Source organism: Schistocerca piceifrons, chromosome 11 (genome assembly GCF_021461385.2).
Source record: "Schistocerca piceifrons isolate TAMUIC-IGC-003096 chromosome 11, iqSchPice1.1, whole genome shotgun sequence".
Lineage (NCBI taxonomy): Eukaryota > Metazoa > Arthropoda > Insecta > Orthoptera > Acrididae > Schistocerca > Schistocerca piceifrons.
In genome coordinates this window covers 18,146,300-18,218,388 of record NC_060148.1, presented here as the reverse complement: position 1 = coordinate 18,218,388, position 72,089 = coordinate 18,146,300, and the positions used below count along the sequence as shown (strand labels likewise).

The 72,089-nt window shown below is 47.4% G+C and overlaps 1 long non-coding RNA gene across 1 annotated transcript; it reads right to left on the bottom strand.

Moving 5' to 3' along the window:
- Positions 1 to 16,846: 16,846 nt before the first annotated feature.
- On the bottom strand, positions 16,847 to 49,915 carry LOC124720501. The gene is made up of 3 exons (XR_007006178.1): positions 49,693 to 49,915; positions 24,916 to 25,083; positions 16,847 to 17,036 (listed from the first exon to the last, which is right to left on the bottom strand). It is a non-coding gene; the product is annotated as an uncharacterized LOC124720501 (long non-coding RNA).
- Between the last annotated feature and the right edge of the window lie 22,174 nt (positions 49,916 to 72,089).

Sequence of the window (72,089 nt, the reverse complement as noted above, 5' to 3'; positions counted from 1 at the left end):
TTTCTGGTTCTCTTCCTTAACGGTGTGAATTTGATTTTAATTTTAACCATATGATGGTCTGAGCCTGTGTCTACTCCTCTCAGTACTTTAACATTGTAGATCTCCTTATGAAAATTTTTGTCCATACAGACATGGTCTAGCTGCCACTCGCCCTTCCTCCAGTCTGGATGTTTCCATGTTTTAAGTTTACTTGGCTTCCTCTTAAAGTATGTTGATTTAGATATAAGGTTGTGTTCTCTGCAGAGTTCTACAAGTCTTTGACCGTTTTTGTTTGTAAATTTATGTGGACTCCATTTTCCAATTATATCTTTATATTTCCTTTCTTTTCCCAACTGAGCCTTGAAATATCCCAATAAGATTTTTACATTCTTTTTATTTACTCTGTTCACAGTTTGTTCTAGAAGGTCCCAAAATTTATCTACCTTTTCCTTTGTTTTTGTTAGACAATTTTTTTCATTTGTTGGGGCATGAGCATTTATTATTGTATAGGTTTTATTCATTGTTTTAATGCTTAGAGTCGCAATTCTTGGTGATACTGCTTGGAAATCCGTTACTGAATCTATTATTTTTATGTTTACTAAAAACCCTGTTCCAAACTGGGGACATTGTTTCATTGCCCTCGGTCCTGGTTTCCCATTATAAATTCTGTATCCTTGTGATTCGAACGGGTCCTCTGTGGAGTTTCTCATTTCTTGGATCCGTGTTATTAAAATTTTTTGTTTATTTAGTTCATCTGTGAGCTCCTTGAGTTTTCCGGTCTGAAGTAGTGAGTTTATGTTGTGTGTTGCTATATAATTTATTTGCTCATGTTTAATCTTCTTTTTTTTGTGTTTTAGTGTGCATTTGGATGGTTGCAAACGCTCCAATTCGTTGCTATCTTCTAGTTGACTACCCACCGAATCCGATGTAGCCTTTTCCCGCCTTTTTGAGCAGGACGGTGGAAATTTTTTCCTAAAAGACGTTTCCATTTTTGACTGTCGAAGGTTGTCAACCTTAGTTGGAGCAAGCTCCGATTTACAACTCCGGTTGTTAACCGCAGAGGGTGTGTTTGGTCCGCGAGAGCTATTTTATTTCACTCAAGTCCGCCAGTAAACCGGTGAGGACTTCCCTGTCCGGCACCTGGGACGCGCCACGTAGGAGTATCACCTCTCCTCCTACTATGACAGCAAGACAAGTAGGTCTTTCTTGTAACATGTCAAGAAAGATAATTGGGCACATAGTATATCCTCTTACTAAATGTATAAACAGATGTCTAATTGAAGGAGTATTCCCAGATGTATTAAAATTATCCAGGGTAGTGCCCATTTACAAGAAAGGAGACAAAAATTGCCCCTCTAGCTATCGTAAACTGGCATAGTATGCACTATTGGGGAACGGAAAATCCAAGATGGCTGCGACAGGTGGAACATCAGCGACATTGCCAGGTTAATGTACGGTGCGGCATTATGGGAGGAAGGATAATTGGCCGCCATTTTATCTATGGCAATCTAAATGGTGCAATGTATGCTAATTTCCTACATAATGTTGTGCCGATGTTACTACAAGATGTTTCCCTGCATGACAGAATGGCGATGTACTTCCAACATGATGGATGTCCGGCACATAGCTCGCATGTGGTTGAAGCGGTACTGAATACCATTTTTTGTGACAGGTGGATTGGTCGTCGAAGCACCATTCCATGTCCCGCACGTTCACCGGATCTGACGTCCCCAGATTTCTTTCTGTGGGGAAGGTTGAAGGATATTTGCTATCGTGATCCACCGACAATGCCTGCCAAGATGCGTCAGTGCATTGTCAATGCATGTGCGAACATTACGGAAGGCGAACTACTCGCAGTTGAGAGGAATGTCGTTAGATGTATTGCCAAATGCATTGAGGTTGATGGACATCATTTTGAGCATTTATTGCATTAATGTGGTATTTACAGGTAATCACGCTGTAACAGCATGCGTTGTCGGAAATAATAAGTTCAGAAAGGTACATGTACGACATTGGAACAACCGAAATAAAATGTTCAAAAGTACCTACATTCCGTATTTTAATTTAAAGAACCTACCTGTTACGAACTGTTTGTGTAAAATTGTCAGCCATACGTTTGTGACTATTACAGCGCCATCTATCACAAAGCAAAAAAAGTGGTCCAACTAAAACATTCAAATTTCTTTACATACTACACGAATATGTAATAAAAATGGGGGTTCCTTTTTAATAAAACTCAGTTGATATCCATTTGACCTATGGCAGCGCCATCTAGCGGGCCAACCACAGCGCCATCTGGTTTTCCCTTTCAAGCCAGATGAGTTTCGTTCTTTGTAGTTTTTTCGATTGACACTTATTTCGTGAGATATTTGGCCCGGTCTCTATCAATAGTCCAACTTGTATAATTACACTATAGCTTGCAACGTATTGAGGTCGTTGCTAGGGTGCTGTTCGCGGTCAAATAGAAGTACGCAATCTGAAGGCTTCGGTAGCCAGCACCTGTATTTATGCTGAACCGTGTGTTTTTCGCAGCACATCTCCGGCGGTACACCGCAAGGTTACCGCCCTTCGATAGTGCCTTTTTCGCGCTAATCGAAGTGCTAGGGGTTCCAGGTGCCAGCCAGCCAGCCAGCCAGCCAGCCAGCCAGCCAGCCAGCCAGCCAGCCAGCCAGCCAGCCAGCAGTTCCCGGTCCCGGCCTGCAGCAGTGGTCCCGCAGCCTGCCAGCCAGCCAGCCAGCCAGCCAGCCAGCCAGCCAGCCAGCCAGCCAGCCAGCCCTCCGGTGGCAGCAGCAGCAGTCCAGCCAGCAGCAGTCCAGCCAGCAGCAGCAGCAGCCGCAGCCGCCGCCGCCCCGGCCCCGTCCGCGGCAGCAGCGTCCCTGCCTCTCGCCGTCGCCGTCGCCGTCGCCGTCGCCGTCGCCGTCGCCGTCGCCGTCGCCGTCGCCGTCGCCGTCCGTCGTCCCCCAGTGTGTGTCCTGTCCTTTTAGTGCTGTGTTTTTCTTTCTTCTTCTTGTCGTCATGTCCGCCCCCGCCACCACCGTCACTACTACCACCACCGCCATCGTGTATACGTCCCCTTCCGCCGCCTCCACCACTATCACTTGGTGTGCCCAGTCCCACCCCCCTCCTTCCATCCCTCCCCTCCTCTCTATCCCTTCGCCCTCGCTCTTTGTCTCCCCATCTCCCGCCTCTTCCTCTCGTTCTGATCCTTTCCCCCCACTCCCCCAGCCTGTCACTGCAGCTCCGGCTAGGGTGGTGGCCCGTCGGGCCACTGCCCACGCCCAGCTCTCCCCATCGCCATCGCCATCGCCATCACCGCCACCACCGTCATCATCGTCACCATCACCATCACTGCCACATTCGCCTGCACCGTCACAGTCACTATCTCCGGCGCCGACTGCTGCGTCCGTGCCGGGACCTGTCCCTTCCCACCACCTCCCCATCGTTCCCGTCCCTCCTGTCACCACCCGCCCATCTGCCGCTGTCAAACGCCCTAGTGGCGCCTCCACTTCCTCTGCTCCTAAAAAGGCTCCACCCCGCCCGCCATCCCCACCCCAAAATGCCATGGACGTCTCCCCACCAGGCCCCGCTCCCTCCTCCTCCTCCTCCTCCTCCCCACCCGGTCTCTACAAATATCTCCTGTCCCGTCCCGATCCTTCCTTCCTCGAGGCCCGGAATCTCTCCCTCCTCCTCCGCCAACATTTCCCTGGCGTCCCCATCTCTCTCCTTACTCCCAGACGGGATTCTGTTCTTATCTCCTCCCCCAGCCCAACCCTCCATACTGACATCCTCTCCCGCCTCCCCATCACCCGTTTTGGTCCTCACGCCTCCCTCACCCCTGCTCCCTCCCCATCTCCTACCCGCCAACCCCAACCCCCGCGTCGCCCGCCGACCCTCACCGCCGTGATCACTCGGCTTAGCCCGTCGATCACGGAGGAGGAGGTGCTGGCGGAGCTGAAGGCCCATCCCACCCTGGAGGTGCGGGCGGTCCGCCGCATTTTCAACGCGACCGGCCCCACCCGCCTTATGCGGGTTTTCTCTGAGGACGCCCCCTCCATTGACCGTCTCCTGAAGGAGGGTGCCCTCCTCTTCAATCAGCGGTACAAGGTCGACCCCTCCCGTTCCCCCCCTCAATCCCTGCGCTGCCAGAGATGTCTGCGCTACAATGCACATCCAACAGCAGAGTGCCGCGAGGCCCCCACCTGCCCACATTGTCGGCAAGCGCACTTCCTCCGGCAGTGCCCCAACCTCCAATCCCCTCCCTCCTGTAATACCTGCAGCCTCCCCCACCCCACCTACTCCCAAAAGTGCAAAGCCCGACCCCCTCCCACCACTCCTGAACTCACCGTACCTGTCCGTCCCCTGGACGCCCCCACCCCTCCTGGCAATTCCCTTCGTCCCCCCCCCACTGCTGAGGACATCATCAGGTTCCTCACCATTGTCCTTCAAAACGTCCATCCCTTTCAGCGCCCCCACACCTTACAACAGATCTCCCTCGCCGCCCGTTCCATATTCCACCTTAAAATGTACGCCACCTTTTCCAATAACCAGGCCCATTTCACCTTCTCCCGCCTTGACACCCTCGTCTAAGTCCTTATCATGGCGCGACAGCATCGTATCCTTTTCAACAATATCCGCTCCCTTCCCGCCAACAAGAACCTCTTCCTGCACACCCTTGCTGCCCACCGTGTGGATGCCTTCCTCCTCAATGAAACCTTCCTCCAACCCCACCACTCCATCCACACCTCCCCCTATCTCCTCCACCGCTCCGATAATCCCCTCCCAGTTGCGCGTGGCGGAGTTGCCATTGGCCACCACCGCCAGATCCCCGTTCGGCTCCAGCCTCTCCTTCCCGACCCCACCGAACACCTGATCCTTAGTCTCTTCTTCCCCGGCCTTACCATTACCTGTGCCACCATCTATGTCCGCCCCAACGCCCCTCTTCCTTTCGACTTCCTCTCCCACATCGACCGTACCTTCTCCTCCTATGTGATCGCCGCCGACCTCAACATCCATAGTCGCTCCGCTGCCCAGTTACGGCGGTGGCATCGGTTCCTCTCCTCCCTTCAAGGCGACCTCATCCCCATCCCCCAGCATACTCGTCCCGAATCCAACTCCACTCCCGATGTTATCCTCTCCTCCCCCAACCTCCTTGGTCGCATTACGGTGGATGTCCTGGAGCCTATTGGTAGCGACCATCTCCCTGTCCTCCTCACCGTTTCAGACGGCCGTCGCCCCCGCCCCGACCCTCGTCATGACCCTCCCCCTAAGTACATCCATGACTATTCCCGTGCCAACTGGAATGCCTACCGGGATACCCTCTCCACTCAGGTCGATAGCCACCCTCTCGCCTACCGCCGTCCTGATGATGTCACCCATGCCGCCTCCTTTCTCCAGCAGACCTTGTCTGAGGCCGTGGAGGCCCACGTCCCTACTGTTGCCATCCACCCCCACCGTCCTACCTTACCACCACAGGCCGTCCTCCTCCTTCGTGAATCCCGTCGTCTCTACCGTGCCTTCCTCCGCACGCGTGACCCGGACACCCTACGACGCCACCGGCAACTACAGCGACACATTCGAAATTTGCTCGCGGCCAAGAAACGCCGGGACTGGCGACAGACATGCACCCGTTTAACTGCTACCCTCCCTATAAACTCGTCCAAGTTCTGGACCGCCTTCCGTCGCCTTACCGGAACTCAACCCTCCCCCTACTATCCTCTTCTCCACGATGATCACCCCTTTCCTGACGCCCTTAGTAAGGCCAATCACTTTGCCTCCTACCTGTCCGATGTGTTTTCCATCCCTGATGATCCCCAGTTCGATTACTCCCTCTTCCCAGATATCCGCGATCGAACTGATACCTCTGTCCCTCCCCTCGCTCCTGGTTTCCAGTACTTGGCCAACATTCCACACACGGACCTTAATGCCCCCATCACCACACAGGATCTCATCAATACACTCCGCACCAAACGCAACACCGCTCCTGGTCACGATCGTGGCACCTACCGTCACCTTCGTGAAGCTCCTGTCTCTTTTCTCTCCACCCTGGCCAGGCTCTACAATGTAGTCCTGTCCACCGGTTACTACCCCGACCTGTGGAAAACCTCCCGTATCCTCATGTTCCTCAAACCTGGCAAACCGCCGTCCGCCGTCTCCTCCTACCGTCCCATCAGCCTTACCTCGGTCTTCAGCAAGGTCCTGGAATCTATCCTCACCCGCCGCATCCACCAGCATCTCCGCCAGCACCGCCTCCTCCCCGTTACCCAGTGTGGCTTTCGGCCGTCCTTCTCTTCCGACGATCTTCTCCTTCACCTCACTCATCTCCTTTCCGAACAGCTCAATTCCCGTCGCTCCGCAATCTTCCTCTCTCTTGACCTCGAACGCGCATATGACCGCGTATGGCATTCCGGTCTCCTCTTCAAGCTCCAAACCTTCGCCCTTCCCATTAACTACGTTCGTCTGATCGGTTCCTTTCTCTCCCGCCGTCCTTCCTATGTCACCATCCATAACACCGATTCCTACACCTTTTTCCCCTCCGCCGGTGTGCCCCAAGGCTCCGTCCTCTCCCCCCTTCTGTACTTGTTGTACATGGCGGACATGCCGCCGCCGTCACCCCCCGTCCACCTTCTCCAGTTTGCCGATGACACCGCCTTCCTTGCCCTTGCCCCCACCCTGCGACGCTCCCAACACCTTCTCCAATCCCATCTTGACCGGTTCACCGCTTGGTGCAACCAGTGGTTGCTCAAGGTCAATCCTTCCAAAACCCAGGCGATCATTGTAGGCAAAACCACTCCCTCCTTCCGCCTCCTTGATTTCTATCTCACCGTTTATGGCCGTCCCATCGCTCTCACCCCCACCCTTAAGTACCTTGGCGTCACCCTCGACCGTCGCCTCTCCTGGACTCCCCATCTCCAGACAATCCAAGCCAAGGCACGTTCCCGACTCCGTCTCCTCAAGCTCCTTTCCGGCCGAACGTGGGGTCTGGACCCCTCCACCATCCTCCACACCTATAAGTCCCTCATCCGCCCTATCCTCTGTTACGCCCATCCCGCCTGGATCTCCGCCCCCCCTTCCTTTTATAAATCCCTCCAAATCCTTGAACGCCATGCTCTCCGCCTTGCCTATCGCATCCGTCTCCCTTCCCCCACGCGGATCCTGTATGACCTTATCCCCTTCCCCCACCTCCTCCTCTTCCTCGAAAGGATACGAATCCTATACACCTCCCGTAAACTCGATCCTCCTCACCCGCTCGTCTCCCCGATCCTCTCCCACCCCCGCCCGCTGCCACGCCTGTACTCCCACGTCCCACCCGGTCTCCATCTCTCCACCCTCCTTACCCTCTCCCAAGGTGGCTTCCGCCAGCTCCCCCTCCCTGATGATGCCCTCCTCCCCTCCATCTACCCCTCCTACCAACTTTGATCCTCCCACCCTCCTCCTGTGCTTGCTCCTCGGGGCACCCTCCCTCCCTTCTCTCCCTTTTCCCTCCCTCCTCCTTTTCTCGTCCCTCGTCCCCCGGGCCCCCCCCTCCCCTGTCCCTATCCTCCTGTCCCCGTCTCCTAAGCCATGGCATCCTCTTTTCCTCCCCTCTCCCCCTCCTCATCCCTGTTGCCCTCTTGGCAGGTCCCCGGACTCGCACACGCTCAGTGGACATTCGCGCGCCGGAGATCACCGCCATCAGTGTATCGTGTGTGCCGTCATGTTTAGTGTTCAGTGTTTACCGTCACACTCCATCGTTCACCAGTGCCATCGTCTCCTTCAGTGTCTGTGCGTCGTCTCAACAGTTTGCAGTGTGGCTTATCGTCGAGTGTGAACGGCTCCGTGTTTGTTTCTCTGTGTCTCCTGTTTTATTGCCCACCATTTTGTAACTTTTGTTTTTCTCCTGTTTTTGCTGATTGTACCTTCTATGGCTGAAGAGCAGCGTAGTATGCTGCTGACAGCCTGCCTGCTGTACAGGCTTTAAAATAACAATAAAGTAAAAAAAAAAAAAAAATTTTTCGCAGCTACCACTGAGGACATCATCAGATTCCTCACCATCGTCCATCAGAATGTTCATCCTTTTCAGTGCCCCAACACCCTCCAATAGATCTCCCTCACCGCCCGTTCTGTTTTCCACCTAAAAATGTACACCACCTACTCCAGCAACCAGGCCCATTTCACCTTCTCCCGTCTTGACACCATCGTCTAAATCCCTGTCATGGCGCGACAGCACCGTATCCTTTTCAACAACATCCACTCCCTTCCCGCCAACAAGAACCTCTTCCTGCACACCCTTGCCACCCACCGCGTGGATGCCTTCCTCCTCAATGAAACTTTCCTCCAACCCCACCACACCGTCCACACTTCATCCTACCTCCTCCACTGCTCCAATACTCCCCTCCCGATTGCGCATGGCGTAGTTGCCATTGGTCACCACCGCCAGATCCTAGTTCGGCTCCAAACTCTCTTTCCCGACCCCATCGAACACCTGATTCTCAGTTTATTTTTCCCCACCTTACCGTTACCTGCGCCACCATCTATGTACGCCCTCATGCCCCTATTCCCTTCGACTTCCTCTCCAGCATACCTTCTCCTCCTACGTGATCACCGCCGACCTCAACATCCATAGTCGTTCCGCCGCCCAGTTACGGCGGTGGCATCGGTTCCTCTCCTCACTTCAAGTGACCTCATCCCCATGCCCCAGCACACCCATCCCGAATCCAACTACACTCCCGATGTTATCCTCTCCTCCCCCAACCTCCTTGGCCGCATAACGGTGGATGTCCTGGAGCCTATTGATACCGACCATCTCCCTGTCCTCCTCACTGTTTCAGATGGTTGTTGCCACCGCCCCGACCCTCGTATTGACCCTCCCCCTAAGTACATCCGTGACTATTCCTGTGCCAACTGGAATGCCTACCGGGATACCCTCTCCACCCAGGTCGATAGCCACCCCTTCACCTACCACCACCCTGACGATGTAACCCATGCCGCCTCCTTCCTCCAGCAGACCTTGTCTGAGGCAGTGGAGGCCCACATCCCTACTGTCGCCATCCACCCCCACTGTCCTACCTTACCCCCACAGGCCGTCCTCCACCTTTGTGAATCCTGCGGTCTCTACCGTACCTTCCTCCGCACGTGTGACCCGGACACACTATGACGCCACCGGCAACTCCAGTGACACACCCTTAGTAAGGCCAATCACTTTGCCTCCTACCTCTCCGATGTATTTTCCATCCCTGATGATCCCCAGTTCGATTACTCCCTATTCCCCGATGTCCGAGATCGAACTGACACCTCTGTCCCTCCCCTCACACCTGGTTTCCAGTACTTGCACAACATTGCACACACGGAACTCAATGCCCCTATCACTACACATGATCTCATTGCTACACTCTGCACAAAACGCAACACCGCTCCTGGTCATGATCGTGTCACCTACCGTCACCTTCGTGAAGCTCCTGTCTCTTTCTCTCCACCCTGGCCTGGCTCTATAATGTAGTCCTGTCCACCGGTTACTACCCCGACCTGCGGAAAACCTCCGGTATCCTGATGTTCCTTAAACCTGACAAACCGCCATCCGCCGTCTCCTCCTACCTTCCCATCAGCCTTACCTCGGTCTTCAGCAAGGTCCTGGAATCTATCCTCACCCGTCGCATCCACCAGCGTCTCTGCCAGCACCGCCTCCTTCCCGTTACCCAGTGTGGCTTTGGGCCGTCCTTCGCTTCCGACGACCTTCTCCTTCACCTCACAAATCTCCTTTCCGACCAGCTTAATTCTCGTCACTCCGCAATCTTCCTCTCCCTGGACCTCGAACGAGCTTATGACCGCGTATGGCATTCCGGTCTCCTCTTCAAGCTCCAAACCTTCGCCCTTCCCATTAACTATGTGCGTCTGATCGGCTACTTTCTCTCCTACCATCCTTCCTACGTCACCATCCATAACACAGATTCCTACACCTTTTTCCCCTCCGCCGGTGTGCCCCAAGGCTCCGTCCTCTCCACCCTTCTGTACCTTTTGTATACGGCAGACATGCCGCCGCCGTCACCCCCCATCCACCTTCTCCAGTTTGCCAATGACACCGCCTTCCTTGCCCTTGCCCCCACCCTGCAGCGCTCCCAACACCTTCTCCAATCCCATCTTGACCGGTTCACCACTTGGTGCAACCAGTGGTTGCTCAAGGTTAATCCCTCAAAAACACAGGCAATCATTGTAGGTAAAACCACCCCTTCCATCCGCCTCCTTGATTTTTATCTCACCATCTATGGCCTTCCTATTGCCCTCACTCCCACCCGTAAGTACCTTGGCGTCATCCTCGACCTTCGCCTCTCCTGGACTCCCCATCTCCGGACAATCCAAGCCAAGGCACGCTCCCGACTCAGTCTCCTCAAGTTCCTTTCTGGCCGTACGTGGGGTCTGGACCCTCCACCATCCTCCACACCTACAAATCCCTCATCCGCCCTATCCTTTGTTACACCCATCCCGCCTGGATCTGCGCCCCCCCTACCTTTTATAAATTCCTCCAAATCCTTGAATGCCATGCTCTCTGCCTTGCCTATCGCATCCATCTCCCCTCCCCCACGCGGATCCTGTACGATCTCATCCCCTTCCTCCACCTCCTCCTTTTCCTTGAAAGGATGCAGATCCTGTACACCTCCCGCAAACTTGATCCTCCTCATCCACTTATCTCCCCGATCCTCTCCCACCCCCACCAGCTGCCGTGCCTGTATTCCCACGTCCCACCCGGTCTCCTTCTCTCCAGCCTCCTTACCCTCTCCCAAGGTGGCTTCCGCCAGCTCCCCCTCCCTGATGATGTCCTCCTCGCCTCCATCTACCCCTCCTATCAACTTTGATCCACCCCCCCCCTACTTCCTGTGTCCTTTCCTTTAGGCACCCACCCTCCCTTCTCTTTCCTTTTCCTCTGTCCCCTCCCTTCACCCCTCTTACCCCGGGCTTCCCCTCCCCCTTCCTCCCTTCCCCCTATCTCCCCTGCCCATGGCATCTGCTCTCCCTTCTCTCTCTCCCACCCCCCTCCTTCTCTCTTGGCAGGTCCCCGGACTCGTACACAGTTAGTGAACATTCGCGCGCCAGAGATCAACGCCTCGTGTTCTGTGTGTGCCGTCGTTTTGTGCTTAAGTGGTTCAGTGTTATTTGTGCACCTACATTCACGCAAGACAATTTTCGTCTATATATGTGTCGAAGTGTCTCAACAAATTTTGTCTTGGACTCTACGCCCGTGAACGGTTCCATGTATTTTAAAAAGTGTTTGTCTCCGTTTATATGTCCACCGTATTTTTTCTCTAAATGTCTTCATTTGTATCTTTTGTGTTTCTCTGAGGCCCAAGAGCGGCATAGTTTGCTGCTGCTGGCCTGCCTGTACACAGGTTTCAAAATAACAATAAGGAAAAAAAAAAGAAAACACAAAATGTTGGTTAAGAGTTTCTTTATTCAGGTAATATTTGGAATTGCACGGAGCAACAGTTCCATGCCGGTGAAGTAGATGCCAACAATGGGTTGTAGTAATATCTGTAATACATAATTCTGACCACGTATGATTAATCTTCTGCTTGCATAGTCGCATCCCATCTCCGTTACGGCCGTAATTATGTCTGCTAGTCTGCTCTGGAGTCTGGCGCATTTGTGTATATCCCTGTCTCCTCCTGAAATTCCCAACAAGCATCTCCACAAGAACGGTATTTGAAGACCACCAGCATATCTCGTCGATATAAGTCAAAACTGGTAATATTTGCAATATTCGCCTTTCAAACAAATCGGAAACTTAGTTTTGGAAAGCCTATATCGAGTTTAGAGTAAAGCATGCCAGGTTACTTTTACTTTTCTGTTTATTTTTCTTCTCTGTACAACTTGCAACTTTATCCATTTGCTCCTTGCGTGATAGTTTAGCTTTTTGTATCGAGTTTCAAGCATACTTTCAAACTTTCTGTTTTAGGTTCTTACCTTGACTGCCCTCCACGTGCATGTGGATTAGATGTAAACACATTGCTGTCAGCCAAAGCAGGGTGCTTCACGTAAAAATACTTCCCGCGTTTCGTCTCACCCTGTGGAACTCGCAGATTAAGACGAAAAGTGTTGGTTAAATGCCATGAATATATGCTTTCATACCAACTGGTTTGGGATTAGTCTTCCCTCGCTCCAGTATTGAAATCGCAAGTTTTTCCCTGTCAGTTGTGCTCAGTTTTGGAAATCCAGGCAAGCAGAACACAGCAGGTGGTGTAATGGCGGAGATTCTAACCCAGCCAGCTGCACGTAGTGTAGAGGAGTAACGCGAGAGTGCAGTACCTGCCCGCATTGCAGAGTACCCGGACTCGCGTAGTACGCACTGCCACCAACAGATGGCATGCGCGAGCTGCAAAGCGTACAGCTTCGTATAGGGAATGTACGGCCAACTTGCAAGTGGAACTGAACTTCTGGGGATATATTGACTTCTGCAGCATGATTAGCCGTGTACATTTAAGAAGCACACTCTGCCGTCTAATGCACTGCTAAAACTGATCTGTGGCATGTTGGATATTTAGCAATAAACTTTAGCGAAATGAGTCGAAAAGCATTTGTTGTGGCGAGCATGAAACTTATTTTCCTTGCTATTCTTTATTAATAGCGAAACCAAATTTCGCAGTTCTTGTTGCGGTATCGAGTTTAAAAGCCTGTAGCGTTAATTTAGTCCTATCCCATAGTCAGCAGGAGACAAGGGAACCAATATTATTCCACAGGTGCAAGGAAAATGCTATCGTTAATTTTAAGCTCTATATCGACTTCTTGTTCCTGCTACTTGGTACTACGAAAATACGAATACTGTATCTTCTTCTTTAATACGAAGTGAAGCGTTGGATTCAAATATATATGCAAGGTTCCTTAGTAAATAGAACTGATAAACGTTCCTATACGATTACGCATGCCTTTTATTTTTGTCAGATCTATCCCGTAAAATGTTGCCTGCAAATTGTTCTATGACATTAGAAGAATGATTATGAAAAGAAAAGAAAAAAACTGTGTTCAAACAAAACTAGGCCTACGATCAGAAGGAGCATGTAGGAAACAGTAACAATTGTACTAGCCTTAATACAATTCATTTTAGCTACCAGGTTGCAATTGTAATAATAGTCTCCTGGTAACAATGATTACCGAATAGCAGGTCATAGGTTCGATATTTGCACAGCGCATAATTTTTTTTTACTTTTTGTACATTATATTGTGTGGAACAAACTACAATTTATTATTATGAACATCCTAAATATAAGTTTAAACCATACTGTACAGTCAATGAGGTCAAATTTTTTACCTGTCATGATGACTATTTCTCATTTAGTATGCTAACAGTGGAAGCTTTATCTCTTTAAGATTTCTATTTTGTAGTTAAATTACCATAGAACCAAACTGTTAGCTCTTCTGACTTTTTTGCTATTCGAATGGATTGGAAACTAAGTAACAGAAATGCAGAAAGACAAAAGGCCAGCAATGAATAAATTTAACTGAATGGTTAAGTCAAGTTCCTGCAACCTTTCCCATTGTGACTAAAATCAACCCCAAAACAAGAAAATGGTGAGATATTGAGATTAAAATAACAGGCCTGGAGGTGCTCCTGATAGTAGGAGCATGAAATTAGCTGAATTAGCAGAAACATGCTCACAACCACAGGAAACTTACAACCAATAACAGAACATGGTTCTGGGTTTGCTGATGGATTTGCTCACCAAATTTAAATTAATTTTTGAATATGGCTTTCAAATAAATGATTGACATTACACTGTATGAAGGTTTATTAACAGAAAAGATAAATCTCGCCCAATATCCGTAAACAAAAAGGGGATTGGTGCATTATAGCAGTGAACATCTACACTAACTATCTGAAAATATTTGAGGGAATGTATTTACTATATAGTATTACTGAAAGTGTTGTTCAACTTGTAAGACAATATGTGCACTATCATTTGAAATGTGTTATTAAAAATATCCTGAAGAAATCTTATTTTTACATTTATATCCACCTAACTTAAAAACTGTTAATAACAGGTCTATATAAATTTCTTTGAATTTCAAACTAATCCTGCATTACTGACCTAGAACAATTTCTTTATGTTTCTTATTAACCACTAACTTACTTTTGAAATTGCTAATATGTTACTCACAGTATTCCATTTAGGTAAAATAAGTGTTGTCTAAGACTAACCTAAACTTAGCCAGAATGGCAGTGTAACTTTTTCAGTATAAATATATAATATTACAGCAATGGGTTAACTTGTCTATATTTTTACTATCAGAAGCATTCGGTAACTTTAACTACAGCATGTACCACAGATGACTGCATTTCCGCTCACACATTCGTGATTTCAACATAAATTGTCAGATTATGAAGAGAAATAAAAATAGCAGTTACAATACAAAATGTGCATGACATTTACATGAAATAACCTTCAAATTTCACCATGTTTTGAAACAAGTATTCTTCAAAAAGTGTGGCCTACCTGTGAACCATCACCAGATTTTGTACGTGCTATTTCATTCTGGGCTAGGAAAGAGTATGGAGTACAAGCTAATTTCTTCCTCGAAGTATTTATACTTTTTCCCTCTCTACAATATTACATAAAATGTAGATACACCGTATGTATAAAAGCCTATTAAAACTCAGAGAAACAAATTAACGAAAGCAAATGAAGCACAAGGAAGAAACAAAGGTGATGGTAAAGCACAAATGTCAAATATGTACACAGGTTGAGGGATGAAGATTTTATTTATCTATGTATCATTCTGAACCCTTGACAGGGACAGAGTCTGCTTGCAAAATGTAACAAATATTACATGAGATAATAATAACATTCCACACTCAGAAAGAAACATGGAACAAAAATTTTGTAAAAATCACTGTAAGTCAAACAAAAATGAGATTATTTGAAGAGAAAATGTTACCACAGATTTTGTACCTCAATATGTTAACGATAACCTTAAGAAGTTTCAATGTCAATTTTCCAAATTATTTAGTAAAAAGTGATTCTGGAAGTCGCAGATTCTGCAATAATTTTCTCATGGCCAAGCGTCTACTGCCCTGTGTCACTACACCCTGGTATCTTTTATTTGCCTCATTTAGAAGCATATGTACTCTTGTTGCCAACAAAGTGAATTATTTTCTTCTGTATAAAGTGGCTGGCTGGGAAAACTACTTTCTCCTCCACTGATGCAAACACAGAAGTGGCTATATCAGAGACCAAAACTTCATTTGTGAGTAATTTCTTCTTGTTGCTTCTCAAATGAACCTTTGCCATTTGCAATACACTGAAAACCTCACTTGGTGGTTGAATAAGTGAGGTATCTTTAAAGGACTTGAGATGTAAAAGCATGTTCACAGACGTACAGGGATTTTCTTTAGATGCGATTAGGCTCTCCTCGCAAAATTTCCAAAGTGCAAGGCGCTTCATAGCTTGCCTAACATTGTGACAACATAAATAGTAGAGAGACTGGTGCTCATCATCACACACCATGTTGCAAGTGGCTCGTCAACTTCCTCAGCACACTTATCCTCATCTTCACTTACAAATTACCCCACTAATTCTGCCAGGAATCTACTGTCTTAATTTTCATTATCAGTGGTAGAAATAAAGAATTAAGAAAGAGTAATAATCATCAGTGCTGTTTTCAGTTCTGATGGTGCTGATACTGGATTTTTGAAGAAGACCATTGAAAACAGATTTCCTAAAGCATCTTGTGCAAATCTACTTGTCAGCAGAAATTTAAAATTCTTCTCATTCATGAATGTGTCCTGCAATTCCAAAATACCTACAGTTGACAAAACTACAAAGACTGAACTGGTTTCCAGGCACCCTCCAGGCCAATTTTCAACTCTTCAAATAAACACAGAGTGTCCTCCAGATGACAGAGAGCCTCACTGTATGTTTGTTTATCAGAACGACTCAGAGCCATAACTGGAGCTCTACATGTCATGAGGCGAAACCACTTATGAACGTGCTTTAGAAACTGTGCTGTGATTAAAGCATTTTTCTGCAGTTTCTCTGTCCTGACACCATACTCAATGGCTGCTGCAGTCTGGCTGTTAATTAGGGTAGTAGCCAAGCCAACTTTCATTTTATCATAAAGGTTTGGCATCAAACACCTCTCATGCAGTTGTGGTGCCAGTTTAAGACTTAAACCATTGTCTATCTCAAGCAACTGTTTTACACGATTTATATGTACCTCATTACAAGGTAGATATCATTCCTCAACAAAGTTTTGTGAAAGGAAGACTTATTGCCCAGTGACTAAGTGGTTCCTCATATTTTCAAAATGTGTGGTGTATCTCTGAGGAAAATTAGCTTCCTGTTATCACAAGGATACTGGCAAAAATTGACTAATTTTGAAAACCTGCCAACAACAATTCCAAATTCTCACCATACAGCTCGATTTTGCCCTGCCGTATCTGACACGACGTAGTGAACATTGATACCGAGTGCCTCAGATTCACTAAATGCTTATAGTGATGTTTTTGACATGAGAACTGGAAAATGATGGCCTGTGTAATGGTAACCTATTGTATGTTTCCATTTTCAGGTAATACCACCCAGCATAACAACTAATGCTCCAATCAATGATGGAATGATATGACCCTCATCCATGAGGAGAGGAGCACATTTTTCATCTGGCAGCATGAGGTCAAACTTAACTTTCAGGAAACTCATTAGCTCCCTCAGCACACCAGGTCTAAATTACATCTCAGGGTTCTGTTTGAAGGAAACGGAAATTTATTTTCTACCATGTACACCCACAAGCTAGTCTTAATTTTCAGCCCTTTCTGGAGTGATTCCACTGACCATTTGCTACCTTTACATGTCCCCTTTGTTAATACTGCAAACATATCTGCATCAAATAAACCATGCAGGCTGGCAAGAAAGTTGTCTTATTCTAAACACACTCTTGTCTCCCCCCTTTCTGAGAGAAGTTGAGTTTTCTCTTCAAAGCTAAAATTTCAGCCCAAAGCTGTTGTACTAGGTTCTTCAGAGTGGTGACTTCATCTCCTGTTGCGTCCAGATTCTCTGGAGGACTGATGTCACTGGTCACATTTGAAGGCTCTCCAACCTCTGGAACACAAATTTGCAATATTACAATCTTCAAAAATGAAAAAGTATTTAATAATATAATATGCTTTCAAGCAGCCAGAAATTGTTTCTCAGTAGGATGTGGTATGTGATTTAAAGATTCATCATCATCATCATTTAAGACTTATTGTGCCTTTCAGCGTTCAGTCTGGAGCATAGGCCCCCTTATAAAATTCCTCCATGATCCCCTATTCAGTGCTAACATTGGTGCCTCTTCTGATGTTAAACCTATTACTTCGAAATCATTCTTAAGCGAATCCAGGTACCTTCTCCTTGGTCTGCCCCGACTCCATACCCTCTACTGCTGAACCCATGAGTCTCTTGGGTAACCTTCCTTCTCCCATGCGTGTAACATGACCCCACCATCTAAGCCTGTTCGCCCTGACTGCTACATCTATAGAGTTCATTCCCAGTTTTTCTTTGATTTCCTCATTGTGGACACCCTCCTGCCATTGTTCCCATCTACTAGTACCTGCAATCATCCTAGCTACTTTCATATCCGTAACCTCAACCTTGTTGATAAGGTAACCTGAATCCACCCAGCTTTCGCTCCCATACAACAAAGTTGGTCGAAAGATTGAACGGTACACAGATAACTTAGTCTTGGTACTGACTTCCTTCTTGCAGAAGAGAGTAGATCGTAGCTGAGCGCACACTGCATTAGCTTTGCTACATCTCGCTTCTAGTTCTTTCACTATGTTGCCATCCTGTGAGAATATGCATCCTAAGTACTTGAAACCGCCCACCTGTTCTAACTTTGTTCCTCCTATTTGGAACTCAATCCGTTTATATTTCTTTCCCACTGACATTACTTTCGTTTTGGAGATGCTAATCTTCATACCATAGTCCTTACATTTCTGATCTAGCTCTGAAATATTACTCCGCAAACTTTCAATCTAATCTGCCATCACAACTAAGTCATCCGTATATGCAAGACTGCTTATTTTGTGTCCACATATCTTAATCTCACCCAGCCAGTCTATTGTTTTCAACATATGATCCATAAATAATATGAACAACAGTGGAGACAGGTTGCAGCCTTGTCTTACCCCTGAAACTACTCTGAACCATGAACTCAGTTTACCATCAACTCTAACTGCTGCCTGACTATCCATGTAAAGACCTTTAATTGGTTGCAAAAGTTTGCCTCCTATTCCATAATCTCGTAGAACAGACAATAACTTCCTCCTAGGAACCCGGTCATATGCCTTTTCTAGATCTATAAAGCATAGATACAATTCCCTGTTCCACTCATAACACTTATCCATTATTTGCCGTAAGCTAAAGATCTGGTCCTGACAACCTCTAAGAGGCCTAAACCCACACTGATTTTCATCCAATTGGTCCTCAACTAATACACGCACTTTCCTTTCAACAATACCTGAGAAGATTTTACCCACAACGCTGATTAAAGAGATACCTCTGTAGTTGTTACAATCTCTTCTGTTTCCATGTTTAAAGATTGGTGTGATTACTGCTTTTGTCCAGTCTGATCGAACCTGTCCCGACTCCCAGGCCATTTCAATTATTCTGTGTAGCCATTTAAGACCTGACATTCCACTGTATTTGATGAGTTCCGACTTAATTTCATCCACCCCAGCTGCTTTATTGCACTGCAATCTATTGACCATTTTCTCCACTTCCTCAAACGTGATCCTACTTCCATGATCATTCCTGTTCCATTCTACCTCGAAATCTGAAACATTACTGATCGTATTTTCACCTACATTGAGCAACTCTTCAAAATATTCCCTCCATCTGCCCAAGGCGTCCACAGGATTCACCAGCAGTTTTCCCGACCTGTCCAAAATACTTGTCATTTCCTTCTTACCTCCCTTTCGAAGACTGCTAATTACATTCCAGAATGGTTTTCCAGCAGCTTGACCCAATGTCTCCAACCTGTTTCCAAAGTCTTCCCAAAATTTCTTCTTGGATGGTGCAATTTACACACTACTGTTCCAAGACATTCTTTAGCCACTTCTAGTACTGTGTCCCTGTACCTTGTCCATTCCTTTTCCAATGACTGTAATTGACTGCATTCAACTAACTGGTACCTTTCTGAGATCGCTGTTATGTACTTGTGCCTGATTTCCTTATCCTGAAGTTTCTCCACTCTTATCCTCCTACATATGGACCTGACCTCCTGCACTTTCGGCCTCACAATCCCAATTTCACTGCAGATTAAATAATGATCAGTGTCATCAAAGAATCCCCTGAATACACGTGTGTCCCTCACAGCCTTCCTGAATTCCTGATCTGTTATTATATAGTCAATGACAGATCTGGTTCCCCTGCTTTCCCACATATACCGGTGAATGTTCTTATGTTTAAAAAAGGAGTTTGTGATTACTAAGCCCATACTGGCACAGAAATCCAAGAGTTGTTTCCCGCTCCTGTTGGCCTCCATATCCTCTCCAAATTTACCCATAACCTTTTCATACCCTTCTGTTCGATTTCCAATCCTGGCGTTAAAATCACCCATGAGCAGAACACTGTCCTTGTCCTTTACTCTAATAACTACATCACTGAGTGCCTCATAAAAACTATCCATCTTATCTTGATCAGTCCCTTCACAATGCGAATATACTGACACAATCCTAATTTTCTTGCTAGACACTGTCAAATCTATCCACATCAGTCATTCGTTTACATACCATATTGCAACTACGCTGGGTTCCATTTCTTTCCTGATGTAAAGCCCTACACCCCATTGTGCTATTCCTGCTTTGACTCCTGACAAGTAGACCTTGTATTCTCCCACTTCCTCTTCTTTCTCACCCGTTACCCGAATGTCACTAACAGCTAAAACGTCCAGCCCCATCTTACTTGCAGCCTCTGCCAGCTCTACCTTCTTCCCAGAGTAGCCCCCATTGATATTAATAGCTCCCCATCTCATTACCATTTGTTTGCCAAGTCGTATCTTAGGAGTCCCTGGTTTGTCAGTTAGAGGTGGGACTCCATCACCTCCAAAGGTCCGAGGCATTTTGCTCTGATTGTTGCCAGCATCATATTTAAAGTACCAGGGAAGCAGGTTGCTAGCCTTACTTGCCCCGAGTCCCATTGGGTTTTACCCCTAACGGCTGAGGGACTAACTGGTGGATTTGGTAGTCTTTGCTGCATGAGCACAAAGGTGACCACGACTCAGAATATGTCCGAGATGCCCAGCCTTATTCCAAAGTAACTGGTATCCCAACTGTCGGGACCACTTACTTGGCCACTCATACGTTGCCCATGGTTCATGAACTAGGACATGACTACAGGAACCCACACCATGAACCATTAAAGATTCATAAGATGCCAAAATCTTAGTTTCAAGGGACAGAGGCAACTCTGTGACAATATGAGTTGTAAAATTCCAGGTGGGCTCTTTTTGTTGTTGTTGTGGTCTTCAGTCCTGAGACTGGTTTGATGTAGCTCTCCATGCTACCCTATCCTGTGCAAGCTTCTTCATCTCCTGGTACATACTGCAACCTAGATCCTTCTGAATCTGTTTAGTGTATTCATTCTTGGTCTCCCTCTACGATTTTTACTCTCCACGCTGCCCTCCAATACTAAATTGGTGATCCCTTAGATTAGATTAGATTAGATTATTACTAGTTCCATGGATCACGAATACGATATTTTGTAATGATGTGGAACGAGTCAAATTTTCTAATACATGACATAATTAAGTTAATTTAACAAGATAATTAAGTTAATATAACAACTTTTTTGGTTGTTTTTTTTTCTTTTTTTTCTTAATTTATATCTAAAAATTCTTCTATGGAGTAGAAGGAGTTGTCATTCAGAAATTCTTTTAATTTCTTCTTAAATACTTGTTGGTTATCTGTCAGACTTTTGATACTATTTGGTAAGTGACCAAAGACTTTAGTGGCAGTATAATTCACCTCTTTCTGAGCCAAAGTTAGATTTAATCTTGAATAGTGAAGATCATCCTTTCTCCTAGTATTGTAGTTATGCACACTGCTATTGCTTTTGAATTGGGTTTGGTTGTTAATAACAAATTTCATAAGAGAGTACATATACTGAGAAGCTACTGTGAATATCCCTAGATCCTTAAATAAATGTCTGCAGGATGATCTTGGGTGGACTCCAGCTATTATTCTGATTACACGCTTTTGTGCAATAAATACTTTATTCCTCAGTGATGAATTACCCCAAAATATGATGCCATATGCAAGCAATGAGTGAAAATAGGCATAGGAAGCTAATTTACTAAGATGTTTATCACCAAAATTTGCAATGACCCTTATTGCATAAGTAGCTGAACTCAAACGTTTCAGCAGATCATCAATGTGTTTCTTCCAATTTAATCTCTCATCAATGGACACACCTAAAAATTTTGAATATTCTACCTTAGCTATATGCTTCTGATTAAGGTCTATATTTATTAATGGTGTCATACCATTTACTGTACAGAACTGTATGTACTGTGTCTTATCAAAATTCAGTCCATTTACAAGAAACCACTCAGTAATTTTCTGAAAGACATTATTGACAATTTCATCAGTTAATTCTTGTTTGTCAGGTGTGGTTACTATACTTGTATCATCAGCAAAGAGAACTAACTTTGCTTCTTCATGAATGTAGAATGGCAAGTCATTAATATACAGTATATTAAGAACAACAAAGGACCCAAGACCGACCCTTGTGGAACCGCATTCTTGATAGTTCCCCAGTTTGAGGAATGTGCTGCTCTTTGCATATTATGAGAACTGCTTATTTCAACTTTCTGCAATCTTCTGGCTAGGTACGAATTAAACCATTTGTGCACTGTCCCACTCATGCCACAATACTTCAGCTTGTCTAGCAGAATTTCATGATTTACACAATCAAAAGCCTTTGAGAGATCACAAAAAATCCCAATGGGTGGTGTTTGGATATTCAGATCATTCAAAATTTGATTGGTGAAAGCATATATGGCGTTTTCTGTTGAAAAACCTTTCTGGAAACCAAACTGACATTTTGTTAGCACTTCATTTTTACAGATATGTGAAGCTACTCTTGAATACATTACTTTCTCAAAAATTTTTGATAAAGCTGTTAGAAGGGAGATTGGACGGTAATTGTTGACATCAGATCTATCCCCTTTTTTATGTAAAGGTATAACAATAGCATATTTCAGTCTATCAGGGAAAATGCTCTGTTCCAGACCGCTATTACACAGGTGGCTGAGAATCTTACTTATCTGTCGAGAACAAGCTTTTAGTATTTTGCTGGAAATGCTATCAATTCCATGTGAGATTTTGCTTTTAAGCAAGTTTACTATTTTCCTAATTTCAGAGGGAGAAGTGGGTGAGATTTCAATTGTATCAAATTGCATAGGTATAGCCTCTTCCATTAACAGCCTAGCATCTTCTAATAAAGATGCCTCAGAACATGTCCTACCAACTGATCCCTTCTTCTAGTCAAGTTGTGCCACAAACTTCTCTTCTCCCCAATCCTATTCAATACCTTCTCATTAGTTATGTGATCTACCCATCTAATCTTCAGCATTTTTCTGTAGCACCACATTTTGAAAGCTTCTATTCTCTTCTTGTCTAAACTATTTATCGTCCATGTTTCACTTCCATACATGGCTACACTCCATACAAATACTTTCAGAAACGACTTCCTGACACTTAAATCTATACTCGATGTTAACAAATTTCTCTTCTTCAGAGACGCTTTCCTTGCCATTCCCAGTCTACATTTTATACCCTCTCTACTTCGAACAACATGAGTTATTTTGCTCCCCAAACAGCAAAACTCGTTTACTACTTTAAGTGTCTCGTTTGCTAATCTAATACCCTCAGCGTCACCCTACTTAATTCAACTACATTCCATTATCCTCGTTTTGATTTTGTTGATGTTCATCTTATATCCTCCTTTCAAGACACTATCCATTCCATTCAACTGCTGTTCCAAGTCCTTCGCTGTCTCTGACAGAATTACAATGTCATCAGCAAACCTCAAAGTTTTTATTTCTTCTCCATGTCATTACTTTTCCATTTCATAGTATTAAGAGCCCAAAATATTCTGGAGGTGGGCTCTTAATACTATGGAATGGAAAAGTAATGCCATATACTAAAGTGAAATTGTAGGCGACCAATAATATTTAATTCCCAATAAACACTACCACAGTGTTTACAAAAATCCTTAGCTCTTTGCTAAGGCACCAAAGAAATCTGACAGCACTGTAATTTAACAGACCTTCACTATACAACAGTTCGATAATAACAGAGCTTGTGTGGCCTGAATACTTAAATTACAAGAGCTGTGAAGCCAGTCGTACTTCCTGATGTGGGTTGTAGCGCGGAGTGCAGTTAAGTGCAAGTAAATATTCTTTACAATAAAAGATTAAATAATGACCAAACTCAACCACAACATTAGACATCTTAACACCTGTTGTGCCACGTATTGCCAACAAATGTAAAGCTCTGTATACAGAGTTAAAAAATGGTACAGAAAAGCCACATGCTAAAATGTAGGAGAAAAGACATATTTCATCAGATACCAATAGAAGTGGACTGTGTATGTAAGAGATGTGGCCGTGCTTGCTAAATTAACTTGTGACAAAGTATTTTGTTCCCACCACTAACAGACCCTGGACGTGCCAGTTTGAAAAATATACGGTTGTTGTAAATGAAATGTTTGAGTCTGTTTCTGTACACAACTGAGTGTTTAAATGAGAGTATTAAATATAACTTCAAAAGAAGAAACTGTATTATATTATTTTGAGCTTTTCCTCATTACAGAGGCTTATCTCCAACATAATAATTTACTTGGAAATTACAATACAAACAATCAATGTTCTTAAACTATATTCTCAAAATATTCCTCCAGGTGTTTCGATCTTGTGTGTCTTCTTCCTCTGCGCCCATTCTCCTCATTGTGTGCTGTACATTTTGGAGCCAGGTGGTCATAGGTCGTCGTCTTCTTCTTCTCCCCTCCGGTTCCCACTCCATTATCAATTTTGGTATTCTGGTTTTCTTCATTCGTCATACATGCCCGTACCACTGTAATTTCTTCGTGTCCATTACGTCACATATTCTTTCTTTTATTTCCATTCTCCTTATTACTTCGGTGTTCCTTATCTTTTCTTTCCTGGAGATTCTTGCTGATCTTCTCCAAAAGTCCATCTCTGGAGCTTGTAATTTTTTAATGTGCTTCATGTTAATTGTCCAGGTCTCCGTTCCTTACAGAACCACACTCTCCAATATGGATTTGTATATTAATTTTTTAGTTCTGCTCATTACATTCCTGCTCCATAAGACTGAGTTAAGCATCCCAATGACCCTCCATCCGCTACTAATTCTTTTATTGATTTCTGACCCTGATTTTCCCTCCATTTCTAAAATGGATCCCAAATAACAGAAAGTGTTTATCTTTTTGATTTTCTTTCCTTCAATGTATAGCTCATCTGAATCATTAGTCAAGTATTCTGTTTTTTGGTAATTAATCTTCAAACCCCAAGTTTTGTATGCTACTGTTAGTTGATTGCACATATAGTTAGCATCCTCCCCATCTTGTGCTATGACTACTTGATCATCAGCAAATAATAAATGATGTAGATAAACTCCTTCTCTTATTTCTAAAGAAGAAACTCTAAGCTACGTATTTACAACAACAATTAAAAAGTAAATGCTTATTGTACTCAATTGACAAAGTATTTACTACGACAACTTCTACGATACAAGTAAGCCCACTGTTTGCAAGCATAATGCTGTGAAGGGAAATTCTGTGTGTCCTACTGATAAAAACAACAAATGTGAACCGTTAGCAGTTACACAAGATATTCACAGTACTGCAATTCAGCAGCGTGTGACAGCATGACATATATAAAAAGCTATTGAAGTAGTGAATGTTATTTTCCAGTTACCAGTATCCTCAGTTTGTTTCTCTAGTGGGCCAACAGGTTTCTCTCAGAAGGAGCTTTACATCCCACTGGTGGCTTATGATGACAAGAAATGGTTGTCACAGCATTTGGTTTAAGTTTTACCACTCCACAAGCTCTGTTGGTTTCAAATTGGTCTGGAGTGAAGTGATTCTGGTGAACAGAAACAGTACTATCAGCCAATTTAATTACCAACTTCATTATTTAAGCGATATAAAAATTTCAAAACTGTACATTATAACTATATTTTATAATGTAAAATATATAAATCTGCAATATCAATAGAACTGAGCACACATTACTAAAACTACATGCAATGCAAGTTGGTCAGAGGCCTGTGAATTAGGTACAGTAGCTATACACAAACACTGTCGTTCTAATCAATCTCTCAGCTTCTACCTGCAAAATAATTGAAAAATTTTTTATTTTACATGAGATAACTAACATCTTTTAGGTAATGTATCTTTGTTTAAGTTTAATTTTCATGAGATTTAGGTTTCCTGTGTAACAACATATATTGTAGGATGCACATAGTCTAAGTCTACCTATAGTCTATTCAAAATTACTTTTGTATATACAGCTGCGACAGAAGGGGGGGGGGAGGGGGGAGAGAGGGATGATGATGATGATGATGATGATGATGATGATGATGATGATGATGATGATGATTGGTTTGTGGGGCACTTAACTGCTCGGTTATCAGCACCTGTACACATCGCCAACTTTTGCTCACTCCAAACTCTCCACTTTCATGAATGATGATGAAATGTTCAGGACAACACAAACACCCAGTCATCTCGAGACAGGTGAAAATCCTTGACCCCACCGGGAATCGAACCTGGGACCCCACGCTTGGGAAGCAAGAACACGACCGTAAGACCACGAGCTGTGGATATGGGGAGGGAACGAGGTCAGGTTACAGTTGGAAGGAAGGGTAGATGTCAGGGCGAAGTTCAACATCCGAAAGGGGGCGGTGCTGGAAATTGCCTTGATGAAGGAGATGGAGGGTGTGGAGGTGCAGAGAAAGAGGTTTTTTTTTTTTTGTGGTTTTAGGGCGCACAACTACAGTGGTCATTAGCACCCAGACTAAATTATGAATGTACTGCGAGGCACAAGGTTAAAACAGCAACTAAAAAGGACAACACTATAAAAGTCACATTAACAGGCAAGGGATGAAAAGAAAACAGCATGATCAAATGTCCTCAGACAAGTTTGTCAAGTGGATAAAACGAAGAACGTGAGCACCTGCTCCTGGGTCATCCGCTAATATTTCACCCAGAGTACATGGCAGGCCGAGATCAATGCGCAGTGTATTAAAATTCGGACAGGATGCTAAAATGTGGCGCACCGTCAGCAATTGCCCACATGGCAGAACAGCACTGACACAGCCGTCAGCAGATGGCAGTGGCTGAACCGGCAGTGTCCAATCCGTAACCGGACCAAAACGACCTCCTCCCACTGAGAAGGGCGTGAAGGGGTCGTCCGAGCTGCGGGGAGAGGTTTCGAGGCCCGAAGCTTGTTTCCAGTAAGTGGAGCCTAATCGGCACGCCACAGTGATAAAATGTGCTGAGAAATGACCCTGCTACAATCGGATGAAGGCTCACAACGAGAAGCTGTCCGAGGCTGGAGGTCCGCAGCCTCGTCCGCAGAATCTGCAGCTTCGTTCCCAGGGATACCGGCACGGCCAGGAACCCACATACAGGTAACCAGAGAACCGTCGTCTGCCAGCTGCCAAAGAGAGCGTCGGATCCGGTGCACGAAAGGGTGAACCGGATACAGATCACTGAGGCTCTGGATGGCACTCAGGGAATCGGAGCAGATGACATAAGCAGAATGTCGGTGGCGGCGGATGTAAAGAACGGCCTGGTAGAGGGCAAATAGCTCAGCTGTGAAGGCCGAACAATGACCACGGAGCCAGTATTTGAAACTGTGCGTCCCGACAATAAAAGAACACTCGACACCATCATTGGTCTTAGAGCCATCTGTATAAATAGAGATCGTATTAATGAACTTCGGATGAAGTACGACAAACTGCGAGCGGTATTCCGAAGCTGGGGTAACCTCGTTTGGGAGCGAGTTGAGGTCGAGGTGAACGCGAACCTGAGCCTGGAGCCAAGGTGGCGTTTGGCTCTCGTCCACTCTGAAGGTTGCAGGGAGTGGAAAATCAAGTTGCTGAAGGAGGCAACGAAAGCGAACTCCAGGGGGTAGCAGGGCAGATACATACAACCCGTATTGACGGTCGAGAGAGTCGTCAAAAAAGGAACGATAAGACGGGTGGTCGGGCATTGACAGTAGCCAACAGGCCTACCGACAAAGCAGTATAACGTGCCGGTAGCATGAAGACTCTCGACAGGACTAGTATAGAACGCTCCGATCGCAAGACGTAACCCCCGATGTTGTATAGAGTTGAGGCGGCGAAATATGGACGGACGTGCAGAGGACTACACAAAGCTCCCATAATCCAGATTTGAGCGGACGATCGACCAATATAGGTGCAGTAGGATGGTTCGATCCGCTCCCCACGACGTACCGCTGAGAGCACGGAGGACATTTAGGGAACGGGTACACCGGGCAGCCAAATATGACACATGTGGAGACCAGCTAAGTTTCCTGTCAAATGTAAGACCTAAAAATTTTGTTGTCTCCACGAATGGAGCACAACAGGACCGACTTGTAAGGACGTTGGGAGAAACTATTTGTAGTGCCAGAAGTTAATACAGATTGTCTTCTCGGCAGAAAAACAGAAGCTGCTGGCGACACTCCTGGAGTAAAGACGGTCAAGATAAGGCTGAGGACAGCGCTCCAGGAAACATGTATGTTGCGCACTGCAGTAGATGGTAAAATCGTCCACAAAAAGGGAGCCTGATACATCAGCTGGGAGGCAATCCATTATTGGATCGATCGCTATGGCGAAGAGAGCGACGCTCAAAACGGAGCCCTGTGGCACCCCATTCTCCTGGCGAAAGGTGTCTGACAGGACAGAACCCACACATGCTGTAGTATACAGAGAAGCTGCAGCATTTGAAAATTGCAGCGAAATGCAGGAAGATCTGCAGCGGATAGGCTCTTGGTGCAGGGAGTGGCAACTGACCCTTAACATAGACACATGTAATGTATTGCGAACACATAGAAAGAAGGATCCTTTATTGTATGATTATATGGTAGCGGAACAAACACCGGTAGCAGTTACTTCTGTAAAATATCTGGGAGTATACGTGCAGAACGATTTGAAGTGGAATGATCATATAAAACTAATTGTTTGTAAGGCGGGTGCCACGTTGAGATTCATTGGGAGAGTCCTTAGAAAATGTAGTCCATCAACAAAGGAGGTGGCTTACAAAACATTCGTTCGACCTATACTAGAGTATTGCTCATCAGTGTGGAATCTGTACCAGATTGGGTTGACAGAGGAGATAGAGATGATCCAAAGAGGAGCGGCGCATTTCATCACATGGTTATTTGGTAACCGTGACAGCGTTACGGAGATGTTTAGCAAACTCGAGTGGCAGACTCTGCAAGAGAGGCACTCTGCATCGTGGTGTAGCTCGCTGTCCAGGTTTCGAGAGGGTGCGTTTCTGGATGAGGTATCGAATATATTGCTTCCCCCTACTTATACCTGCCGAGGAGATCACGAACGTAAAATTAGAGAGATTAGAGCGCGCACGGAGGCTTTCTGGCAGTCGTTCTTCCCGCAAACCGTACACGACTGGAACAGGAAAGGGAGGTAATGACAGTGGCACGTCAAGTGCCCTCCACCACACACCGTTGCGTGGCTTGCGGAGTATAAATGTAGATGTAGATTACTCATAAGTCTGGTTTCGGTCATTGGAAATCATTCATAGTGAAATCAAACTAGCCTATACTATTTGACACGAAAAAAGAAAACAGCTTATAGATATTGTAGCATCGTTTGTATGAAGCATTACACATTCACCCACCATGTTCCCCCCCATGAACCGTGGACCTTGCCATTGGTTGGGAGGCTTGCGTGACTCAGCGATACAGATGGCTGTGCTGTAGGTGCAACCACAACGGAGGTGTGTCTGTTGAGACGCCAGACAAACGTGTGGTTCCTGAAGAGGGGCAGCATCCTTTTCAGTAGGCCTTGCTGTGCTGGTACTGCGAACGGCTGAAAGCAAGGGGAAACTACAACCGTAATTTTTCCCGAGGGCATGCAGCTTTACTGTATGGCATGGAGAGCTGCATCAAACCAGTCTCAGGACTGAAGACCACAACAACAACAAAAACAACAACAACACCGTGTTCTAGTAAGAGTGAGAGGAAAACTATGATCTGCGATGTAAAACGCAAAACTTTCAAATGAGAGTTTAGAAGTGCAAACTTTTTGTCAAATGTTGCATGCCCCGTGCTCATGAAGATGATACACCAACTTTGTATATTATTTATTAATTGAGTAGAACCTGCCAGTCAAGAGGACACTAGCGACATAGATTTTGTTATTTTTAATTTTTTTCTTTTTTATATAAAGCTAAGACAACTCTAGGTTTTGAACTGTAACCTCCAAATTTGCTGCAAACAGTTGTCATTCTTTATGATATGTTTGTGATTCAGATATATTAGCATGTGATATCTGTAGTTATAGGTACAATGATAAATTTATGGTTAATATAAATAGCAATTTCGAAAGATTTCATGTATCATCATCTATTTCATTGTATACGTGATTGATGAGTTGTCACGTGTGATGTGAAGTGTGGAGACACAGAAAGACCAAGTTTACAATTTGTAGCTACAAATATTTATAACAATATAAACATTTCAGTGAATCATTTATAAGTTATGGTCATGTTAAACAAAATTTCTTCCCACACAGTTAAAGAAACGAATTTTTGCCTCTACTGATATATTTGTACAGATAAGTAAGGTCTTTCTTTATACTAGCTGTAAGCATCCTATGGTTGAGCAGATGCAGTTTTGAGCAGCGTGAGAAGAATCTAACTTAAATAATAGTGAAACGAGCATTGTGTGTGTGTTGCTAATTAACATGTCATTCAGTTCTGTAGGCACTTCATATAAACGTCATTTCTTCCTAATTCTTTCAACTTAAGTGAGCATAAAAGATATGTCCTATCTCTGATATGGAGAGCTTTTGTGTGTATTTTTTCTGGACTACTGGACTTAAAGACTACAGCCTAATTATATAGAAGAGTAAAAATGTGTTAGGGAGCAGACTGGCGGGGTGGACATAATTATGGCTGTAATGCGAATGTGTTGCAAGTGGACAGGACAGGTAGCCAAGTGAATTAATGGTTGGTTGAACAAGGAAGGTTTCCTCGCATTCAAAGACACACGGTGAAAATATGGACATGAGGACTTCCTGTGGGATTTCAATTGAGAAACAAATACCTCTTCACAGGTTGTCCAATCTACACATCTAATTCAGCACCCTTCTGTAGCACCACATTTACACAACTACTGTTTTCATCCTATGTACGCTATTTGTTGTCCATGGTTCACTTCCACATCCTCTTACATTCCAGACAAATACTTTCAAAAAAAGACTTTCCAGTAGTCAAAATTATAATTATGTGATGTAAATATATCTCATTCTCATTTCAGAGAAGCATTTTTATATACTGCCGCACTCCATTTTAATCCTCTCTAGTTTGGCCGGTGTCAGGTATGTTGCTGCCAAAACAGCAAAATTTGTCTAATACTAGTAGTGTGTCATTTCCCCCTCTTAATTCCTTGTGCATTACCTGCTGTAATACGACTACATCCCTTTACCTTGTTTTACATTTTCCAGTGGTTTCTGTTTACTTGCATCCAGACTCATGCAGGGCATGCTAAGTGATTTGGCTAAGCCCTTAACCTCAGTACTTCTGAAGCCACTATACAGAAGTATATTCATTCACATGGAACAATGTGTTTACAGTTACCAGTCACTGTTTAATTTATTTCCTCAATGTGCTTCAAAGATTTAAACCTCAATATCAGGTGGATTATTTGTATTAATATGATGTGTGTATTGTGTTATGATTTCTTGCTAACCTGAGACACTGCCTGTAGGGAAACAAATCACTATTTGGAACGCGGCTCTGTGGGGATCTTTGACTAAAACCTAAACGTAAATCTAAATGTACACACAAAACTGTTGTTTTAGAACACCCCTGTTTACCACAGGCTAGTTTCTGTGTCACTATACATCACAATAAACTGACACACTTCGTTGACGAAGATGATGTTTAGAAACTGATAGACACAAAGGCTGTACAGCAAAAACACTATTTCAAAATACTAAGAGCATACAGTGAAAACGCCCAGAATTTCTGAGTATGCGTTAAAGTATTGTGCATATCTGTGGTTGAGTACATTAATAGATATTTTAGATTTAGTATTTAACATGGTACATGAATCTTTTCTTTTAAATTTACATAACTTAAACTTTGTACTCATTTGTGTGTTCAGGTGACCTGTTAAAAACATGAAATGTGATAATTATAGTGCTAAAAATGGTATAATTATACATAAATAACAATTTGGTTTGGAAGTCAGAGACAGAGGACAAAAGGGGTGGCAGAAGAAGAGAGAAATACTGGTTATTCTAGAGTTATGGGTTTGCTAGGATTCCATCTGTTGCATGCTATAACCAACTAGGATGACAAGGGATCCAAACAGTTTTGTCATTTTAAGTAGATCTAGTGAGTACTGGAAGTACGCTAGTGAAATGCTCATATAGAAAATATTAATGAAATATGAAAATTACGAAATTCATGGTAAATATGAAGTGGAAGATAAAGGCAGTGTATATGTGTATGAGAGAGACAGAGAGAGAGAGAGAGAGAGAGAGAGAGAGAGAGAGAACAAACTTGAGCAAGTGCATCACAAATCTAATGGCGTAGGGTGCTGTTAAAATCTGAGATGACAGACACTGTTGTATATGTTGGCAATTAGGACGGACTCAGTCTGTTTTCTTTGATACACTACTGGCCATTAAAATTGCTACACCAAGAAGAAATGCAGATGATAAACAGGTATTCATTGGGCAAATATATTATACTAGAACTGACATGTGATTACATTTTCACACAATTTGGGATCATAGATCCTGAGAAATCAGTACCCAGAACAACCACCTCTGGCTGTAATAACGGTCTCGATACGCCTAGGCATTGAGTCAAATAGAACTCAAATGGCGTGTACAGCTACAGCTGCCCATGCAGTTTCAACACGATACCACAGTTCATCAAGAGTAGTGACTGGCGTATTGTGACGAACCAGTTGCTTGGCCACCATTGACCAGACGTTTTCAGTTGGTGAGAGATCTGGTGAATGTGCTGGCCAGGGCAGCAGTGGAACATTTTCTGTATCCAGGACCTGCAACATGCGGCCGTGCATTATCCTGCTGAAATTTAGGGTTTCGCAGGGATCGAATGAAGGGTAGAGCCACAGGTCATAACACATCTGAAATGTAACATCCACTGTTCAAAGTGCCCTCAATGTGAACTAGAGGTGACCGAGACGTGTAACCAATGGCACTCCATACCATCACGCCGGGTGATACGCCAGTATGGTGATGACAAATACATGCTTCCAATGTGCGTTCACCGCGATGTCACCAAACACGGATGTGACCATCGTGATGCTGTAAACAGAACCTGGATTCATCTGAAATAATGACGTTTTGCCGTTCGTGCACCCAGGTTCATCGTCAAGTACACCATTGCAGGCACTCCTGTCTGTGATGCAGCGTCAAGCGTAACCGCAGCCATGGTCCCCAAGCTGATAGTCCATGCTGCTGCAAATGTCGTCGAAGTGTTCGTGCAGATGGTTGTTGTCTTACAAACGTCCTCATCTGTTGACTCGGGGATCGAGACATGGCTGCACGATTTGTTACAGCCGTGTGGATAAGATGCCTGTCGTCTCGACTGCTAGTGATACGAGGCCATTGGGATCCAGCACGGCATTCCGTATTACCCTCCTGAACCCACCGATTCCATATTCTGCTAACAGTCAGTCATTTGATCTCGACCAACGCTAGCAGCAATGTCGTGATACGATAAACCGCAATTGCGATAGGCTACAATTCGACCTTTTTCAAAGTCGGGAATGTGATGGTATGCATTTCTCCTCCTTACATGAGGCATCACAACAATGTTTCACCAGGCAACGCCGGTCAACTGCTGTTTTGTATGAGAAATCGGTTGGAAATGTTCCTCATGTCAGCACGTTGTAGGTGCCGCCACTGGCGCCAATCTTGTGTGAATGCTCTGAATAGCTAATCATTTGCTTATCACAGCATCTTCTTCCTGTCGGTAAAATTTCGCGTCTGTAACACGTCATCTTCGTGGTGTAGCAATTTTAATGGCCAGTAGTGTATTTGTATATCTGCAGTGTTTCAAGGATGCGTAATTATCTGCCCAATCATGTTGCGCATGACGAAAGATATGTTTATGCCTTTACATATATAAATAATCAAACATGAAATACTAACCACAAATGGTACTGTGTGGAAGATCTCATTTTATGTTTGTTTTCTGTGCTGCGATTCTTCTGCAGTTATTTGAGTTTTTCAGGGAGTATACTATGGAGGTGGTGTTTTATCATTTCAATTTATTGTTTACATTTATCTTCAGAGTATTGTAGTTGAGCTGCTGTTCCTATTGACAACACACCCGAATGCTAGCATTTTGTGGCTGTGGGGTGACAGGAGGAATTGTGGTTGGCGGAGCATTGTTGAAGATTTCCAGTAAATTTCAATTTGATGTCTATTATTCATTATTATAATGGTCCTGTCTAATATGTTTACAGTGTCTCTTACTTGGTTCTCAACTGCGATCTTCATACCTTCTTCGGAGGTGCTGGAGGATTAGTTAGCTCATTGCTAGTTTATTGTGATGCATATGACCCAGAAAGGAGCCTGTGGCCACTGGAGGTATTACATTTTAGTTATTTCATTTACATATTTAGATTTATGTTCAGGTTTTAGTCAGTGACCTTCACACAGCCATGTTCTAAAATAGGGATCTGTTTCTTTACACACAGTGCCTTAGGTTGCCCTAAAATCCTAACACAATACACACCTTGCATTAACACAAATAAGTCCACGTGTTGACTGAAATATTTGTCTGGACCGTAGCCTTATATGGAAGTGAAACTTGGACAATAAACAGTATAGACAAGAGGAGATTAGAAGCCGTTTCAATGTAGTGCTGCAGAAGAATGCTAAAGATGTGGTGGGTAGTCTGAATCACCAATGAAGAGGTATTTGTTTTTGAACAACTCCATCGCTTTATTTTACCAATTTCATGTTTGAGACTAGTTTTGACCACTGCGACCACCAATGATGCCTCATTTGAGATCGACATGAGGCAGATCCCAAAATGAATCACAAAGACTGGAATATAAACACACAAAATAAAAACAATATAGTATGGCCACGGCACTTCTATACTATCACAAACAGTTTATCAGTTGCCGACCCACAAATAATATTTTCCAATGAAAATAATGGAGAAGATCATGATCGATAAAGAGGTATATTATCTGAGAGGACACAAATTTATGGCACCACCTGCCTAAATGTACAGTCACTTTAACAGGAAACATCAAGAAGTAAAAAGTAACAGTTAATTGGGTACTTGAGGAATGTGTTGGCAGTAGAGATTTTAGATAGAGTCAAACCCTTGAATACTGTAGGTAGGTTCAAATGGATGTAGGTTGCAGTAGTTATTCATAGATGAAGAGGATTGCACATGACAGACTAGATTGGAGATATGTACGAAATCCGTCTTAGGAGTGATGACCACAACAATATCCAAGCAGCAGTAATTTAGGTACGAAAAGCCATCAGACTGACCAAAGGCAAGAATACCCGCATGCTGGCTGACCCTCATTGAATTCCAAGCTGGTGCTTGTTCCTCTCCTGTTTATCTCTTACTTTCCATTTCTCATCGTAAGTGAAGAATCCAACTACATCCTTTGGGTCCACCAAATTTGTATGTGTCTATTCTGCCTGAAAATTTAAATAACTGTTACATTCCTTCAAATAACGAAACTTATACAGAAGTCACAAATGCACAAAGTGTAAAGGAGTTTTGGACTTGTGTCACTTAAATAGTTCTGTCAACTTAGAGCAGAGTATGGAAGCCAGTCTGGAGAAAATACAAGAAGTAACAGCACACATGTTTAAGTATTGCAGCACCACAACCAGCCGTGATTTAAGTGAGTAGAGAGAATAAGGTGGGAGGAGGAGTTGCCATATATGTCAAAAGTTGTCACGATGTAGAAAGCTTAGATACTAAAAAGTTTTGTCTAGAGCAATGTATAGAAGCATGTGCCTGTCAACTTAAACTGAAGGAGAGCTCTTTTATAATTGTAACAGTATATAGGTCCCCTTCAGGAAACTTTCATTTATTCCTGGAAAACTTGGATGCCTTGTTGTGCTATCTGTCAGATAGGGAAAAGCAAATTATTATTTGTGGGGACTTCACTGTTGATTCGCTACTCAGGTAGTAAAGGACAGCAGCACATTGATAGATAACATTTTTATAGACCAAGATAGGTTTAATAACATAAATTCTTGTCCTGTTGAGAATGGCCTTTCTGATCATGGTGCTCAGCTAGTTACAGTATATGACATAGCTCCATTCAGTAATTCAAAACTACCCTCCAAAGTTGTGCGTCCAATTAATGACTCAACAATCAGCAGTTAGACTGGGATGAGGTGTACAAGGAACCCGATGCTAATTTAAAATATAACTTATTTCATGATACACTTGTAAGAGAATTTGAAAACTGTCTCCCCAATAAAGTAGTTAAATCTAATTGTAAGAAACCATGCAAAAAACCTAGGCTTATTAAAGGAATACAAATATCTTGTAACCACAAAAGGGAACTGTATCTAACAACAAGAAAGAGTAATGACCCAGAAACAGCCAAATATTATAAAAACTACTGTGCTACATTAAGAAAGGTTATTAAAAAGTCCAGAAGCATGTGCATCATGTCTGAGATTAATACCTCTGATAACAAAATCAAAACAATTTGGAATATTATTACAAGGGAGACAGGACAACCAAGAGTACAGGACGATGGCATCACCATCGAAGTGAATGGAAACTTGATAAACAACAAGCCTAAAGTCAAAAACATTTTGAATAATCATTTTTTAAATGTTGTAGAGAAAATAGGATCTAAATGTTCACTAGAAGAAGCAAGGCAGTTAATGGAAGAGGCCTTACCCACACCATTTGACACAACTGAAATTCCACCCACCTCTTCTTCTGAAATTAGGAAGATAATAAACTCTCTCAAGAATAAAAGCTCACATGGAATTGATGGCATTTCCAGCAGGATAATAAAAGCTTGTTCCCAAGAAATAAGTGGGATTCTTGGCCACATATGTAATAGCTCTCTGAAGCAGGGTATTTTCCCAGATAGACTGAAGTTTGCCACTGTTAAACCACTGCATAAAAAAGGGGATATGTCTGATGTCAACAACTACCACCCAATCTCTCTTCTGACTGCTTTATCCAAAATTCTTGAAAAAGTAATGTATTGAAGAGTAGCTTCACACCTTTGTAAAAATAAAGTTCTAACAAAATGTCAGTTTGGTTTCCAGAAGGTATTTTGAACGGAAAATGCTATATATACTTTCACTAATGAAATATTAAATGCTCTGAGTAACCGGAAGTCACCCGCTGGGATTTTTTGTGATCTAGCAAAGGCTTTTGATTTTGTAAATCATGGAATACTTCTAGATAAGCTCAAGTACTGTGGTATGAATGGGAGAGTGCTCAAATGGTTTAAATCATACCTAACAGGAAGAGTGCAGAAAGTTGAAATAAGCAGTTCACATAATATGCAAAAAACTGGTGATTTTTCAAACTGGGGAAAATCAAGAATGGGGTGCCGCATGGTTCGGTCTTGGGTCCTCTGCTGTTCTTAATATATATTAATGACTCACCATTCTACATTTACAAAGATGTAAAGCTGGTACTTTCTGCCTATAATACAAGCATAGCTATCACACCCGACAGACAAGAATTAACTGGTGAAATTGTAAACGATGTTTGTCAGAAAATCATTAAGTGGTTCTCTGCAAATGGGCTCTCATTAAACTTTGACAAAACACAGTATATACAGTTTCACACAGTAAATGGAATGACACCATTAATAAATATAGACTTTGATCAGAAATCGGTAGCTAAGGTAGAATATTCAAAATTTCTAGGTGTATGCATTAATGAGGCGCTGAACTGGTAAAAACACACTGAGGATCTGCTGAAACGTTTTGAGTTCAGCTACTTATGCTATTAGGGTCATTGCAAATTTTGGCAATATACATCTGAGTAAATTAGCTTACCATGCCTATTTTCATTCTCTGCTTTTGTACGGCATCATATTCTGGGGTAACTCATCATTGAGTAAAAGAGTGTTCGTTGCACAAAAGTGTGTAATCAGAATAATTGCTGGAGCTCATCCAAGATCATCCTGCGGACATTTATTTAAAGAGCTACAAATCTTCAATGTAGCTTCACAATATATATATTCACTTATGAAATTTGTTATTAACAATCCGAACGAATTCAAAACTAATAGCAGTGTACATGGCTACAACACTAGGAGAAAGGATGATCTTCGCTACTCAAGGTTAAATCTAACTTTGGCTGAGAAGGGGGTAAATTATGCTGCCACAAATGTCTTTGGTCACTTACCTAATAGCATCAGAAGTGTGACAGATATCCATATGGCATATAAAAGGAAATTAAAAGAATTTCTTAATGGCGACTCCTTCTGCTCAATAGATGAATTATTGGATATAGTAAGTGGGTAATTCCCCACACACTCACAAAAAAAATAAAAATTAAATATATATATATATATATATATATATATATATATATATATATATATATTAATGCTCAATAGATGAATTATTGGATATAGTAAGTGGGTAATTCCCCACACACTCACAAAAAAAATAAAAATTATATATATATATATATATATTTAATTTTTATTTTTTTTTGTGAGTGTGTGGGGAATTACACACTTACTATATCCAATAATTCATCTATTGAGCATTAATATATATATATATATATATATATATTTAATTTTTATTTTTTTTGTGAGTGTGTGGGGAATTACCCACTTACTATATCCAATAATTCATCTATTGAGCAGAAGGAGTCGCCATTAAGAAATTCTTTTAATTTCCTTTTATATGCTATATGGATATCTGTCACACTTCTGATGCTATTAGGTAAGTGACCAAAGACATTTGTGGCAGCATAATTTACCCCCTTCTCAGCCAAAGTTAGATTTAACCTTGAGTAGCGAAGATCATCCTTTCTCCTAGTGTTGTAGCCATGTACACTGCTATTAGTTTTGAATTCGTTCGGATTGTTAATAACAAATTTCATAAGTGAATATATATATTGTGAGGCTACATTGAAGATTTGTAGCTCTTTAAATAAATGTCTGCAGGATGATCTTGGATGAGCTCCAGCAATTATTCTGATTACACACTTTTGTGCAACGAACACTCTTTTACTCAATGATGAGTTACCCCAGAATATGATGCCGTACAAAATATATATATATATATATATATATATATATATATTTTCAAAGGCAACTCTTTGCCTTTGAATATGTCTGCTTGTGTCTGCATATGTGTGGATGGATATGTGTGTGTGTGCGCGAGTGTATACCCGTCCTTTTTTCCCCCTAAGGTAAGTCTTTCCGCTCCCAGGATTGGAATGACTCCTTACCCTCTTCCTTAAAACCCACATCCTTTCGTCTTTCCCTCTCCTTCCCTCTTTCCTGACGAAGCAACCATTGGTTGCTAAAGCTTGAATTTCGTGTGTATGTTAGTGTGTCTATCAACTGCCAGCGCTTTCGTTTGGTAAGTCACATCATCTTTGTTTTTACATATATATATATATAATATATTGAGTGTTTCTTGTTGGGTAAGTGTGTGCTTGTGATGTGTTTGTAAGTGCCATACGGTTGCGGTTGGTGGTGCTCTCTGCTGGTGTTTGTGCGTTGTGTGTCGAACTGGGTTCATTTGAGTTGTTGACGTTGTCTGGTGTTGTTCTGATGATTAGTGAATTTCTGGTGGAATATTCTGCAGTGAGCTGACGGTTTGGTTTTTGGTTATTTCTAAGTTAATGTAGTGCTGTGTGTGGTTTGTCGTGACTGAATTTTTTGGATTACTATTGTTATGTCACCGATAAAATCAACAGTTTTCGGTTGTGGGGCATATTGCGTGACAGTTCAATGTCGCTCAACAAATTCCTGCAGCAGTTTGGTCTTCTGGCCGAGCTGGTGAAGTGCACTGCATGTGGTGAATATATGAAGTTAACGAAAGTTCCAGCGTCTCGGACGAGTGATGTGCCAGCGTGATAACGTTTGGCGCTCCATTTGCTGGGGTACCTGGTTCGAGAAGTCTAGGTCGGGCATGCGTGAAATTGTCTTGACGAGTTATCTTTTTTGTTATCAGTCCTCTTTCAGTTTTTGCGCACAAGAGGTGGGTGTGAGTGAGCGAACAGTCCTTGATTGGTATTCTTTTTGTCGTGAGGTTTGATCAGAATACATTAAATAAAGGGGTAAGTTGGGTGGGCCTGAAGTAGTGATAGAGACTGATGAGTCGCAGTTTGGTAGGAGGAAGTATGGGAGGGGTAAGCCTGTTTATAGGTGTGGGGGGGGGGGTTGTATTATCGGGGTCTGGGTCTCCTGAATGTGTGTTTAGGGAAATTCAACATCGTACAAAGAGGGAATTGGTGGGGTTGATTCAGGAGTATGTAGAACAGGGGAGTACTGTAGTTTCTGATGGGTTTGCTTCTTATAGTGGATTTGGTCAGGAGGGTTACAATCGCAATGTTGAGCTTAAGAATTATGTGAGTGGGGCCTGTACAAATACTGTAGAGGGGTTTTGGGGTTGCTGTTAAATCTGTTATTGGGAGGGGGAAGAGGCGCTCTTCCAACCTTCAGGCTCATTTACGTGAGTAATGTTGGTGGAAGAGTATCCCTGAGGGGTATTGTATTTTTAGGGTTTTCTTAAGGGCTGTTAGTAAGATCTACAGGCCAAAGGTTAGTTAGGGTTTTTCTTTTTTTGGGGGAGGGGTGGGGGAGGTTGGTGAGGTAGTTGGTAGTTGGGTGGGGGTCGTTGTAGATTTTGGTATTTATTTTGTTGTGTTTTTTTTTTAGTTCTAGGGTGTGTATGGCTTTTTTTTGTTTTAGGTTAGCATTTGTTTCTTTGGTTTTGATTTTTTGGGGGGGGGGGAATTTATTTGGTTGTGGTTTATTATGTTTATGAGGTTGTGTGTATAGTTTTGTGTGTGCGTGTGTATGTATGTGTGTGTGTGTGTGTGTGTGTGTGTGTGTGTGTGTGTGTGTGTGTGTGTGTGTGTGTGGTGAGTTGTCTGTTCATGTTTTTATCTTGCTAGATAATTTGTGGATCATGTGTGGGGGTGGTGGTGCTGCTGGTATTGGTGAGTAGGTTTTGTGTGTTTTTGATGACCTGTAAGGTTGGTTGGTTTGAGGATTAAAGGGACCAAACTGCAGAGGTCATCGGTCCCTTGTTTCATAAACACATAGAGCACAGGGAAACCATCCATTAGTCATTCGAAGCACAAGATAAAAATTCCAGGGGAAGAAAATCCCCAAGGTCAATAATAAAGAAACATGGAAAACGGAGCACAGCAACAAAAACAACATAGAGAAAAAAGGCAGAAAGAGTTAAAACTGTACAGCAGGGGATCGTGGCTGGCTGATCACGAAAATAATAGGATGTGCCAGCCACTCTGCAACACGTTAAAACCTCCAGCCTAAAAGATTATGGTGGAGTCGAATGTCAACACAAAACAAAGTAAAAGATACAGCACAAAAGAGGGTGATGCAATAAAATTAGAAGGACCTATAAAAGCCACTTGCTCGAATAAAACTTAAAACACGATCTGCCATAGAGACATTGTGACCTAAAACAGATGATAAATCACCCAGGAGATTAAAAGTGGGCGGTTAAAAGAGGACATTCCAACAATATATGGGCCACCGTCATGGTTGCACCACAGCGACAATGAGGGGGGTCCTCTCGACGCAGCAGATGACCATGCGTCATCCAAGAGTGACCAATGCGGAGCCTACAGAGAACGACAGAATCCCTGCGAGAGGCCCGCATGGAGGAACCACACACGGTCATGGTCTCCTTTACATGCCGCAGCTTGTTGGGTACAGACAGAGTGCGCCATTCGTCTGCCCACATCCCAAAGACCCGACGGCGTAACACCGATCGGAGATCAGTTGCCGGGAGGCCGAGCTCTATCGGCAGTTTGCGGGTGGCTTCTTTAGCTACCTTGTCGGCGTGTTCGTTTCCCGCTATCCCAACGTGTCCTGGGGTCCATATGAACACCACTGAACGTCCACGCTGTTCAAGAGCATGAACGGACTCCTGGATGGCAACAACAAGGGGATGGCGTGGGTAGCACTGGTCAAGAGCCTGTAGACTACTGAGAGAGTCACTGCAAATGACAAAAGACTCTCCAGTGCTGGTACGAATACGCTCAAGGGCACGAAAAATTGCTGTTAGCTCTGCGGTGTAACCACTGCAGCCGTCCAGCAAGGAGCGCTGGTCTACATAGTCCGCATGAGGATAAGCGTACCCCACACGGCCATCAACCGTTGAGCCATCTGCATAGATAGCCTCCGAGTCGCGGGATGCGTGGAGGAGAGCAAGAAATTGGCGGCGCAAGACTGCAGGAGGAAGTGAATCCTTTTGCCACTGTGAGAGGTCCAGCCGAAGCTGCGGCCAACGTATACACCAAGGTGGTGTATGTGGGTGGACCTGGGAAGCAGATGGAAGAGGCAAACAGTCGAGTTCATTACGGAGGAGGAGGAGGATATTAGTGATTAACGTCCCGTCGACAACGAGGTCATTAGAGACAGAGCGCAAGCTCGGCTGAGGGAAGGATGGGGAAGGAAATCGGCCGTGCCCTTTCAAAGGAACCATCCCGGCATTTGCCTGAAGCGATTTAGGGAAATCACGGAAAACCTAAATCAGGATGGCCGGAGACGGGATTGAACCGTCGTCCTCCCGAATGCGAGTCCAGTGTGCTAACCACTGCGACACCTCGCTCGGTGAGTTCATTAAGGAGAGACCAAACATGGATCCCAATTGTGTGGCCCGATCGCGGCCGCCGGTGTGGGATATGGACTGCCGCATTCGTGAAAAGGAGACGATAGTTAGGGTGACGGGGTGAACAACGGACGAGGACAGCATAGTTGGCTAACAGATGTTGACGCCGAATACGAAGTGGAGGAACCCCAGCCTCAGCAAGGAGGCTATTAACAGGGCTGGTGCGGAATGCTCCTGTCGCCTGTCGAATCCCACAGTGGTGAACGTGATCCAGCAGTTGCAACGCTGAGGGCGACGCTGAGCCATACGCCACACTCCCATAATCCAGGCAGGACAGCACGAGGGCTTTGTTTACGATCTGCACCCCAAGTGGTGTTGCTGAGGCAGCGGGGGGCATTCAGATGCTGCCAGCACTGACGCTTGAGCTGACGAATATGTGGAAGCCAAGTAAGCCGGGCATCGAACAGCAATCCCAGAAAACGGTAAGTGTCAACAACCCTGAGCGTGGCATCCTGAAGATAGAGCTCAGGGTGGGGATGGACAGTTCGACGCCGACAAAAGTGCGTAACACAGGAGAAAATTGAAACCCATGGGCTAGGGCCCACACCTGCGCCTTGCGTATGGCTACCTGCAATCTACGTTCTGCAACACTAATGGTGGAGGAGCTTAAAAAGATGCAGAAATCGTCAGCATATAACGTGGGTGAGACAGACGAACCTACTGCTGCTTCAAGGCCATTAATGGCCACAAGGAAAAGAGGCACGCTCAATACAGAGCCCTGTGGAACGCCGTTCTCCTGGATATGAAGTGAACTATGGGATGTGCCAACTAAAACACGGAATGTCCGAGCAGATAAAAAATTCTGAATAAAAATGGGGAGAGAGCCTCGGAGACCCCACCTGTGCAACGTGGCGAGAATATGGTGCCGCCACGTCGTGTCATATGCTCTGGAGAGGTCGAAAAAGACGGAGACGAGGTATTGGCGCCTGGAAAAAGCAGAGCGGATTGCAGACTCAAGAGAGACCAAAGTATCGGCGGTGGAACGGCCCTGACGGAAGCCACTCTGGCACGGAGCCATAAGACCCCGAGACTCGAGCAGCCAACACAGCCGTGACTCACCATACGTTCCAGTAGCTTGCACAGAGTATTTGTGAAGCTGATGGGCCGATAGCTATCCACATTAAGCGGGTCCTTACCAAGCTTCAGCACTGGAATGATGGTACTCTCCCGCCACTGCAACGGAAAGACACCATCGCCCCATATGCGGTTGAAGATGGCAAGAACACATCGCTGACAGTCTGGGGACAGGTGTTTGAGCATCTGATTGTGGACGCCATATGGCCCAGAGGCTGTATCGGGGCACTGTGCCAGGGCACTCTGGAGTTCCCACAAACTAAATGGGGCGTTATACGCCTCAGGGTGGCGAGAAGCAAAATAAAGCCGTTTGCCTTCCTCCTGGCGTTTGAGCGCGAGAAACGCAGGTGGGTAATTCCCCGACACAGAGGCCCGAACATAGTGCCGTGCGAAATGCTCGGCGATGGCATCGGCATTGGTGGATACCGCCTCATTGATGGTAAGACCTGGGACACCTGTAGAGTACTGCAATCCAAAGATGCGCCGAATCTTCATCCACACCTGGGAGGGTGAAGTACGGGAACCAATGGTGGAAACGTACCTCTCCCAGAACTCCTGTTTCCGCCGGTTGATAAGCCTCCAGACCTGAGCACGGAGACGTTTGAATAAAATGAGGTTCTCCGGAGACGGGTGCCGCTTATGTCGCTGAAGAGCCCGGCGACGTTCTTTAATGGCGTTAGCGACCTCTGGAGACCACCAAGGCACCGACTTTCGCCGGGGCACCCTAACGAACGAGGAATGGTACGTTCCGCAGCGGAAACAATCGCTGCAGTCAGTGTCTCAACCGCCACATCGATGGAACCGTGGGGGAGAGATTCAACAGTGGCAGCAGAGGAGAACGTGTCCCAGTTTGCCTTGCTAAATGCCCATATAGGCGAACGTTCAAGGGAGCGACGCTGTGGTAGTGAAAGGAAGATGGGAAAATTGTCACTACCACACAAGTCCTCGTGGACTCTCCAGTGGACAGATGGTACAAGCCCTGGGCTGCACAACAACAGATCTATGGCCGAGAACGTGCCATGCGCCACACTGAAATGTGTGGCAGCGCCAGTGTTTAAGAGGCAGAGGTCGAGGTAGGAGATGAGATTCTCGACCTCTCTGCCTCGGCCAGTAACCTTCGTTCCACCCCACAGGGGATTGTGGGCGTTAAAATCCCCCAGGAGAAGAAAAGGCGTGGGGAGTTGGGCGACAAGTGCAGTCAGTTCGGTCAGGGAGACTGTACCACCTGGAGGGAGATAGACACTGCAGACGGTTATGTTCTGGGTAATCCTTACGCGGACAGCCAGCCACAGCTTCCAATGATGTTTGAAGGGGCACAGGAGCACTATATACAGAGGTAAGGACATACACGCAGGCTCCACCTGACACACTATTGTAAGTGCTACGGTTGCAGTAATAACCCCTGTATCCACGAAGGACAGGGGTCCGCATTGCCGGAACCAGGTTTCCTGGAGGGCAATGCAGAAAGCAGGTGTCATGCTTAGAAGCTGTCGTAGCTCAGGGAGATGGCTAAAATAACCGCCACAATTCCACTGGAGGATTGTACAAAGCATGTCCTGTAAGGTTATTAAGATACTGAAAAAGCAAATTACTTCACAGAGTCACATGCTGCCACCGACTGAGTGACTGACATCGCAACTGCTATCGTTTCTGAGACGGCGAGATCGAGGTCATCAGGGGACGCAAAGAGCTCGACCTCATCCTCAGAGGCTGAGCTGACAGGAAGTGTTGGCGCGGGAACCACTGGGTCCTTAGGCTTCTTAGAGAGCTTCCTCTTCTCTCTCTTGTCTTTGGGAGGAGGGTTTGCATGCTGGGAGGGCTTTCATGATGCATTGTCAGGAACAGAGGAAGAGCGTGAAGCCCTTCGACCAGCAGCTTGTGGCTTCCTCAGCCACTGGCTAGCGTCTTTCGAGACACTGGTAAAATCCTCGGAAGGGACTCCCCCAAGGGACCCCTTCCGAACGAGTGAGGCCTGAGGAGGCTCTTGCCTCTCCGGCTGAGCCGCTGGAGGAGGCTGGTGCCTCTCCGGCTGAGAGGTGGGGATGGATGTCCCCAGTTGTTCGGTGTCCACTACTCCCAAACCGGGTGTTTTGTGAGCAGTGGAAGAGAGTGTGGCCCCTACCAGCGGTGGGGCAGGCGTAACGTTACTGTTCTGTGGGCCAACTGAGCAGGGAGTCTCTGGAGGAACTGGCGGCGGCAGAGTTGCAGCAGCATAACTCCTCAACATAGATGTGGGGTTGAGCAGTTCTAGCTTCTTCCTTGCCTCTTGGTATGTTAAATGATCCAGGGTCTTAATTTCTTGTATCTTCCGCTCTCTTTGGTAGACTGCACAGTCTGGCAAGCAGGGAGAATGATGCTCCCCACAGTTAACGCAGGTGGAAGGCGGAGCACATGGAACATTAGGATGTGAAGGTCATCCACAATCACGACCCGTGGGGCTGGCAGTGCATCTGGAGGACATATGTCCGAACTGCCAGCACTGGAAGCATCGCATAGGGGGCGGGACATAGGGCTTGACATCGCACTGGTAGATCATGACCTTGACCTTCTCAGGCAAGGAGTCACCCTCAAAGGCCAGGATGAAGGCACCGGTAGCGACCCTATTATCCTTGGGCCCCCTAAAGACACGACGGACAAAGTGCACACCTCGTTGTGCCAGGTTCTCCCGTAGCTCGTCATCAGACTGTAGCAGAAGATCTTTATGAAAGATAATCCCCTGGACCAAATTTAAGGAGTTATGGGGAGAGACGCAAACGGGGATGTCACCGAGCTTCTCACAGGCGAGTAACGCCCGTGACTGTGCAGATGAAACCGCTTGTATCAAAATAGCCCCACCCCTCATTTTGGAAACAGATGCCACTTCCCCAAACTTATCTTCAAGATGGTGCACAAAGAAGAGAGGCTTAGTCCCCAAAAACGAATCCCCATCGGTTCTGCTGCACACAAGGTATCGCGGTGAATATGGCTCCTGTATGTCCGCAGCCCTATGTTCCTCCCATGCCATGGCTAGGGAAGGGAACGATTTGGGGTTATATGTTACAGCATGAAATTCTGTCTTACCGCGCTTAGAGATGTTGGCGGTCGTGCGACCACTGGATTGAGACTTCACCCGCTTCATTTCGGGACATCTTCCCCGATGCCACCCACTCCGACCCAGGGGTTTCCCCACGGCCGCCACCCAGCCACAGCAAAGGCCACCTGGCAGGATGGCCGTTGCTGGGAGTCCTGATGCCCCGGAGAGATGAGCATCGACTTCTTTGCTTACGTGGGGAGGTGTCAGCTCAGGCATCAGCAGTACGATCCCTGTGGTTTCAGGGGGCTACAACCTAGAGGGTACATGACGACCCCACCACAACGGGCTGGCTACCGTGCTGGATTTTGGGTGCCATGGGTAGTCCACAGTGATCGTGGGTGCAGATGGTGACGGACTAAGGGCGTAACTTACACAATCAATCAGCTGCGTAAGCCCAAAATGAGGGATGGAGGGTGCAGTGACGACACCAAGGCGATCAAGAGTGCCAAGGCCTTAGGGCACAGAGGACTGATGGTGCACCACGTAAAGTGTCCTTCCCCAAAAGGCTCGTACTTCTGTTGAATTTGGAAAAATGGAGGTCAAACCCCAATGGGGACCATCATATTAAAGGCCCAAACAGTTGAGACTCCTATTAGTCCCCTCTTACGACAGGCAGGAATACCGCGGGCCTATTCTAACCCCCGATCCCGCAGGGGGGGATGACCTGTAGTCAAGGGAAGTTTTTAGTTCCAAATTTGGTGTTTTCTTGTGGTTTTTGAGGCAGTGATGATTGTTGAGGCGGTTGTAGGTTTGGGTTGTATGAATTGGTATCGGTAGTTTCTGTTGAGCTATATAGGTCAAGGGAAATGTTCGATTCCAGTGAATATTGTTTTTAGTTGATTTTGGGAAGGTTGTGGTCATTTTATTTTATCGTTTGGTTTAGTGGCTTGTGTTTATTTTTAGTTTGTCCCTACCCAAAAAACACCCATCCCCCCCCCCTTGTCCCGTTAGTTTCATTCTATTATCGGAGAAATATGTGTTTGATGGTTTTTCGACCTATTTTCGTGTTTGTTGTCATGTTTACGTAATGACGTTTTAGTAGTGATATGGGAGTTGCTGTGAATGGTCATTTCCGCCATATTGATGATGGCATTCGTCAAAGCACACAGGTGGAATCGGACGTTTCCGTTAACCCGAGAAACTAGTTGAGCATCTTGCAGGAAGTGTAAGGCAACACATCTTTTGGTTAGAGTCAGATTACAGACAGACAGCTTTGAGAGAAATTAGAACTGCATAGCATTGTAAAATATGGAATAGTTTCCAGGAAAGTTAAATGTTTGGTCCGTCAAAACTTTAGGATGCTGAATAGAGAGTTACATGAGCTTCTTTTATGTTAGAAAGGTGTGTGAAATTTGGATGTGTGTTTTGTGCCACTCTCAACACCATGTACTCACGGTGATGGAGAAATAAGATATAAGGGATTACAGGCTAGCATCATGTATGTGTACACTTAACCTGGAAAAATGAGGAGTTTTAACACAAAAGCAAAAATATGGAAACAAGGAGTTTCTTTGTAGATCGCAATGTAAAATAGTGTGCTTGTCAGTTGTTACTAGAGAATAATACACTTCTAATTATAACACTCCTCAGAGGTCTATGAGACTTTCAGTGATTTAAGAGAAATCTACATGAATTACTGAGCTATCTGTGAAACAAGCTGAACCAGTCATTAGTTTGTGATGATTTTAATGCACTTCTTGAAGGATTCCGAGAGGTAAAAAGTACTATAACCATTATTTGGGTGTTTGAATCTGATTTTCGTAGCTAATTTTCCAACTTGTGAGCAGGACGATAGTAGGATCCCGAATCAAAGCACATTTATTGACACAGCTCAGGCTGAAACAACTGATGTGCAACAAATTGTTAATTGAAGAGGGAAATTTATTTAAAGTCCATAATAGTTTAAGGTCATATTCAACAAAACTACTACATTTTAATGGCAGTCTAAAATATTTCCAGGAACACGCATTTTCCGATTAATAATGCAGACATCTTTAGTGCATTTCTGTACCGTAATGTATTATGGAATAATTGCATGCCTAAGTTAATAGCAAAGAGGTGAACTATTAATTCATCGATTATCCACTGAATATACACCACATTTCTCATTTTAAGTCTTCAAAGCATTTATATACCTACTACAGTTTTACAATCACTTATTTTCATGGCTATCTGTATGGGAATGGATGAAATTATTTTTACTTTTTGTCCCATTTAAAAAATACAGTAGCTACAATAAAAATTAATTTTTATTTTAATAGTTACTGAACCTAGTTTTCCTTTCACAGCATACACCAGGTAATTACATTCATTTCTTTTATTGGAATACTTAAGTATCTTGTAGTGGTAAATTTATGATCACCAAGCTGGTGAGTCAGAATGTTTAACATCGTATTAATTAAACCATAAAATTATAAGTATTCCTATAGTATTTCAGGCTGTATGATTCAGCAGCAAACGATAGTATGAATACGATATGCAAGTTACTGAAGCTATAAAATTAATTTTTCCCTTTTCCTGTCTCCTAAGGGCATATTTCAAAAACATCTTTCTCTCAGCAACGGCCTTGCGTACAAGTATTGGTTTACAATAACAAAAGCTGGTTTAAGTATCACAAACGCATTAGTTCCTTTGGTTTAGAATGGCTCTAGAATAAAATGATTCGATTAATCAGTGAAACTATAATTGGCTGAACTCATTTTGTCTGCCGTGTATTAAAGGTGAATAATTTTCGTAACTGTCAATTACAGTTACATTTGGAAATGAAAATGATGTTCATTTGCAAAACAACACAACTTTAGAAATATTACTGTTAATCGCAACACACAAAGTGCACATGCTGGAGTAGAGTAATACTCACGACACCTCCTCATCTGTGGCATTCCACTCTTTGAATTGCTCGAAAGCAATTTTATTTTTATTTTAAAAACTTAACATCTCCTCTTATGTGACGTTCATTACTTGGCATGTGTTCCGGTACCGCAATATATTACACATGTTGTAGGTCTATTTGCCCTTGAGATAGTTTACTGCAACAGTCTCTTACACAAGAACTGTAAAATAACGAGAAATCAACTATACTGTTCTCATTATATTTGTTTTCCTTTCACGTTTGTCTCGTTTCGTTTTAATTCGTCCCTTCCCCTGATGTTACACTGAACAGAAATAAACAAATAAGAAAAGCATGCTTCAGGAACTGCACGCTACAAGTTGAAACGAGATTTTGTTTTGCTGGCTCAGTTACTGGTGACATAATTTTGTGTTTTACCAACACGTGTTCACCAGTAAAAGCACCAATACTGTACCTTACGAATTTAACCTCAACATTCTGCAGCAAGTTACGTCACGAGCTGTACAAGTAAAATACTGCACGTCTTTGCTACGTGACATACTAGGCGTGGAATCTTACATTTTCCAATCGACGTTAATGCGTGAAAATTGCTCTTACTCCACATAATGCAGTTGCTTTTGTGTTCTGCCAGTTTGCTCTGCAGAAGTTCATCAGCCATATTCTTCTTCTTGCTGCTTCCCTCTCTTCTTGGCTTCGAAAGTTCAGCTAAAAGCACGGCATTGTTTGACTTATTCAAGACAAAAATACACAGTACTTGCTATTTTAAACGAACAACGTACACGACCAACGTGGCTACAAATGCCACGAAGTGCAGTCAGCTGTACGCCGTTTTTTTTTTTTTTTTACTTTATTGTTATTTTGATACCTGATCAACCAGGTAGGCTGGCAGCAGCACAATACGCCGCTCTTCAGCCGAAGAGAGTACATGGAGATAAACAGAGAAGAGACATCACTTAGTAAAACGGCGGGAAAAAACAGGAGACACAAGAACATAAAAGCACAAGAAGCCGTTCACACTTGATGACAATCCACACTACGAACTGGAGACCCGACGCACAAACACTGAAGAAGACGATGGCACTGGTGAACAATGGAGCGTGACGGCGAAACTGAACACTAAACATGACGGCACACACGATACACTGATGGCGGTGATCTCCGGCGCGCGAATGTCCACTGAGCGTGTGCGAGTCCGGGGACCTGCCAAGAGGGGAACAGGGGTGAGGAGGGGGAGAGGGGAGGAAAAGAGGATGCCACAGCTTAGGAGACGGGGACAGGAGGATAGGGACAGGGGAGGGGAGGCCCAGGGGAAGAGGGGGGAGAAAAGGAGGAGGGAGGGAAAAGGGAGAGAAGGGAGGGAGGGTGCCCAGAGGAGTAAGTACAGGAGGAGGGTGGGAGGATCAACGTTGGTAGGAGGGGTAGATGGAGGGGAGGAGGGCATCATCAGGGAGAGGGAGCTGGCGGAAGCCACCTTGGGAGAGGGTAAGGAGGGTGGAGAGATGGAGACCGGGCGGGACGTGGGAATACAGGCGCGGGAGCGGGCGGGGGTGGGAGAGGAGCGGGGAGACGAGTGGGTGAGGAGGATCAAGTTTACGGGAGGTGTACAGGATCCGTATCCTTTCAAGGAAAAGGAGGAGGTGGGGGAAGGGGATGAGATCATACAGGATCCGTGTGGGGGAGGGGAGACGGATGCGATAGGCGAGGCGGAGAGCATGGCGTTCAAGGATTTGGAGGGATTTATAAAAGGTAATGGGAGCGGAGATCCATGCTGGATGGGCATAACAAAGGATAGGGTGGATGAGGGATTTATAGGTGTGGAGGATGGTGGAGGGGTCCAGACCCCATGTGCGGCCGGAAAGGAGCTTGAGGAGACGGAGGCGGGAACGTGACTTGGCTTGGATTGTCTGGAGATGGGGAGTCCAGGAGAGGCGACGGTCGAGGGTGACGCCAAGGTACTTAAGGGTGAAAGTGAGGGCGATAGGACGGCCATAGTTGGTGTTGTAGAAATCAAGGAGGTGGAAGGAAGGGGTGGTTTTGCCTACAATGATCGCCTGGGTTTTGGAAGGATTGACCTTGAGCAACCACTGGTTGCACCAAGCGGTGAACTGGTCAAGATGGGATTGGAGAAGGCGTTGAGAGCGTTGCAGGGTGGGGGCAAGGGCAAGGAAGGCGGTGTCATCGGCAAACTGGAGAAGGTGGATGAGGGGTGACGGTGGTGGCATGTCTGCCGTGTACAACAGGTACAGAAGGGGGGAGAGGACGGAGCCTTGGGGCACACCGACAGAGGGGAAAAAGGTGTAGGAATCGGTGTTATGGATGGTGACATAGGAAGGACGGCGGGAGAGAAAGGAACCGATCAGACGGACGTAGTTAATGGGAAGGGCGAAGGTTTGGAGCTTGAAGAGGAGACCGGACTGCCATACGCGGTCATAAGTGCGTTCGAGGTCAAGAGAGAGGAAGATTGCGGAGCGACGGGAATTGAGCTGTTCGGAAAGGAGATGAGTGAGGTGAAGGAGAAGATCGTCGGAAGAGAAGGACGGCCCAAAGCCACACTGGGTAACGGGAAGGAGGCGGTGCTGGCGGAAATGCTGGTGGATGCGTTGGGTGAGGATAGATTCCAGGACCTTCCAGAAGACCGAGGTAAGGCTGATGGGACGGTAGGAGGAGACGGCAGACGGCAGACGGCGGTTTGCCAGGTTTAAGGAACATGAGGATACGAGAGGTTTTTCACAGGTCGGGGTAGTAACCGGTGGACAGGACTACATTGTAGAGCCTGGCCAGGGTGGAGAGAAAAGAGACAGGAGCTTCACGAAGGTGATGGTAGGTGACACGATCGTGACCAGGAGCGGTGTTGCGTTTTGTGCGGAGTGTAGCAATGAGATCCTGTGTAGTGATAGGAGTATTGAGGTCCGTGTGCGCAATGTTGTCCAAGTACTGGAAACCAGGAGCGAGGGGAGGGACAGAGGTGTCAGTTCGATCGCGGATATCCGGGAAGAGGGAGTAGTCGAACTGGGGATCATCGGGGATGGAAAACACATCGGAGAGGTAGGAGGCAAAGTGGTTAGCCTTACTAAGGGCGTCAGGGAAGGGGTGATCATCATGGAGAAGAGGATAGTAGGGGGAGGGCTTAGTGCCGGTAAGGCGACGGAAGGCGGACCAGAACTTGGACGAGTTTATAGGGAGGGTAGCATTTAAACGGGTGCATGTCTGTCGCCAGTCCCGGCGTTTCTTAGCCGCGAGCAAATTACGAATGTGTTGCTGGAGTTGCCGGTGGCGTCATAGTGTGTCCGGGTCACGCGTGCGGAGGAAGGCACGGTAGAGACGACGGGATTCACGGAGGAGGAGGATGGCCTGTAGCGGTAAGGTAGGATGGTGGGGCTGGATGGCAACAGTAGGGACGTGGGCCTCCACGGCCTCAGACAAGGTCTGCTGGAGAAAGGAGGCGGCACGGGTGACATCATCGGGAAGGCGATAGGTGAGAGGGTGGCTATCGACCTGGGTGGAGAGGGTATCCCGGTAGGCATTCCAGTTGGCACGGGAATAGTCATGGATGTACTTAGGGGGAGGGTCATTTCGAGGGTCAGGGCGGGGGCGACGACTGTCTGAAATGGTGAGGAGGACAGGGAGATGGTCGCTACCAATAGGCTCCAGGACATCCACCATAATGCGACCAAGGAGTTTGGGGGAGGAGAGAAGAACATCGGGAGTGGAGTTGGATTCGGGACGGGTGTGCTGGCGGATGGGGATGAGGTCGCCGTGAAGGGACGAGATGAACCGATGCCACCGCCGTAACTGGGCAGCGGCGATCACGTAGGAGGAGAAGGTACGGTCGATGTGGGAGAGGAAGTCGAAAGGAAGAGGGGCGTTGGGGCGGACATAGATGGTGGGGTCGGGAAGGAGAGGTTGGAGCCGAACGGGGATCTGGCGGTGGTGACCAATGGCCACTCCGCCACGCGCAACTGGGAGGGGATTATCGGAGTGGTGGAGGAGATAGGGGGAGGTGTGGATGGAGTGGTGGGGTTGGAGGAAGGTTTCATTGAGGAGGAAGGCATCCACATGGTGGGTAGCAAGGGTGTGCAGGAAGAGGTTCTTGTTGGCGGGAAGGGAGCGGATGTTGTTGAAAAGGATACGGTGCTGTCGTGCCATGACAGGGATTTAGACGAGGGTGTCAAGACGGGAGAAGGTGAAATGGGCCTGGTTGTTGGAATAGGTGGCGTACATTTTAAGGTGAAAAATGGAACGGGCAGCGAGGGAGATCTGTTGGAGGGTGTGGGGGCGCTGAAAGGGATGAACATTCTTTAGGACGATGGTGAGGAACCTGATGATGTCCTCAGCGGTGGGTGGGGGACGAAGGGAATTGACAGGAGTGGTTGGGGGCGTCCAGAGGACGGACAGGTACGGTGAGTTCAGGAGTGGTTGGAGGGGGTCGGGCTTTACACTTTTGGGAGTAGGTGGGATGAGGGAGATTGCAGGTATTACAGGAGGGAGGGGATTGGAGGTTAGGGCACTGCCAGAGGAAGTGCGCTTGCCGACAATGCGGGCAGGTGGGGGCCTCACGGCACTCAGCTGTGGGGTGCGCATTATAGTGCAGACACCTCTGGCAGCGCAGGGATTGAGGAGGGGAATGGGAGGGGTCGACCTTGTACCGCTGGTGGAAGAGGAGGGCACCCTCCTTCAGGAGACGGTCAATGGAGGGGGCGTCCTCAGAGAAAACCCGCATAAGGTGGGTGGGGCCGGCCGAGGTGAAAATGCGGCGGACCGCCCGCACCTCCAGCGTGGGATGGGCCTTGAGCTCCGCCAACACCTCCTCCTCCGTGATCGACGGACTGAGCCGCGTGATCACGGCGGTGAGGGTTTGCGGGCGACATGGGGTTTGGGGTTGGTGGGTAGGAGATGGAGAAGGAGCAGGGGTAAGGAAGGCATTGGGACCAAAACGGGTGATGGGGAGACGGGAGAGAATGTCAGTATGGAGGGTTGGGCTGGGGGAGGAGATGAGAACAGAATCCCGTCTGGGAGTAAGGAGAGAGATGGGGGCACCAGGGAAATGTTGGTGGAGGAGGAGGGAGAGGTTCCGGGCCTCGAGAAATGAAGGATTGGGATGGGACAGGAGATATTTGTATAAACTGGGGGGGGAGGAGGAGGAGGTGGAAGCAGGGCCAGGCGGGGAGACATCCATGGCACCCTAGGGGGGGGATGGAGGTCGGGGCGGGGCCTTTTTGGGAGCGGAGGAGGTGAGGGTGCCACTAGGGCGTTTGACGGCGGCAGAAGGGCGGGTGGTGACATGAGGGACGGGAGCGAGGGGTAGGTGGTGGGAAGGGACAGGTCCCGGCGTGGACGCAGCAGTTGGCGCCGGAGATGGTGACGGTGAAGGCGAAGGCGAAGGCGATGGTGACAGCGACGATGATGACGGTGGTGGCGGTGATGGCGAAGGCGACGGGGAGAGCTGCAGTGACAGGCTGGGGGAGTGGGGGGAAAGGATCAGAACGAGAGGAGCGAGAGGAAGAAGGGTGAGAGGGGGCGACAAACAGCGAGGGCGAAGGGAGAGTGAGGAGAGGTGGGATGGAAGGAGGGGGGTGTGACTGGGCACACCAAGTTATAGTAGTGGAGGCAGCGGAAGGTGAGGTATAGACGATGGCGGTGGTGGTAGTGGTGGCGGTGGTGGTGGGGGCGGACATGACGACGGAGAAAAAACGCACAGCATGAAAAGGAAAGGACACAAACTGGGAACAGACGAAGACGAAGACGCAGACGAACGAAGACCAGGGTCGGACGACCAGGGTCGGACGGCGACGGCGACGGCGACGGCGGGCGGCAGGAACGCCGCAGCTGCTGCTGCCGCGGACGGGGCCGGGGCTGCTGCTGCTGCTGGCTGGACCGCTGCTACTGCTGCTGCTGCTGCTGCTGCTGCCACAGGAGGAGGACTGGCTGGCTGGCTGGCTGGCTGGCTGGCTGCCGGTGGGACCGCTGCTGCAGGCCGGGACCGGGACCGGGACCACCGCTGCTGCTGCTGCTGCTGCTGCAGCTGCTGCTGCTGCAGCTGCAATGACGGTCATACTTTCGCGGGCAGTGACACTTTGTGCTGCCGCCCGCAGCTGCTGCCCTCTCGCGCCGCTCCCTTACACTACGTGCAGCCGGCCAGGTGTGGATTGTCCGTCATTAAACGCCGTGCACTATTCTCCATTGGTCCACCATAGCAGTAACGCAAAAGCAACAAACAGATAAAAGCTAAGGATGAGTTTTTACATTAACGGAAATTGAAGATAGTGATTGTCGACTGGACTGGATGGGCAGGCAAGGACATAATTAGGAGAGAAAGAATGACGTGGGGTAGTCGGTAGTGTTTCCAACACTATACGATCGTACCAAACCTCTGCTTTGTCCGAAAGGGAAGCACTACGATTGTGTGTTCAGACTTGCAGCAGTGCAAGAACTGTTCAGAAGCTGTGTCCACGTGCACACTATGAGTTGCTGTGGTGAGACAGGCATATGCACGAATGAGTCTGAGAACTAAACCCCATTACCACTAGGCCCATCGCTTGCATCTGTAATTCAATCAATACAGCATCACCGGTCTATTGCGGTCTAACTGTGTTGGTGAGGCAGTAAATTTCCACAGAGCAGTTCACTTTGGAGGTGTGGCGGTGGGACTTGTAGTCCTGTACCACCCTCTGACAATGATATTGTTCGCTTTTTTTTTTCCTTTATTGTATTTCAATTCCCCAACGGGGCGGGCTGGCAGCAGCATATGCGCTGCTCTTCAGCCGAAAGACATAGAACAAAACAATAGAAGACATTTAAAAACAGCAAAGGAGAGAAGAAGGTGAACATAGATATAAAAAGGGAGAACATCATGGAAGGCAATAGACAAAGAAAAAAACGGGGTGACTGTAAAATGGAGATAAAAACTGTTTAAAAGTAGCACACACAAAAGGCCACACACTGCGACGATTAAAAGAACACAGGGCACAGTATGACTGGAGCATAAAGGTGTTGACGGATGGCATAGCACACAACGTAACACTGACGGCGAACCTCAAGGCAGTACACAATTAAAATCACACCTCTTGACGCACACGAGAAACAGCACTAAACACAACACTGATGTGGCACACTGATGAGGATCAATATAGAGGATCTGCCAGGTTCAAGGAGATGAGGGAGACCTGAAGAAGGGAGGGTGGGGAAGAGATTGGGGAGGGGAATGGGGGGCGCGCGGAAGAGGGCCAGGTAGGGAGGGATGTGGGAAGGAGAGAGGCAAGTATGGGGTGCAGGGTCTCAGGGGAGGGGGGGATGGAGGAAAATACGCTATGGGAGAAGGAGGAAAGAGGAGAAGGGGGCCCTGGGGAGGGGGGGGGGAACAAGGCCGGGTTATAGTTGGAAGGAAGGGTATATGTCACGGCAAAGTTCGTCATCTGGGAGGGGGAGGCGTTGGAAATTGCCCTGATGAAGGAGATGGAGGGTGTGGAGGTGGAAAGAGGGAGGGATACAGCGATAGAGGCGCGGCAACGGGCGGGGGGTGGAGAGGAAGGAGGAAACCAGAGGGTGGGGGGGATCAACCCTGCGAACAATGTAAAGGATGCGAAGATGTTGGAGGAACAAGAGGAGGTGGGGGAAGGGGATCAGTTCATACAGGAGCCGTGTGGGGGAAGGAAGGCGGATACGGAAGGCAAGGCGGAGCGCATGGCGTTCAAGGATTTGGAGGGCCTTGTAAAAGCGGGTGGGGGCGGAGATCCAGGCGACGCTGGCATAACAGAGGATAGGACGGATGAGGGATTTGTAGGTGTGGAGGATGGTAGAAGGATGCAATCCCCATGTCCGGCCGGACAGGAGTTTCAGCAGGCGGAGGCGGGAATGGGCTTTCTGCTGGATGGTCAGGAGATGAGGGGTTCAGGTGAGGTGTCGGTCAAGGGTGAGGCCAAGGTATTTCAGGGTGGGGGTGAGTTGGATAGGACGACCATAAAGGGTGAGGTAGAAATCATGGAGGCAAAAGGAGCGAGTGGTGCGGCCTATGATGATTGCCTGGGTTTTGGAGGGGTTGAGACGGAGGAGCCACTGGTTACACCAAGTGGTGAACTGGTTAAGGTGGGTTTGGAGGGTACGTTGAGACCGTTGAAGGGTAGGATAGAGAGCCAGGAAGGCGGTGTCATCAGCATATTGGAGAAGGTGGACTGGTGGGGGTGGCTTGGGCATATCAGCTGTATACAAGAGATAAAGGAGAGGGGAGAGGACAGAACCCTGGGGGACGCCAGCCGTGGGATAAAAGATACGGGAGTTGGCTTTGTGGAGGGTGACATAGGAAGGATGGTGCGAGAGGAAGGAAGCGACCAGATGGACAAAATTGATAGGCAGGGCGTAGGTTTGGAGTTTAAAGAGGAGACCGGAATCCCATACACGGTCATAGGCATTTTGGAGGTCAATGGAAACAAAAATGGCGGAGCGACGGGAGTTGAGCTGGAGGGACAGAAGGTGAACAAGGTTGAGGAGTTGGTTGTCAGCAGAGAAGGAGGGTCAGAAGCCACACTGGGTAAGGGGGAGGAGGTGGTGTTGAGCAAGGTGCCGATGGATACGGTGGGAGAGGATGGATTCAAAGACCTTACTGAAGACGGAGGTGAGGCAGATGGGACGATAGGAAGAGGCAGCAGAAGGAGGTTTGTTGGGTTTGAGGAATAGGAGGACGCGGGAGGTCTTCCACAGGTCAGGGTAGAAGCCAGTAGAGAGGATGACATTATAGAGATGGGCGAGGACAGTTAGGAAGAAATAGGGGCTTTCTCGAAGGTGACGGTAGGTGACACAGTCGTGACCAGGGGCCGTGTTGCGTTTGGACTGGAGGAGAAGTTTAATGTCTTGTGCTGTGATGGGAGTGTTGACGTCGGAGGGGGGCAACTGCCCCAAGTACTGGAGACTAGGAGCAAGTGGAGCGACTGAGGTATCAGCACGTTCCATGACGGTGGGGAAAAGAGAATAATCAAAGTGGGGATCATCGGGGATGGAGAAGACCTCGGAAAGGTGGGAAGCGAAGTGGTTGGCCTTACTTAGGTTGTCTGGAAGGGGGCGATCGTTATGGAGAAGGGGGTAGTGGGGAGCGGAAAGGGAACCAGTAAGACGATGGAAGGCGGACCAGTACTTGGAGGAGTTGATAGGGAGGGTGGCATTGAGTTGTGTGCAGGTCTGGCGCCAGTCCCGGCGTTTCGTTGCTGTAATAAGGTTCCGTACGTGTCGCTGTATTTGCCGGTGGCGTTGGAGTGTATCCCTGTCACGAGTGCGGAGGAAGGAGCGATAGAGGCGGCGGGATTCATGGAGGAGGAGGACAGCCCACGGAGGGAGAGTGGGACGGTGTGGGTGGATGGTTTTAGTAGGAACATGGGCCTCCACGGCGGCAGTAATTACCGTCTGAAGGAAGGACGAGGCGCGGATGATGTCATCAGGATGGCGATAGGTAAGAGGGTGGCTTTCGACCTGGGTGGAGATGGAGTCCCGGTAGGCATCCCAGTTGGCACGGCGATAGTCATGGACGACCTTGGGAGGGGGTGCAGGTTGCGGAGCCGTAGGGGGGCGGTTTGCAGACGTTATGGTGAGAAGGACAGGGAGGTGATCGCCACCTGTGGGGTCAAGGACGGCGACAGTGATACGCCCAAGGAGGTTGGCGGAGGCAATGACAACATCGGGGGTGGTGTTACTTTCGGGTCGGGTGTGCTGCGGAATGGGAACAAGGTCACCCTGGATTGTGGAGAGGAACTGATGCCACCGCCGAAGGGTAGCAGGAGTGCGGCTATGGATGTTGAGGTCGGCGGCAATCACATAGGTGGAGAAGGTGTGGTCAATGTGTGAGATGAAGTCATAAGGAAGAGGAGCAGTGGAGCGGACATAGATGGTGGCACAGGTAATGGTGAGGGAGGGGAAGAAGACGCTAAGGATAAGGTGTTCAGTGGGGTCATTGAGGAGAGGTTGTGGCCGGACGGGGATATGCTTAAGGTGGCCAATCGCGACTCCACCCTGCGCACGAGGACCAGGAGCATCGGTGCGGTGGAGGATATAGGGGGAGGTGCGGATAGAATGGTGGGGCTGGAGAAAGGTTTCGTTCAAGAGGAAGGTGTCGACCTGGTGGTGGGAGAGGGTGTGCATGAGGAGGTATTTGTTGGAGCGGAAGGAGCGAATGTTCTCTAAGAGGATGCGAGACTCGTGCCGCGCCATGACGGGAAGGAGGGGGGGAAGAGAGGGAAGGGAAGAGACTTAAACTAGGGTGTCGAGGCGGGTGAAGGTGAAGTGGGCTTGGTTGTGGGAGTAAGTGGCGAAGGTGTTCAGGTGGAAAACAGAGCGAGCAGCAAGGGATATTTGTTGGAAGGTGTGCGGGCGCTGAAAAGGGTGAATGTTTTGGAGTACAACGGTAATGAACCGGATGATGTCCTTGGCCGTGGGGGGTGGACGGAGGGAATTGTTAGGATGGACAGGAGGATCGACGGGACGAACTGGGACTGTAAGTTCAGGGGTGGCTGGAGGGGGTTTAGCTTTACACTTGTGGGAGTATGTGGGATGGGGGCCATTGCAGGTATTACAGGAAGGAGGAGCAGCGAGGTTGGGGCAGTTCTTGAGAAAGTGGGAGGCCTTGCAATGGGGACAGGCGGGGGGGTTTTTGCAGTTGGGAGTCAGGTGGTCATTGTACATCAGGCACCGCTGGCAACGGTAGGATTGGGGAGGGGATTTGGAGGATTCAACAGGGTGGCGACGGTGGTATATCAGGGCACCCTGGGTGAGGAGATGGTCTATGGATGGGGCGGACTCTGAGAATACCCGCATGAGGTACGTGGGACCAGAGGCATTGTGGATACGGCGGGCAGAGCGGATTTCCAAGTCTGGGTGGGAGTTCAGTTCTACCAACACTTCATCCTCTGTGATCACCGGGCTGAGCTTGGTGATCACAGCGGTGTAGGCGGGGGGGCGACGGAGAGGCTGGGGCTGACGAGGAATGGAAGCGGAAAGAAAGGGTGTCAGAGAGGCGTGGGGGCCAAACTTAACTCGTGGGAGTTTTCGCAGGAGGTCTGTGTGAAAGGATGGGGATGGGGACTTGATAAGGACTGAGTCCCTGCGGGGAATGAGTTGGGAGATGGGAGCACCAGGTAAGTACTTTCGTATTTCCTTGGTGAGGGTACGAGCGTCGAGGAACTTAGGATCGGGAGTTGACAGGACAAAGATGTGGAGGGTGGGGGCCAAGGTAGGGGTGGCAGGAGGAGGGGTGGTGTCCATGGTGACGGCAGGGGGAGGGGGAGGGGGAGGTGGTGTTGATTTTTTGTGGGAAGTGGCGGGAGCAGAGTCGGTAAGGACGCGCTTTTGGGGTTTTTTGGAGACTGGGGGATGGGAGGAGGGGAGAGGGACGGGGAGGAGAGGGAGGTGGCGGGTGGCAGATCCCTGTGGCGTAGTGGAGGCACCGGGAGAAGCAGCTGGTTCAGTGGTGGCGATGGTGGCTCGGCGCGACGTGATGCGTGCGGGAGATGCAGAAGACGAAGCGACGGGGTCGGTGAGAGAGGGGAAGCCAACCACCTGAGGGGCGGCAGCAGAGGCGGCAACAGGGGCGTACGTGAGGGCGGGGGTAGTAGTGGGAGCTGTTGAGGGTGTGGAGGCTGGAGGAAGGGTGTAGAGGTGTGGGTATACGGCAGGGGAGGAGATAGGGGGGTGGGTAAGTGGGGGAAGGGAGGGGGAGGTGGAAGGAGGGAGGCCAGAGGCGGCACTCCAGGAAGTGACTGGTGACTGTGGGAGAGGGGGGGGGGGAGTTGTAGATGACGGTGGAGGTGGGAGTACTCATTGCAGACGAACGGCGACGGACAGACGGACGTGCAGCAGGCGGCGTCGGCATCGGGCAGCGGCGAACAGACGGACGAACAGCAGGCGGCGTCGGCGTCGGCGATGGTCGGCGGCGAACAGACGGACGAACAGCAGGCGGCGGCGGCGGCGACGACGGCGATGGACAGCCAGCAGACAGGAGGACGGACGGACGGACGAACAGCGACAGCAGCAAGCGGCGGGCAGACAGGCAGGCAGGCAGACAGACACACACACACAAAATCTTCGAGGACGAAGATTCCACCCTTAGAGTAGCACAGGCTTTGCAATCTGACGCAATCGAAGTAGGGGATCCAACCCTGTAGATTGATATTTGCAGCAGTTGGTAAATATGTAGAATGTGTTACCGCAAACGTTGGTGAGTATGAAATATTTTCTCCCGATATAATGAGGAGGTATTGGCGCTTCTAGCAATCCCATTAATAAAATGTGTTTAAATAGTTGATATCGCGTAGGAGTTGTTTGTTATTTCTGAGATGTTCTTGTGAAACTTCCAAATGCGAAATTGGTCAAGTAATATGCGATAGGCTCTCGATCGCACTTGTTGATTGGCGTTGCCGACAGATGGCAGACCAACACGTTGGCTTCGTACGCAAAAACTCCAGAGCGCAAAGCAGAATGCATCTCAACTCACCATGCTGCCAACTTCTGACTTTCCAGCAAAACGGCTTATGTGTCTGCATTTATGCAACATGTTAGACCGGCAAAGTTTCACAAATGGGCAGACAGAAAGAAAAGTGTAGGCGGGACAGATTCTATAAGGATGAGGCGTACATAGAGTATGTACCCAAATTACAGAATATTTAATTGCAACAATTCTGTACTATTGGTCCATCGTTTTATAGATACAGTATAATAGTCACACGGTACAGACATATTCTAGATCCCGTTTTGTTTACAATTATAAAAAAAATTAACAGCAATAATACCGTAGAAAACAAAATCATTAGATAAAACAATGCTGTTAAGAAGTTTACATATTTTACCTTCTCCTTTTCTCTATACCTGTGTACATTTTCTTTTAGTTTACTGTGCCTGTTTGCTTCAGTTATTTTCGTTTGAAAGAAATTCTCTGAATGCATATATAGGGGTTTCTGATAGCAATTGTTTTATTGCTGTTTAAACGTATCCTTCGATTAGGCATTAGTGATGTGTGGTGGTAAAGAGTTGTACAAATTTACTGCCATGTAACCACTGCTTCTCTCATATTGAGTTGTGTTGCGCTGCGGAATTCTTAATTTCTTTCTGTTTCTGGTGTGGTGGTGGTGGTGTACATCTTCATTTTTGTTCAATTTATCTTTATGGTCCCGAGCAAGGAGCAGAATTTTATATATGTACAAACTGTAGAAGGTTACAACGTTATATTTTTTGAAAAGGGGTTTACAGCAACGGTAGAAGTTAAGTGCAAGAACTGTTCAGAAGCTTATGTCCAGATGCTCACTGTCAGTTGCTGTGGTGAGACAGGCAAATGCAGGAATGAGTCTGAAATAGACTTGGCCACTGTTTCTATGTTTCGATACAGTGTATCGATACGTGGAACTGTTTCAGTGTTTCGGAATGGCTGTGGTTCACTGTTTCGAAACGGTGGTGTTTCATTCCGCCCCTGTCTCGGATAACCGGACCAGATTCGATCTCGAGCCAGACACAGAAGCTGTATCGTTGTTTCAAAATAAGGCTGTTTCAGTCCACCTGTGCCTGGAACGGAGTAATTGTATCGAAACAGTGATGTTTCATTCCGCTCTGTGTCGGACGAGATTCGGGCTCGGCACAGGTACTGAAACACAACATACCACTTCACGAAACACTTTCAAGAGTGTCTACAGGTCGAAAGCCACCCCCTCACTTTCCACCACCCTGATGACATCACCCATGCCTCTTCCTTCCTTCAGAAGACCATCACTGACGCTGTGGAGGCTCATGTCCCTACCAAACTCATCCACCCTCACCGCCCTACGCTTCCTCCACAGGCCGTCCTTCTTCTGCGTGAATCCCGCAGGCTCTACCGCTCCTTCCTCCGCACTCGTGACCGAGATACTCTCACCTGCCACCGGCAATTACAGCGACATATCCGGAACCTCCTTACAGTGAAGAAACGCCGGGACTGGCGTCAGACATGCACGCGCCTCAACTCCACCCTCCCTGTCAACTCCTCCAATTACTGGTCAGCCTTCCACCGCCTTACTGGTAGCCATCCCACCCCACATTAACCCATCCTCCGTGACGATCGACCCTTTCCTGACAACCTCAGTAAGGCTAACCATTTTGCTTCCCACCTGTCCGAGGTGTTCTCCATTCCTGACGATCCCCATTTTGATTAATCCCTCTTCCCCACTGTCCTTGACCGCACTGACACCTCTGTCCCCCCGCTCGCCCCTAGCTTCCAGTACTTGGATCGGCTACCCCCCTCCGACATCAACACTCCCATCACCATGCAAGACATCACACTCGTCCTCCGCTCCAAACGAAACACCGCCCCTGGTCATGATGGCGTCACCTACCGTCACCTCAAGGAATCCCCTCCATCCTTCTTGTCTGTCCTTGCTACCCTGTACAATGTCCTCCTCTCCACTGGATTTTACCCTGACCTGTGGAAGACTTCCCGTGTCCTGCTGTTCCCTAAGCCTAACAAACCCCCCTCTGCTACCTCTTCCTATCGTCCCATCTGCCTCACCTCCGTGTTCAGTAAAGTCTTTGAGGCCATCCTCTCTCGCTGTATCCACCGCCACCTTAACCAGCACCGCCTCCTTCCTCTTACCCAATGTGGCTTCCGGCCTTCCTTCTCTGCTGACGACCAGCTCCTTAACCTTACCCATCTTCTTTCCCTCCAACTTAACTCCCGTCGCTCTGCTATCTTTGTTTCCCTTGATCTCCAGAACGCCTATGACCGTGTCTGGCATCCCGGGCTCCTTTTCAAACTCCGGACCTATGCTCTCCCCATCAACTTTGTCCGTCTCGTTGCTTCCTTCCTCTCCCATCGTCCCTCCTATGTGACTATCCACAATTTCAACTCCCGTACTTTCTACCCCTCTGCCGGCGTGCCCCAAGGTTCTGTCCTTTCCCCTCTCCTCTATCTTCTGTACACTGCTGATATGACCAAACCTCTCCCTCCTGTTCATCTTCTCCAGTTCGCTGATGACACCGCATTCCTAGCCCTTTATCCTACCCTTCAACGGTCCCAACGTACCCTCCAAACCCACCTTGACCAATTCACCGCTTGGTGCAACCAGTGGTTCCTCCATGTTAATCCCTCCAAGACCCAGGCGATCATCATAGGCCGCACCACCCGCTCCTTCCGCCTCCATGATTTCTACCTCACCATTTACGGCCGTCCTATCCACCTCACTCCTACCCTCAAATACCTTGGCCTCACACTCGACCGCCACCTCACCTGGACTCCCCATCTCCTTACCATCCAAAACAAAGCTCACAACCGCCTCCGCCTCCTGAAACGCCTGTCCGGCCGGACGTGGGGTCTGCATCCTTCCATCATCCTTCACACCTACAAATCCATGATCCACCCCATCCTTTGTTATGCCAGCATCGCTTGGATTTCCGCCCCTCCCCGGTTCTATAAAGCCCTCCAAATCCTCGAACGCCATGCACTCCACCTCGCCTTCCGCATCCGCCTTTCGTCCCCTACACGCATCCTCTATGACCTCATCCCCTTCCCCCACCTTCTCCTTTTCCTTGAACACATCCGCACACTATATATTGTCCGCCGCCTTGATCCCCCTCACCCCCTGGTGTCTCCCTTCCTCTCCACTCCCAACCAGTTGCCGCGCCTTCACCGTTGTGTCCCTCCCTCTCTCCATCTCCACACCCTCCATCTCCTTTCCCAACACAACTTCCACCATCTACCACTCCCGGATGATGAGCTTCGCCCTGACATCTACCCTTCCTACCAACTCTAACCCCCTCTTCCTGCCCCCTCCTCAGGGCTCCCTCTCCTCCCCCTCCCCCCTTCTGAGCGGATTTCCCCTCCTACTCCCCGTCCATCTCTTGTGTCTCTGTGCTCCCTCCTGCCCTGTCTTCCCTATTTCTCTCCCGCCCCATGTGTCTCCTGCCTCTTCGTGAACCCACGGTTGCCCCTCCTCTCTTCCTCCCGCCGCTTCCCCAGCTGCCCCATGCTCTCCCCTCCTTTTCCATCCTCTCTGACCTTTCCCTCGGCAGGTCCTGCCTGGTAGTTTTACTCTTCGTCGTGTGTGCTCCAAGTGGGTTTTAAGTGTGTTGTTTTCGGAGTGTTTTTAATACTGTGGCCAACTTTTTAACTGTGCATGCGCATCCAGTGTCTTCTCTGTGTTTTAAGAATTGCAAACTGTGTTTTTTTTAACTTTCTGGTGACTATTTTTAACTGTCCCCAATGAACTTCTACATGTCAGTGATTTTTACCTCCATTTTCTCCCCTTACACTGTTTTATGTTCCCCTTTTTTACCTCCTTATGTATGTATTATTTTATTCTTGTTTTAGTTGTCACGTCACTCGGCTGAAGAGCGGCGGATTGTGCTGCTGACGGCCCTCCCCTGCCCATATGGGGCAGGGGCATGAAATCACAATAAAGAAAAAAAAAAATCAAGAGTGTCGAAATCTTTTTGACAGGCAATAGCATGAAGCTTAGGATATCCGAAAATAAAGCTTCGTTTCTAGCTGACTGTCCTGTTCCGAAATGGCGTAACATCTGCTTTATAAACACTAACCAAACAATAAAACAACACATACTATTTACATTCAAAATAATAAATATGTTAAAATCATTCAGTTAAATTACACTTTTTTATAACATACGCTTCTCTGTTCATGTACAGTAATCATATTAAGAAACACAAGTAAACCTACAACATTTTGAATAAAGAAGGCGTAGAGTGACAGTTATTAGACATATAGATAAATTTGATGTAGGTATAATTCAAGCAATCTGTTTGACATATCACTTAAAGTGTAATGCTGAACGGGAAGGGCTGGGGAGCATGGCGAATTTATAGTAACGGTTCGAAACACCTTGAAAGACAACATTTTTTCTATTATATTTTGTTATTTATTCGAATTATCTGTGAGTCTATAGTCAATGTGCCTATTATCCACAATGATTCCCTTTGTGTGCATGGAAATTAAAAGGATGGGTATATTAGCCATACTAATGCAATGTGGGAATCCCAGTAGCACGTCCGTAGTTTCTGCAGTTTGCTCCCACCTCCAGTTCCGTTTGTGGTGGTTCTTCTGTCTTCAGCTATGGCTGTCCTCAGCCAATTGAAAAGTATGGAAGTCACACGACACGAAAGCAGCGCATTTGCTGCAGGAAATACGAAACTGCCAAGACCCCTAAGTGATAGTTTCATACTTTCTGCGATATGATTAGCGCTCTCGCTCCTCATTTGTGTTTATATGGACATACTTATACAGTAGACATTCAAGATGATAAAGGCAAGCGCACTTCCTCCGGCAGTGCCCTAACCTCCAGTCCCCTCCCTCCTGCAATACCTGCAATCTCCCTCATCCCACCTACTCCCAAAAGTGTAAAGCCCGACCCCCTCCAGCCACTCCTGAACTCACCGTACCTGTCCGTCCTCTGGACGCCCCCACTCCTCCTGGCAATTCCCATCGTCCCCCCCCCCCCACCGCTGAGGACATCATCAGGTTCCTCACAATCGTCCTTCAAAATGTTCATCCCTTTCAGCGCCCCCACACCCTCCAGCAGATCTCCCTCGCTGCCCGTTCCATATTCCAACTCAAGATGTACGCCACCTACTCCAACAACCAGGCCCATTTCACCTTCTCCCGCCTTGACACCCTCGTCTAAATCCCTGTCATGGCGCGACAGCAACGTATCCTTTTCAACAACATCCGCTCCCTTACCGCCAACAAGAACCTCTTCCTGCACACCCTTGCCACCCACCGCGTGGATGCCTTCCTCCTTAATGAAACATTCCTCCAACCCCACCACACCATCCACACTTCGCCCTATCTCCTCCACCGCTCCTATAATCCCCTCCCAATTGCACGTGGCGGAGTTGCTATTGGTCACCGCCGCCAGATCCCCGTTCGGCTCCAACCTCTCCTTCCCGACCCCACCGAACACCTGATCCTTAGTCTCTTCTTCTCCGGCCTTACTGTTACCTGCGCCACCATCTATGTCCGCCCCAACGCCCCTCTTCCCTTCGACTTCCTCTCCCATGTCGACCGTACCTTCACCTCCTACGTGATCGCTGCCGACCTCAACATCCATAGTCGTTCCGCCGCCCAGTTACGGCGGTGGCATTGGTTCCTCTCCACCCTTCAAGGCGATCTCATCCCCATCCCCCTGCACACCCGTCCCGAATCCAACTCCACTCCCGATGTTATTCTATCCTCCCCCAACCTCCTTGGTCGCATAACAGTGGATGTCCTGGAGCCTATTGGTAGTGACCATCTCCCAGTCCTCATCACCGTTTCAGACGGACGTCGCCCCCGACCCAACCCTCGTACTGACCCTCCCCCTAAGTTTGTCCATGACTATTCCCGTGCCGACTGGAATGCCTACCGGGATACCTTCTCTACCCAGGTCGATAGCCACCCCATCACCTACCGCCACCCTGACGATGTCACCCATGCCGCCTCCTTTCTCCAGCAGACCTTGTCTGAGGCCGTGGAGGCCCACGTCCCTACTGTCGCCATCCACCCCCACCGTCCTACCTTACCCCCGCAGGCCGTTCTCCTCCTCCATGAATCCCGTCGTCTCTACCGTGCCTTCCTCCGCACGCGTGACCCGGACACACTACGACGCCACCGGCAACTCCAGCGACACACTCGTAATTTGCTCGTGGCTAAGAAACGCCGGGACTGGCGACAGACATGCACCCGTTTAAATGCTACCCTACCAATCAACTCGTCCAAGTTCTGGTCAGCCTTCCGTCGCCTTACCGGAAATAAACCCTCCCCCTATTATCCTCTTCTCCATGATGATCACCCTTTCCCTGACACCCTTAGTAAGGCCAATCACTTTGCCTCCTACCTCTCCGATGTGTTCTCCATCCCTGATGATTCCCAGTTCGATTACTCCCTCTTCCCGGATATCCGCGATTGAACTGACACCTCCGTACCTCCCCTTGCTCCTGGTTTCCAGTACTTGGGCAACATTGCACACATGGAACTCAATGCCCCTATCACTACAAAGGATCTCATTGCTACACTCCGCACCAAACGCAACACCGCTCCTGGTCACGATTGTGTCACCTACTGTCACCTTCGTGAAGCTCCTGTCTCTTTCTTCTCCACCCTGGCCAGGCTCTACAATGTAGTCCTGTCCACTGGTTACTACCCCGACCTGTGGAAAACCTCCCGTATCCTCATGTTCCTTAAACCCGGCAAACCACCATCCGCCGTCTCCTCCTACCGCCCCATCAGCCTTACCTCGGTCTTCAGCAAGGTCCTGGAATCTCTCCTCACCCGCCGCATCCACCAGCATCTCCGCCAGCACCGCCTCCTTCCCGTCACCCAGTGTGGCTTTTGGCCGTCCTTCTCTTCCGACGACCTTCTCCTTCACCTCACTCATCTCCTTTCCGAACAGCTTAATTCCCGTCGCTCCGCAATCTTCCTCTTCCTGGACCTGGAACGTGCCTATGACCGCGTATGGCGTTCCGGTCTCCTCTTCAAGCTCCAAACCTTCGCGTTTCCCATTAACTACGTCCGTCTGATCGGCTCCTTTCTCTCCCGCCGTCCTTCCTATGTCACCGTCCATACCTCAGATTCCTACACCTTTTTCCCCTCTGCCGGTGTGCCCCAAGGCTCCGTCCTCTCCCCCCTTCTGTACTTTTTGTACACAGCGGACATGCCGCCGCCGTCAGCCCCGTCCACCTTCTCCAGTTTGCCGATGACACCGCCTTCCTTGCCCTTGCCCCCACCCTACAGCGCTCCCAACACCTCTTCCAATCCCATCTTGATCGATTCACCGCTTGGTGCAACCAGTGGTTGCTCAAGGTCAATCCCTCCAAAACCCAGGCGATCATTGTAGGCAAAACCACCCCTTCCTTCCACCTCCTTGATTTCTACATCACCATCTATGGCTGTCCTATCGCCCTCACTCCCACCCTTAAGTACCTTGGCGTCACCCTCGACCGTCGCCTCTCCTGGACTCCTCACCTCCGGACAATCCAAGCCAAGGCACCCTCCTGACTCAGTCTCCTTAAGCTCCTTTCCGGCCGTACGTGGGGTCTGGACCCCTCCACCATCCTCCACACCTATAAATCCCTCATCCGCCCTATCCTTTGTTATGCCCATCCGGCTTGGATCTCCGCCCCCCCCAACTTTTCTAAATCCCTCCAAATCCTTGAACGCCATGCTCTCCACCTCGCCTATCGCATCCGTCTCACCTCCCCTACGCGGATCCTGTACGATCTCATCCCCTTCCCCCACCTCCTCCCTTTCCTTGAAAGGATACGGATCCTGTACACCTCCCGTAAACTCGATCCTCCTCATCCGCTCATCTCCCTGATCCTCTCTCACCCCCGCCCGCTGCCGCGCCCTTATTCGCACGTCCCACCCGGTCTCCATCTCTCCACCCTCCTTACCCTCTCCCAAGGTGGCTTCTGCCAGCTCCCCCTCCCTGATGATGTGCTCCTCCCCTCCATCTACGCCTCCTATCAACTTTGACCCTGCCCCATCCCCCACTTCCGGTGTCCTTTCCTTTAGGCACCCTCCCTCCCTTCTCTTCCCTTCCCTTCTCTTTCCTTTTCCCCCATCCCCTCCCTCCACCCTTCTTCCCCCGGGCTTCCCCTCCCCCTTCCTCCCTCCCCCTTCCTATCTCCCCTGCCCGTGGTATCTCTGCTCTCCCCTCTCGCTCTCCCACTCCCCTTCCTACTCCTCCTTCTCTCGTGGCAGGTCCCCGGACTCGCACACGCATAGTGAACATTCGCGCGCCGGAGGTCATCGCCATTAGTGTCTCGTGTGTGTGCCTTCGTTTGTGTTTAGTGTTTGTTCGCCGAAACGCCGCCACTGTTCATGTGTACCATCGCCATCATCCCTGTTTTGTGCGCCGTGTCGACTAGTGTCAGTGTTGTTTTCTCGTCAGGTGTGAACGGCTCCGTGTTTTTTGTTTTTTGGTGTCCACATTGTTTTGCCCGCCATTTTTGATTGTATTCTCTGTGTCCCCTCTATTTATTGCTTATTGTAAATCTCAAGGCTGAAGAGCGGCGTACTCAGCTGCTGACAGCCCGCCTTGTGTAAGGTGATAAAAATTACAATAAAGAAAAAAAAAAAGATGATAAAATGTGTAGGTTTATTAGATTACTAAACTGTGGTGTCACCGCCAGACACCACACTTGCTAGGTGGTAGCTTAAATCGGCCGCGGTCCATTTAGTACATGTCGGACCCGCGTGTCGCCACTGTGTGATCGCAGACCTAGCGCCACCACAAGGCAGGTCTCGAGTTACGATATAGCACTCGCCCCAGTTGTACGACGACATTGCTAGCGACAATACGGACGAAGCCTTCCTCTCATTTGCCAAGAGACAGTTAGAATAGCCTTCTGCTAAGTCCATGGCTACGACCTAGCAAGGCGCCATTAGCCTTACATAGTTAGAGAGTTATAGTACAAGTGTCTCATGAAGAACGCTGTAGTCATCAACTAATACAGTTAAGTATAAAGCAGCTACGTACTTTTCTTGCTACCATTCAATAGTTATCCTGTTCCAGAATTCACGCCCGTCGGCGTGTGTGTACGCGTGCCTTTCTTTCGGCTACTTCAGTGTGGCGTAACAGTCTTGTTACGTCACAACAGATTGGCAACGAGGCTTACAGGATCGTATTCTTCTCCTTGCTTTGCTCTGATTTATTAGTGTCATGGCTTCGCCACATTCTCCAGATGTACTGTCCGAATTTTATCGCTTACAGAATCAGCAGACGCAGGCGTTATTGGATGCCCTTGGACAGCTCGTCCAGGGTCAACGTGCCATTCAAACCGATGCGGCAGCCGCCGCTTCACCGCTACCGCAGCCTCAACATGCCATAACACCACCGTTTCGCAGTTTTAATGAGGCGCACGAGTCGTGGCCAGAATGGTCCCGACAGTTCGCCTTCCATCTCGCCGCCTACAGAATTCAAGGTAATGAGCGGCAGCCGTTTTTGCTTTCTTGTGTCGGTGTGTCCACCTACCGTGTGATAGTGAACTTGTTTCCCCGACGCGACGTAGCAACTCTATCCTACGACGAAATTTTGTCTGCTTTAGATGCCTATTTCAAAGAATCAGTTAATGTGGTTGCAAAACGGTATACGTTTTTTCGTACAAAACGTACGGCCGGTCAAACTAATAGGGAGTGGGTAGCAACATTGCAAGGACTTACTAGGGACTGTGCCTTTGACTGTGCCTGTGGCCTTTCTTATTCAGATACAATGGTACGTGATGCAATTGCACAGAACGTTTCTAATGTTCTCATACGGGAGCAAATATTGAAACTAGTTAATCCCTCCCTTCAACAAGTGATAGACATATTGGATAGACAAGACACACTTGACTGTGCTCAGGAATCTTTTGAAACTTCGCCAGCAGTGTGTAACATTAACCGGCCTGCCGGGCGAGCTGCGCGGCCCGGTCAACTGCCCTCGCGCAAACGAACGCAGCTGCCGCCGCGCTCTAAGCCAGGTGTGCCACGCCAGCCCACAAATGCAGTGAAATCATGCCCGCGGTGTGCTACTAGACATTCGCGTGAACATTGCCCGTCACGCCAAGCTATTTGCTTTTTCTGTAATAGGAAAGGACATGTTCAAAGTGTTTGCCAGAAAAAGCTCCGATCAGACAATCACAATCATTCCAGGCCCTCTGCTTCGCGCCGGAATCGAACCAAGGACACGCAGGATCGTGGAACTTCGCCCATGGACATTCGTGTAGTTAATTCCGATTCGTCCAGTGCCACTTTCTCTAACAGTGACTGTGTTCGTCCCACACAAACTGTGCGTCGACGTCGCCGGAAATCACGTCAATTAGCAAGTGATTCTGTACAAGTGTCTGTTCAAATTGCACAAAACAGTCGCTCTTGTCGTCAGCAGGACGATAAACTTTTTGTGGACTTAGACTTTGAAGGCAAAGTGATACCATTCCAGCTCGATACCGGAGCTGCAGTTTCATTGCTCAATCACGACACGTACAAACAACTGGGCGCACCTCCGTTGCGTGCCGCAAATGTTCAGTTA